At 42.1% G+C, this 62,797-nt stretch overlaps 1 protein-coding gene across 1 annotated transcript; it reads right to left on the bottom strand.

The window, feature by feature from the left end:
* Positions 1 to 2,154: 2,154 nt before the first annotated feature.
* On the bottom strand, positions 2,155 to 55,729 carry LOC143930642 (transient receptor potential cation channel subfamily V member 6-like). The gene is made up of 15 exons (XM_077455136.1): positions 55,238 to 55,729; positions 29,624 to 29,721; positions 28,083 to 28,205; positions 27,205 to 27,345; positions 26,584 to 26,682; positions 26,319 to 26,491; positions 21,334 to 21,480; positions 17,384 to 17,593; positions 17,213 to 17,299; positions 16,252 to 16,328; positions 14,812 to 14,977; positions 13,803 to 13,869; positions 12,009 to 12,277; positions 11,308 to 11,414; positions 2,155 to 8,102 (listed from the first exon to the last, which is right to left on the bottom strand). The coding sequence occupies exons 1-15, from the start codon at positions 55,366 to 55,368 to the stop codon at positions 7,805 to 7,807; spliced, it is 2,193 nt and encodes a 730-aa protein (XP_077311262.1). The 5' UTR covers positions 55,369 to 55,729; the 3' UTR covers positions 2,155 to 7,804.
* Positions 55,730 to 62,797: the final 7,068 nt, after the last annotated feature.

The following is a 62,797-nucleotide window of genomic DNA, read 5'->3' as shown; positions in this document are numbered from 1 at the left end:
TAACAGCGAAGGAAGGCCCAGCAGAGGAGGAACAATAGGGGACCCAGCCCAGCATGCAGGGTATAGTAATGGGGGTGGGCACTGGTCCTATCTATGCATTGGACATAGGGGCAATGATAGGTCATATTGACAGTTTACACTGTTAAATATCTGTCTATTCATTTTTTTTTTTTTTTCCCTTGTACACACGGTCGGACATTCAGACAACAAAATCCGTCGGATTTTGTTTGATGGATTTTGTCTGAAACTGGTGTTGCATACACACGGTCGGACAAAGTTGTTGGAAAATCCGATCGTACGTAACGTGATGACGTTATTTCATTACGACGGGACTACGTTCAGGCTAGTAGCCAATAGCTTTGGTTTCGGAATTTGATCTGAGCATGTGTACCACTTTGTCCGATCGGAATTCTCTACCAACGGATCATGTTGTCGGAGAATTTTATAGCCCAGCTCTAAAACTTTGTCGGTCGGATATTCCGATGGAAACAGTCCGATGGAGCCCACACACGGTCGGATTATCCGACAACGCGGTCTGATCGGACATTTTCCGTCAGAATGTCCAACCGTGTGTACAAGGGCTTAGGCTTTACTTCAAACTAAATCTATTGTCCTTTACTCTCTCTCCCCCTCCCCCCCCCCCCCCCCATCACATATGCCCAACAGCAAAAACTTTAGTTCATTAACCACAGGATCCCTTTTATAGAAAATAAAATTTTATTTCTATATTAACATTCTACTCTTGACACACATTAAAGTGCAAAAACAGCAACTTTATACAATTTCAACTTAATTTCATGTTAAACATGGCCGTTTCTCCCTAGTACAGAAATACAAGACTGCCTGCAGCTCGGAGAAGGAGGAAGCCATCAGCGATTAGATCTCATACTTGCCAGATTTTCAAAATGAGGGTTCCGGAAGAATAGAAATCCTTGTTTAGCTTTACTGCCATCTTACAGGTGGTCAAATAATCCTACTTTAGAAAACCTGAAGGTTAAAGTTGAACTTTGTGATAAGCAAATATTGTTCATTTGCCATGTGTAGTCCTCCTTGAATCATGGTGTGCTCTGTGCAATTATCCAGTGTGAGACTTTGCCACTGTTCAGGAGTTTCCTGTAATAAAGATCGGTCACTGCTGTGCTCTCCCTGTGCAGGGTGACCGGTCTCATCTCCGCCCCCCCTCCTGTAGTTTTTTTGTTAGCAGTCAGTAGTGGGTGGATCCAACTAGTACCCTCCCACAGCTCTACTATTTACAGCACAGTGATGTCATTACTACTTTTATACAGGGATATCTGGGTTTTCAAGGCTTTTGGTGCACACCACATGCATTTACGGTATATTCTTTGGGGATATTGAAGAATAAATTAAATTTTAATTATTTTTTGCCAGTTTTAAAAGGAATATTTACAAATATATCATATGTATGCAAAATGTATCATGTATTTGCATGGCATATTTTGTATTTCCCCATGGCCTGGTTTTACTGCTACCAGCTATACGAATTCCTTGCAGAACAAAATTTTGCTTTGAATATACGCTATATTGCCAAAAGTATCGGGGACGCCTGCCTTTAGAGACACATGAACTTTAATGGCATCTCAGTCTTAGTTTGTAGGGTTCAGTAAGGAGTTGGCCCACCTTTTGCAGCTATAACAGCTTCAACTTTTGTGGAAGGCTATCCACAAGGTTTAGGAATGTGTCTATGGGAATGTTTGACCATTCTTCCAGAAGCACATTTGTGAGGTCAGGCACTGATGTTGTATGAGCAGGCCTGGCTCGCAGTCTTTGCTCGATTTCATCCCAAAGGTGTTCTATCGGGTTGAAGTCAGGACTGTGCAGGGCAGTCAAATTCCTCCACCCCCAAACTTGCTCATCCATGTCTTTATGGACCTTGCTTTGTGCACTGATCCAAATCATTTGGGGGGGGATGAACGAGTTTGGGGTAGAGGAACTTCACTGGCCTGCACAGAGTCCTGACCTTAACCCGACAGAACACATTTGGGATGAATTTGAGCGGAATTAGCAAGCCAAGCCTTCTTGTCTACATCAGCGCCTGACTTCACAAATGCACTTTTGGAAAAATGGTCAAACATTCCCATAGACACACTCATTAACCTTGTGGACAGCCTTCCCAGAAGAGTTGAAGTGGTTATAGCTTCAAAAGGTGGGCCAACTCAATATTGAACCCTGTGGACGCCAATTCATGTGTGTGTAAAGGCAGGTGTCCCAATACTTTCGGTAAAATAGTATGTTATTCTATGATCTTTCATGATTGTTCCAACAATGTTCCTTTTTTGTATTCCTGTGTCTACCATAGAAAAGGGGGGGGGGGGGGGTATTGGTGTCCCTGAAACATGTTGGTTGTTCTAGGTCTCCTTGTCATGAGCAAACCCAAAACTATTTTGGAATCCTAGATCCTTGCTCTGGCCATCTCATTAGACTTTTTATATGAGAGCAATATGACACTGTAATTGCTTTCCTCCTCCTGACAATGCTAGTTGACTGTCCGTTATACTGGCCTTATCAAATTGGAAAAAAAAAAAGCCCCAAGGCAGGCCATAGATAGATTTTCTCTCTTTCCACCAAGTGGTGAAGGAAAGAAAATTGCTCCATTCCCCCCTTAACACAGTCAGCATCAATGGGGGAATTCCCGCAGAGCCATCGTGTTCTCACGGCCAGGGTGGGGGTGTCACAAGAAAAGAAAAAAACGTATACAACACTAGATTATGTGATCTGAGCTGACTTTGTCTTCAATATGTGAGCTCCAAAATTGGCTCTAGTAATTTTAACTCCAGCCTTGTCATATTCCATTTAATACTATTTACAGTTGCTGAATTTTGATGTGTCTACTTTTGGCTCAGACCACACACTCTATGATGGCTAAATTAGCCCAAAGTATACACAGTTAAAACCTCCTCCTCATGCCCAAAGCCCGGTATAAATCCAAGGGGGATCGGAGATTCGCTGTCCAAGGGCCTCGTCTATGGAATGCTCTACCAATCAACATCCGCCTGGAAGAAAATCACCTGTTTTTTTTTAGCCTCTTTTAGCAGATGATCAAAGCTTGCCACAGCGCCTAGAGGCGATTCAGTTCGCATTGTGCACTATACAAGTATTTCATTTATTCACAGAAATGCTGGTGTTCTAAGTAGACCATTCACTTTTTCTGTAAAATAGTGTACTTAAATAAAAAAAAGAACAGTTATATGGCCAGGAAATCACTGTGACCACTTGCTACATTTGGTTGGCTTTTGGGCCAGGTCAACAGAGAAGGTGAGCAAGATTGGATATAAGCAAATATCTACAATCCATTGCCTAAAACGCTAAACACTCATGCAGTGGGTTGTATAACCAGAGCTCCATTCAGAGGAGGGCAAAACTTTAAAAATGTTGATCCAGAAACCCAAGGACCCTTATTCAGCCAACCTCTGAACAAAGGCTGCATACCTGTCCAGAAATCGTCACCTTGCAACCACCAAACATCACTTAAAAGTTGGCTCCAGGTATTAAATGGCTGTCAACCACTATTAGATTTTGTTTTGTCTTCTATTTATATTTATTTATTTTTATTCTATTAGTTGAACTGGATGGACCTGACCATATAACTATTGGTATGACATTTGTGGCTTGTTCAGACAGACTGACAACATTTTATTGCCTACAAATAACTAGCAAAACTTGCAAGTTAATGAAACAGATGTCTGCATACTGCTGGAACCCTGAAATCCTGTCGTGATAAATTATACAACTGAAAACATTTGCAAGAATTGACCCAACACCGAACATGTTTTCCAAACTGCTATTGGCCTAGGAGGTCATAAATCACTCTTAGCCCCTGTACACACGGTCTGAGATTTCCACAACCAAATCCGTCGGATTTTGCCCGTCGGATTATGTCCGTCAGATCTTGTCCGAAACTGTTGCATACACACGGTCGGGCCAAGTTGGCGAAAAATCTGATCTTTCAGAACGTGATGACGTAATTTCGTTACGATGGGACTACGTTCAGGCTAGTAGCCAATAGCTTTGATGTAGGAATTTGATCTGAGCATGCGTGGCACTTGGTCCGATCAAAATTCTCTACACATGATCGGAATATGTCCGACCGGCCCAGTTGGTTGGGAAATATTTCCAACATGTTGGAAAATTGGGTCCGACGGAGATTCGCACGGAATCAATCCGATGCATACCACACACAGACGGATAATCTGACGACACGGTCCGATAAGACGCATTCCGACGGATTCTCCGACCGTGTGTACGCGGCATTAGATGGAGTGGGCGGGCTGGAACTCAGCTTTCCACACAATAGTAGGGATATTGAACTTGGATTTTTGAAGATATGTGCAGGTTTAATAGGTTGTTTTAGATCTACCAATGAGGATTTTTTTTATCATTCACTAAATAAGACAAAAACTGTAAAATTAAAGTCACTTTAAGTATAGAATAAAAAAAATAAGTATACAGCTACCCCATTACTGAACCAGCCTTGCTTGTTCACAGGATTCCAGCCAATAACTATGGTGGTTCCTGCCAAGAACTTTGCGGTGAGCTTATGAACATGGAAAATAAATAGTGAAACTTGTATTCCAGACCCAGGAGAGAACAGCCATGAGTAAATATTAGCTCAGAGAATTCACTGTGATTACTAGTTACTGTATCTAATAATCCAAAAATGCAATAGCATTCAGGATTACCAAAAATGACATCATATATATATATTTCTATCAATATGCAGCTACTGGCATACAGAACAGTTTTCCATTCAACCAAAACTGTACAGGATTTACAGATAAAGCCCACCCAAAGCTGTAAACCCTATTTTGGGAATATGAAAAGTGACCGCATCATCACAGAGAAAAATACACAAGCTGGGCTTGCTGCGCTCTCCTCTGTCATTGTGATCTGAGCTTCATTGCTCTGTAAGTCACCAAACCTTAACTAGAATTCAGATCAAGAATTCCGACTTGATAAGTGTGACAGTGGAATAGCTTGCACATTTAAGAAAGATGTAAAAATTCCAAGCCCCCCCTTTAGTAATTTCAGAACTTGTCTCCCTTACGTTTTTGTGACCCTGGCAGTAAACTCAAAAGATTAAGGACTCATCTCTTTTTAATCTTTGTTTTCTGGGCTCCATATTTTCAAAGTTATAAATTTGCCCTCCACTAAACTCTCTGAAAGAGCAATGGAGGTATTGAGGTAAACCTGAGAAACTAGAAAATTAAGTGATAACATTCTCAACTTGTTCAGGTATAGCTCCATTCTATCCATCTCATTCTGGCTTCATTATCTATAAAGTCAATGACGTCAAACAACCAGCCATCCAGCACAGTCTGATAAGATGGAATACCAGTCAGGATTGCCTTTTCCAGATCAGTAACACACAAGCAAGGGAACCAGGGTGACAGACCCCACGCCTTTAAATACAGTGATCAGAAACAGCTCTCATAATTCTATGCAGGACATAAAGCTGCCAAGCATCCATCTTTCTGCAGGACAGCCCTAACTATTTAACATATTTCCCCTTATTCCCCATGCCAACATGGAATGTCCCATCATGCCACCACGTGAAGCCTACCACCATCTTTCATTACAGCAAGAAAAAGTCCTTCCAGTTTTACAAGGGATATTGGCAGCTAAGTGGTAAGGTTCTTAAATATACAGTTCACAGTTAGTACTCCATAGTAGCCATGGTTTCCAAACATTGCACTAATGATGGCCAAATAGTATACACCAGCGGTTCTGGATGTGCATCTGGCTAATAGGGCATAAAGAAATGAATTGCACGATTCTGCCCACTAGCCTAAAATGAGGAATAATCTTTTTTTGGGGGATTTGTGATGGAATGAGACATGAATACCTTCAGTTTTAAGAAGGATTTACTGCATTATGTACTGATTGTACCGAGTTTGGGCAATTTGATTGCTTTAGTCCCTTTTCATCAGGTTATATGCTTATACTCATTGTACAATGCAAGAGATCTCTGTCATTTACAATCTTCCTCAGAAATTTGGTTGTTTCCTCTCCATAGATATAACAACTCCTTCCCTGGTTGTGAAAATATATTCTACAAATTGATAAAGAAAGTAGTTCCTTCAAAGCCCAAAACCGGTCAAATTTTTTTTTTCCCCATGCAGTGGGCCTGTGCCAACACTGCATGGGTTAACTGCTTTTTTTGTCTAGGGGTGATCACAGAGCCTGTAGTCGTCCATCCTTCTGAAAACAAACCCTGGGTGGTGGAATGTTCCTGGATATACAGAGCTGGTCTATGGGTGTGATGAGGTCAGGAACATTCCACCACCCAAAAGGATTCATTTTCCAGAGAATCGAAGGATTGGTCTTGGGCTGGGAGAATCTGAGGATTAGGAGAGTATATCTCAGCTCTCCAATCCTCCAAACAATAACAAAAGATGTGCAGTCAACCCATGCAGTGTGGGCCCATGGGAATTTTTTTTTAAAAAAATGCTCGGAATTCAGCTTCCGAAGTCCAGCGTTTTCTTAGGCCACCTCACTATGATCTGCCTGAAGGCTCTTCTAAACTTTATTTGAAGGAATGCAATGGCCCCTCGGTACAATCTAACTTATATGTTCCTAGGTATTTTGGGCTGAAGGTATTTTGTGTGCAACAAAATAAAAATTAGATTTACAGATGAACAAAGTTGCACACTTACCTATAAACCAATATAACCATGTCCAACTTGGAATACTAAAAAATAGACTTAATACAGAACAAAAAAGGCATTATCACCATATTTTTTAAGTACAATATCTTGGGATAGTGATTACTAAAATAGTTTTTTTTTTTATGCAATGCAGATGATTTCTATTAGCATGATTGGAGCAGGATCCAGGAATAAAAAAAATAAATAAAAAAGTCTATTGACTGAACCCTGCCAAATAATTGCTATTGTTCCCCAAAGTAATGGAGACACTGGGGGTATTCCAGATTCTCGAGTTCAGTTGACAGATTCATCCAGGTCATCTTTAGACAGCTTTAGCTGCAATCTAGAATGGAACTGGGATTTTCATAGCCAAACATTTTCTTAACAAGAAACACAAATACAAAAGAGCAGAATGTCTGCCATTGGGAATGCCCTCTTGTGCAGGGTCCATTTAAAGTGCTGATAGCTATAGTACCATAACAAATCCTGTGCATCTTATGCCACTGAAGCCAACTTAGACCTGCATGTCCAAGATCCATTAAAATTCCTTTACAAGCTTAAAGACACAAGCCAATGTTTTTTTACAATGGGCTTTAGGACCATAGCAATGAAAAGATCAAGGTGTTCCTAGCCCTTATGCAGTCAATCTATTGGCAACGTAAATGAAAGTCATTCTCAAACAGAGAAAATATAGGGAATTCAACAAGTGCATAAGTGTAATTCCAGCCTTTTCGTGTTTTGGTTTGAGTGGGAAAAGGTACTATTGCTTTCTAAATCCCTTATTATAAGGAAAAGGAAAGGTCTTTACTGTAGTCCACTTTAAGGCTTTGATGTCACTTGCAAAGTTTTTCTATTGGATAATAGTCCTTCCTATTGTCTGACAATTCAGAAATTCAGTCTCAAAGAACTTAGTATCCTTTGAAAGGAATTTTGTATCTCAATTGTTGGTCCACAAAGATTAAGTATAAAAACACTGCCATGTATCTTGTATTGTAGAGTTCCTTTATCTCTCAAGTTCTAACACAATCCAAGATTTCAATTCGCAAATGTAAAGCAATGATGTTATTCCCCACAATCCAAAAATGGCAAATTCTTCCTCAAACAGATCTCTGAATCTTCACAATATCGGCTTGGTATTTGACTCATACATTATAGACATTTTCTTCAGTTTCCAAAGCATAATTTACTTTCCCCTGTAGCTGCTCGAGGGTGGCTTTCTTGAGAATACTCCAACCTCTGCTCATTTTCCGTTGGGATATTTTACGTTGCAAAACTGGACTTTCTGACATAGAAACTCGCTTGTTGATGAGCCTTTCATTTGAGAAGTTAACCTTCTGAGACTGGTTATCCCCCACTCCATCCTGTTTGCTGTCATTGTTCTGAATTACATCTGCATTTTGCTTCACTGTTTCCATTTTAAAATCCTTACGCTCTTCAACTCTGCCAGATGGTGAGAAAAACAAAAATAATTAAAGCCCAATTTAATCCTCTGTATTTATCACTGTATTGCAGTCAGGAAGCATTTGCAATACTAAAATATGCTTCCCAAAACAGACAATTTCCCATCGCTCTTACCAGCCAGCCTGCAACAAAACCGAATTGGCAGTTTATGTTAAAAACAAGTGGTTTAGTCGTACACATTTGCAAACGTATGTGTAAGCTTCATTGGCCACATGAAGGCATCCTAGTTTATTGCCACCCTCACTCTATAATTTTAAGAGTCTCCTAAATTGGAGGACATATATATAGTAGATAGATAGATTAAGGGCAGGTGTGCCTGGAGGCAGCCCACCCCTTATCAAAAAGGTATAAGGATGCACCAATTCACAAACCGTGCAAAAAAAATGGGCACCCCCCTAACCTATAATTAGATTTTGCAGCAAAGGCAAGACACATCCAGAACAGACACAATTTCCCATCTCACTAACCAGCTAGCCTGCAACAAAAACCAAAGTGGCCTTGTTTAACAGTTCACATAAAAAAAAAAAAATACAAAATATGCTGCTTTTTGGGTTGTTTTTATTTGCCAAGTGCTGCAGCAACCCTATGCTCCCAGGTGCTGTAGACTTGAGACAGGGTTCGGATCTCCAGTGGCCCGACACACCCCATGAATGTGCCATTTTTAAATTATTTTTGATTTGTTTTTTTGTCAATGCCCTATGCCTAAATACTAGTGTTTATACGGTGAGTTCCATCTATGCTTTGTTGCACCCAATCACATGTTGGCAAAGGTTTTGGGCAGGTGTGAATAAATGCTGTAAAATAATGATGCTTTAATAGAGATAGATATATAGAGAGATATAGAGAGATAGATATATAGAGAGATATAGAGAGATAGATATATAGAGAGATATAGAGAGATAGATATATAGAGAGATATAGAGAGATAGATATATAGAGAGATATAGAGAGATAGATATATAGAGAGAGATATAGAGAGAGAGATAGAGAGAGAGAGATAGATTATATATATATATATATATATATATATATATATATATATATATATATATATATATATATATATATATATATATATATATATATATATTATATACACACTATACACACACATACATACATACATACATACACACACATAATTTTTTTTATTGTTTATGTTTATCAATTTACAAAATGCAACAGAAGAAAAATCTAAATCAAATCAATATGTGGCGTGACTACCTATAGGTTTCTGAGGTTTCTATAGGTTTCTGACCAGCATCAATTCTTCTAGGTACACTTGCACACAGTTTTCAAAGGAACAAGCACAGATCTTTTGTGGATGCAGGCTGCCTCAAATCCTTCTCTTTCTTGTCTCGTCTTTTATGTCATTCCAGACAGACTCCATGATGTTGAATCAGGGCTCTGTGGGAGCCAAACCATCACTTCCCCTACTCCTTGTTGTTCTTTACACTGAAAACAGTTCTTAATGACATTGGCTATATGTTTGGGGTGGTTGTCCTGCTGTGGAATACATTTGGGGCCAATCACACCCCTCTCTGATGGTATGGCATGATGGATAAGTAGCTGCCTGTATTTCTCACTATTAAGGACACCATTGATCCTGACCAAAGCTCCAAATCCTTAAAATGGTTGTAAACCAAAAAAAAAAAACCCCTGTAACTCACAAGCTCACAAAGGCATAATGAGCTAGTATGCATCGCATACTAGCTCATTATGAAATGCCTACCTTAGATCAAAACTGTTGCAGCAGTCCCCGCACACCTCTGTGACCAGCGACATGTATCCTGGAGTTATTTCCAGGTGCGCAGGTCCCGCCACTGGCCCTGAACCGTCAGCACGAGCAGGCCATTTCTTCAGTATGCATACATTGATGGTAAATATCTACTAAACTGTGCAGTTTTAGGAAATATTTACAGTACCTACAGGTAAGCCTTATTATAGGTGTACCTGTAGGTACAAGGGGGTGTAATTAGGTTTACAACCACTTTAATGCAGCAAATGAAAGACACATCATGCTTACTTCCCTTCTACATCGGAAGATGCCCAGCATTGCCATCAGCACAGAACTGGTGGAAACCAGTGGGAACTGGGTACACCCATTTAATGTCCAGAGAAGTCTGAAGGCCAAATATCTATGTTGAAAAAAAAGCTAAGTGGCTCAACTATGCAGGAAAACATAGGTACTAGGGTGCAGAAAAATAGAAGGAGCTCTGGACTGGCGAGTCAAAATGTGAAGTATCTGGCTGTAGCAGGAGGCAGTTTGTTGGTGAAGGGCTGAATAGCAGTACAATAATGAGGGTCTGCAGACAACTGAAGCATGGTGGAGGTTCCTTGCAAGTTTAAGGCTGCATTTTTGTAAACTGAGTTGGAGATTTGGTCAGGATCAATGATGTCCTCAATGCTGAGAAATAAAGGCAGATATTTCGCCATCATGCTATACCATCGGGGAGGCGTGCGATTGGCCCCAAAATAAGTCTGCAGCAGGACAACCGCCCCAAAACACACAGCCAATGTCATTAAGAACTATCTTCAGTGTAAAGAAGAACAAGGAGGATGTGATGGTTTGGTCCCCACAGAGCCTTGATCTCAAATAAAAATCCATCTGGGATTACATGAAGAGACAGAAGGATTTGAGGCAGCTGACATCCACAGAATATTTGTGCTTAGTTCTCCAAGATATTTTGAACATCCTATCTGCCAAGTTTGATTAAAAAAAATAATAATAACTATTAATACTTCTATTTCTAATAGTCTATTAATATGTCTAAATTACAGCATTTTTTTAACATCTACCTAAAACTTTTGCACAGTATTGTATATCATAAAACAGCATTATATACATCACATAATAAAGCCTTATTACAGCTGTCTCTAGTGTGAGGCAAGCTATACTTGCTTAGAAATCAGTAATTTCTGCTTTCAGATCCATGACAAATAGAATGGATGAAGGAGACGTCTTCACTGCTCTCCATTGTATTCAAAGAGCAGCTGATGTCTGAATACTCAAACACAGACTGCATCTGACTAGAATCATTCACTGTTTGGCTGACAATTTTCTATTTTTCATTTTCAAATTGACTTTTGTTGACCCAGGTGGTGCCAATAGGGCCACTTGCGGCTTAAACTTTAGCAGATTTAGCAAGAATTGACCATCTTAGCACACTTGAATGGTTCTTACCGAAGATACCAAGAGTCGCCAAGACCATACACTCTCCCACAGATTCCCACCTGAGGCCAGAGGATTTTTGGCATTTTCCGTTCCAGCATGAGGGTAGTGGCTACAACCTGTAAACATAAAAACAGTCTTAGAGTGGATATTCCTGTGTGTGCAAGTAGAAAGACAACATCTTTCTGTGCCTAATGGGCATGTCTTTCTATCCAATAAAAGCTCAGATATGCGGAAATACAAGAAAGGTCTAGGTCTTGCTGGGCAAAACTTTGAAAGTAGTAGTAGTAAAGTCCGCTGTCACTTCTTTTTTGGCGGCACCCTGGTGGGCTATGCCATAATGTTCTCTCCAGCGCTGAGAGCGAACCAACGAGTCCTGGGCGCTTCCATCTTCACACGATCTTCCTTCCGCATTCCGTGCCTTTGGCTGCTTGACCACGCTTGCACAGGGGAGTCACATCGCAGCAGCACAGATAAGGGTCGTAAATGTTCACAATAAATAAAATGTATTTGTGATAAGTAAATTGTACATTTGTGTGTGTGTGTGTGTGTGTGTGGGGTAGGAGCCAAGCTAGACCTTTACGAGAAAAGTCAGGATTTGTTTAGAACTTCAGCTGCCCTGATCATTTTGGTTTCCACTAAAGACCTCTACTTTGGTTCAGTTCAATTTGCAAAAGACATTTTGGTTTAACTTATCAAGCATTGTGAATTACCTGAGCCCTCCAAAGCTCGTCTCCTTCGTGGGACACCCGCCAATGAGTGTCTCCCATCATGGCGATCAGCAGATTCAGCATCAGAAGAGCTGCAACTATTGCAAAAGCCGAGTACGTCACGCTGAACATGAAGGGCAGGTCCACACTATAGTTAGCAGGACCGTCAATGATGGTCAGGAAGAGTTCGAAAGTGCTGAACAGAGACATTGGATACGTCATGAACTGCCCCAGATCTCCTGGGTTTTGTGTTTGGAATATGACATAGAATGCTGCAAAGAGGAAAATTGGAATTATTCAAGCAGGATTATCGATTTCTAAAACCTTTGTGATTATTTCCATTTTTAAGGCTGACCAATTGTGGAAAAAAAAAAAAAAAAACGACTACAGCTTATTTGATTCAAAGGTTCACCATTTGTCCCTTGCTCAACATTCTGCCGATTCAGTAAGGCGTTTATTTTATGTGGTTTAAAGTGGAACTTTATGGTAGGAAATAAAAATGGGCAGACAGGCAGGATTTTCATTGCAAAACAGACATGCTTTATCTCTTGGGGGGAGACCTGGGGTGCATCAATGGATTGAAGGTGACTATAGTTCTGATTTATCTGCAGCTGTTGAAATGCAGGTATGAAACTGTACAGTACATCGGTACTTTCTCTAGGATTTTAAATAAGGGCAACATATGTAGGCTTCTCTTTATTTTTTTTATGTGCAAAAATTAAAATTAAGATACTTCTATGCATGTGCAACAAATATTCCCCGTTTCCATTTATGATTCGACTTATGTGGTTTGAAGCTGAATTCCAGGTATGTTTTTTTTTCATAGTTACCTTGATCCAGCTTTGGCTAATGTAAAGTATACATGTTCCATAGCTGGCCAATCTCTGTGGAAGAGGAGAATTACTGTAGTAATGGCCTCTACCATGGCTATATTCCCGATTCCATGCCTAGCAGCGGCCATGCTGCATGGTCACCACTGCATAGCTCCCAACTACTGTCCCTGGTTTCAGAGGGCTGTCCCTGATTTGGAACAAAGTCCCTCTTTCCTCCTCATTTGTCCCTCATTTTGGTCTGATCTATATAGTTATATACAAAACTGACTATTTATCTATCAAAAAAAGTGTTCCCCAGTGCTAAACCTTTCATCCAATCTCTAAAATTGCTGCATCTGCAAGTTTCAAAAGCCAGTATAAAAGAAATAGTAGTGGTAAAAAAGAACTTATGGGTTTAACTAATGTTATTTTTGTATAATTATCCTTTACGGGGGGTGGTAGGGTTTGTGTTCTATGCCTACATGCTTTTGCCAGAAGGTGTCCCTTGTTCCCATCCGAAAAAGTTGGGAGGTATGCCACTTGGAGTTGCTTGCTCAGAATGGGTGCCTCAGAGAACGCATAGCATTTTCTCAATGCATGCAAATTGTTCCCTGATTGGATGAAATGGCGAGGAGGGGAGGGGTTATGACATCACAGTCCCTTTCTCATCCAATCAGAGAAATTCTCATATACATTGAAAAAACTACAAGGCCTGCTTTGAATGGTGCTTGTGCTGAGCAGTACTATGCAGTAGGGTAGCTGGTCGGCACAGGACCAGGAAGGCAGAAAAGATCATAGTAGCGGTAGCTTCTACAGTGATTTTCCTGTTCAACAGGGATAAGCCAGATATAAAAATGTATATCAACACCGGGCCAGGCTGGACCAATGTAGCTATGCAAAAAGAATTATATAGACTTGCACTTTAAATGTAAAAAAAAACAGCAGTGGATCTACAGACAACTATATAGAAGTCGGCTCTTCTCACCTGCACCAAATCCAAGAATGACAACCGCCATGAGCCAGCAGAATCTCAACAGGTCTCCGAATATCATCTTAAGGAAAAAAAATAAAAAAATCAGACAGTTTTAGAGGATGAAAACGGCAGCCCACCAACAAAGTATGGAAGTTCCTAAACGTTTTATCTTTCTTGATTTTCAGTTTTAGCCACTACCCATGGATTATTGGAAGCTGCTAGACCATCGAGTTGCTTAATTGCTTAAATTTAATTGCTTAAGTTTATAGATACTTTTGGACTTTACATAGAGTGGGGCTAGTCTGATATGATTTTTTAGTGCAATACCACAGTTTTGTCTTGTGTCCTTGCTTTTTTTTTTTTTTTGACTGATTTGGAAATGTCACTAGTCACAGTTCCACTTTGATTTATTTTATTTGTGCAGATGTCTTAGTAGTGTAGATTTATTGCCCTCATAGCTTCTGCTGCAGCCAAGCCAGCACTGAAATTAACCATTTGTGAGTCTGTAACAAAAAAAAATAAAAAAATGGGGGCTGCTCTGTGCAAAACCATTACAAAGAGCAGGCAAGTAGAACATGTTTGTTATTTTTTATTAAAAAAAAAAAAAAGTTTAAATCCGAAAAGGCAAAGTATGGTAAATAAGGCAAAGCTATATGGTTTCTCCCAACCCCTGTAACTGTTAGATTTTCAACATATATTACATTTTCTCGGATAAAAACAATACATGGGACATTAGAGTAATACAGCAATTTCAAGGTGTTGATTATAAGGTTATTGTCCATTGAGGTATTTGCTGCACCAATCCATCCTTTGTCTACACACTTTCCCAGTAACTGTCACTTTTGTTGAACAGCTTCACTGGAAGTGTAAAAATAACAGACCCAATAGTAGGATCAACAGATAATAAAACTTTGTTAGTGATAGACTGCCATTTTTAACATTTTGGCCAAAGTACCATTTAAAAAAATCAAAAAAAGAAAAAAAAAGAAATGTAAAGTAACATTGGCTCTGACACTTGTACCTTCTGAATCATGATGGTGAAAGGTCCTAGCATCTGGAAGCCTCGGGTGAAATACAGGATGTAACACCATCCAAGCACCAATGCCACCGACATAGGGACTACCTCCCCATTGCTGTTGGTTACCCTCATCACCAAAACTGCCATCACCATACAGGCAAATGTTATTCTGAAGAAGGAAACAGAAGACATTGTAGGCATTGGGTGGCAGATATAAAATGCAGCAGATTTAAAAAGCACATACAAAGCATTCGTAACAAAATTACATGCAAAAGACCTCAGCAGGGGGGAAAATGGCTAGGTCAGTGTAGCTCAATCTTTTTTTAGTGACTAAAATGCAAAACCTCATGGCACAACTCTCCAGTGTCACTCAGCCCCCCTGCCTCCACATCAGAGCCCTCAGAGCATCCCCCCTGCTTCAACATCAGCACCCGCCTTCTTCCATGTCACAGTACTAAGCCCCCCACTTCAACATCACAATCCACAGCCCCCCCATTTTCACATGAGATTCCTCAGCTTTCAGTTTCACATGAACTTCCTCAACTCCCCCACTTTCACATCAGAACCCTTAGCTGGCCTGTCTACATAATGGAAATGCATGGCACTATACAAAAACATAGAACCCTTGAAAAGCCCAGAAGGCACCCTGGTTGAGTATCACTAACCTCGATCACTCAATAACATATACGTCAGTTTTGGATGCACAAATTATTGTACATTTAGTAATTATAGTAGTTATCTACTCAATGATCATTTTTAAAGTGGGAGCATACTGCCTTGTATGGTTTTTAGATATAGGCAAGTCTATAATAAGGTTTACCTATAGGTAGTGTAAATATCTCCCAAACGTGCACCGTTTGGGAGCTGTTTACTTTGGATGCGGCCATCAACGGCGCATGCGCTCTGAAGGAATAGCATACCTGTGCCGTTCCGTAAACGGACTCCTGCACAGGAGTGACGTCATCGCTGGCTCGCCCATTCATATTGCCGAAGCCCACAAAACTGTGAAGATGGAAGCGCCTTCATCGGTGACGGCATTAATAAGGTTTTGCTAGTTTGCTGTATTTGCATGCAGATGGCCCTTGGCAACACCTACACGTGATGTTAAGCTTCCATGAATGAAAGAACCATCACCCAATAAATGAAAAGGGCAGGCCAGAGGCAATCAAGCTATATAGAAAAGCGGTATATGATGCTGGACGTCCTCTAGTTGGGAAATGAGATGTGCTCTGTCTGACTTGCTGCAGGTTCCAAAACATTGTGAGCAATTTTTGCACAGGAGAGGACCCTGCCCAACTGGGCAAGACAGCTTTAAGCAAAATCCAATAAAATAAAAAATAGTGCAATATTGCTTGTTTGTCAACCTCTTCACTACCCAACTTTGACTCATTGTTATTGAAATCCCCCCCAATGTATGTCAGGGAGGTTTGTAAAGATCCTTACATAAGGATATGGAAAGGTCCACCAAGAACTGTCTGTCCAAAATATCTGGTAGCTCCAACCCGTAGGAGGTCAGGAATCTAAAATAAAAATATAGAAATAAAAATAAATAAAAATGAAAAACCAGCTTAGGCAACAGATAAATTCAGAGCAGCTCCCCTGAGGTTCGACAGACATTGTTGTGGTTTGGAGATTATAGCCATAATTACACAGTTAGAACCCCTGAACTCCCTCTACCCCTCTAGATCAATGGTATCCAAACTGGGAGCCATAGGAGAGCCTTTGATTTCTTTATCCAGCCCCTGGAGCACTATTTCATCCACCGACACCAATGATGGAACACAATTCCTCCCAATGACACCAACGATGGAGCACAATTTCTCAAAATGACACCAAAGATAGAGCATTGTTTTGTCCCACTGACTTCGGGAACTGGTCTACTCCCAATGGCCCTCCTAAAGTCTGAAGGACAGTGAACTGGCCCTGATCTAAATCATGCCCCAGAATTCATTTTTTTTTACCTTGTTTCTGTAGTGAGAAACAGGTTTTATTATGCTGTGACCCCACCAAGCTGTTAAAATTCTTTCAGGAGACATCCCCCACAACTATTTCCAAGCTCCCTTTCCCTTTACACAATAGGGCCTATACCGGATCTTACAAATATGCCCTTTGGCTGCAGGACCACAAATTATTGTGGAAAACATTCACAGAAGAGTGGAGGCTGTTATAACCAGGAAAGCAACTCATTATTGGTTTTGGAATAGAATGTCCAACAAGCTTATATAAGTGTGATGGCCACCGAGTGTACTGCATCTACTAGTGATTAAGGAAGCTAAAATAAAGTGCATTATCTTTTCAAAAAGTATTATCACTTTGATTTATAGTAAAATTCGCAAGCTTATGGACTCAAATGCAGCTACAATTTCCAAAAAAATAAAAAATCATAGACTTGAAAAGTTCCTACCATGAGAAGTAAAATAACCATTGCTCCAATTACGCTGATCAACTCGCCGCCCAGGCGAAGGTGATCTTCATAAGCAACATAGGCCTCCTGTTGGTTTCCAGAAAAGAAAAGGCCATTAGAGGAGATCAATAAAAGGAGTGTCCACAACTCACAATTTAGCAAGCTACTTACACTCAGAGGCTTTTGTACCATGATGATGGAATTTCGTGAATCGTTGTCCTTCTGAATGGACTTCAGAGGCCGGTAGGTGCAACTCACAGTAACGAATACCATATACATGAAGTAGATTGCCGCTAACAGCCAAAAATATGGTCGCCCACAGCTCTGCCATTTTAAACAGACTAGCTCTTTCACAGGAGTCATTTCTAGGATAAGCCGAGCCTATAATGGTTTAAAACAAGCAGTACAAAAATCAGTTTCATGCCCTGAGAGTCATGCCTTTTAAATTCAATTTAATATCAACTCTAACCGCCCTACCACACCAGTCCTTCCTCCTCCTTCCCTGGAGGCCCCGTTGGCATATAATATTTTTGTTATTATATTATTGTAGCACCCTCTAGGTAGGTAGGTGCTAGAGTAGGATTTTTTTTGTAGGGTAGGCAAATTTAAGCAGGCCTGGCTGGCAGCCAGGCCTATTTGTTTTGATCTGGTCTGAGCTGGGAGTGGAGGTTAGCAGCTGGTGACTCACAGCATCACCGAGACTTTCCTCTTCTTTCTAGAGCTTTCAGGAAAGTATTGCAAAGAGGAGGAGAGGAGAGGAAAGGAGAGGTGGAGCTGCCTGGGGTACTCTAATACTCTAAGGAGTCCTGACCAATCCCCAACTTGGGGGGGGGGGGGGGGGGGGGGCCTTGGGCCTGGGTTCAGGTGCATTTTTTTTCAATAGCTAGGGAAATAGAAAAGAAAACAGCATTGCATTTTTTTTTTTTTTTTTTTTTTTAAATACAGTTTTGCCCTAGGGAGAAGGCACATAGCTGCATAAAATGTGCCGTTATTAGTAAACTTTTTTTTTCTATGAATCTGAATGAATGATTTGTATAGCGCTGCAATTGCGAAATGAATCGCCCCAAGGCGCTCGATCAGCTGTGTTGTCTACAGGTGTGGTGCTTTCTATGGGCCACTGCACACAGATTCAATAAATTTGTGCTGTGATCAAATCTGTAAAAAAAAAAAAAAGTCTATGCATGTTATCATTTACATGCATACAGAGTATTACAAAAACGTACTCTGTTGGAGTAGAAGAGCCACTTGCATACCAGTAACAGAAGATGTTTGGTGGCATCCTTGAGAAGCCATCATCATCATCCTAGCGAAGGAGAACTTTGGGTGGTTTCCTTGAAAAGTCAGCAACAGAGGATGTTGGGTAGCTTCCTTGAGAAGCTGCTTGCACCCTAGCAACGGATGACATTAGGTGGCTTCATTGAGAATCCACCTTCATTCTAGCAACAAAAGGATATTGGGCGGCTACCTTGCAAAGCTACCTGTGTCCTTGCAATGTAGAATGTTAGGTGGCTTCCTTGGGAAGTTACCTGCATCCAACCAACAGAGGATGTTTGGTGACATCTTTGAGAAGCTGTCTTCATCCTAGCAATGGAGAACTTTGGGTGGCTTCCTTGAAAAGCCACCTGCTTCCCAGCAACAGAGGAGGTTAGGTGGCTTCCTTGAGAAGCTGCTTGCATCCTAGCAACAGGACTATTTTGTTGTAACACTATAGGCATAAAAACATTGCTTAAAGCAGAGTTCCACCCATTTAAATGTCAGCAGCTACAAAAAGTGTAGCTTCTGACTTTTAATAAACAGACCCTCACCTGTGCCGCGGTGCAGCTGCTCAAAGCCTCACTTCTCACCCCCTCCTCTCTGCGGCGCCGGAATTGCAAGCGTGGGTCCCCGGCTGTGGCTTCACAGCTGGGCTCGCACTGTGCATACACGAGCCGCACGTTGTGAATGGATGGGCAATCTTCTGGGACTTATGACATGTCCCAGAATATTGCAGGGAGGGAGGGGGGGGGGGAAGAGGAACTTCTGCTTGGTGCCATGGCGCCAGTAGAGGAAGTGGGAGCTGGGCACCTGTGAAAACTAGATAGCCCCCCCAAAAAAAAAAAAAAAAAATATGACAAGCCAAATGTAGCATGTCAGCGGTTCACAAGTACTTAAAGCGGAAGTTCAATTTTTGTATATAACTGTGTAACACTTTAGGCAGGATGAGGCTTTGATACTAGTTGCCATATTTTCATGTGACTACACTATATTACCAAAAGTATTAGGACGCCTGCCTTTACACACACATGAATTTGAATTAGATGCACAGTCTTAAGCCTGATATACACGATGAGAGTGTTGGCCAACAAAGCATCAGACTTTTGTCCGAAGGGCATGTGCCAGGAGCTTGTCATGCATACAAACGGTAAACAATTATCGACCAACAAACACGAACGTAGTGACATACTACGAGGAATTTCAGCTCTTGAGCGCCACCCTTTGGGCACCTTCTGCTAATATCATGTTTGGTGAGCATTGATTCAGAGCATGCGTGTTTGTACTTTCAACTTGTGTGACGGACTTGTCTACAGACATTAGAAAAATCTCACAATAGACCGTTCCCCGCCAAATATTTATCAGCCTGCCATCCAACATTTGTTGGCGGAAAGTTGGACAACAATTGTCTGATGGAGCATACCAACGGTCGGATTTTAGGCCAACAGTCTGTCATCACACAATTCCCTGCCGAAAATCCAATTGTGTGTAGGAGGCTTTAGTCCTTAGGGTTCACTATTGAGTTGGCCCACCCCATGCAGCTATAACAGCTTTAACTCCTCTGGGAAGGCTGTCCACAACTTTTAAAAAGTGTGTCTATGGGAAGATTTGATCATTCTTCCAGAAGTGCATTTGTGAGGTCAGGGACCAATGTTGGACAAGAAGGCCTGGCTTGCAGTGTCCACTCTAATTCATCCTAAGTGTGCTTTCACACTGAGGCATTGGGGGAGTTGGCAGTAAAGTGTTGCCTGCACTTCTAGCGGTGCTTTATCGTCGTTTTAGTGGTGCTATTCGGCCACTAGCTGGGTGCTTTTAATGCCCGCTAGCAGCCGAAAAAGGCTTAAAACCACAGCTTGCAGGACTTTTTTTGCAGTCCTGCAAGTGTACTGCTCCAGGTTTTCACACTGGAGTGAAAGGAGAGGCTCTTTACCGGCGCTATGCAGGCGCTATTTTTAGCACCTCAGTGTGAAAGTAGCCTTAAGGTGTTCCATCGGGTTGAGATCAGGACTCTGTGCAGGCCTGTCAAGTTACTCCACCCCAAAATCACTCATACATGTCTTAATGGACCTTGCTTTGTGCACTGGTCCAAATCATTTGGTTGAGGGGGGATTATGGTGTGAGGTTGTTTTTTCAGGGGCTGGGCTTGGCCCCTTAGTTCCAGTGAAGGGAACTCTTAAAGCATCAGCATACCAAGACATTTTGGGCAATTTCATATTCCCAACTTTGTGGAAACAGTTTGGGGATGGCCCTTTCCCATTCCACCAGTGCACAAGGAAAGGTCCATAAAGACACGAATGAGCGAGTTTGGGGTAGGGGAACTTGACTGGCCTGCACAAAGTCCTGACCTCAACCAGAACACCTTTGGGATGAATTAGAGCGGAGACTGCGAGCCAGGCCTTCTCGTCCACATCAGTGCCTGACCTCACAAATGCACTTGTGGAAGAATGGTCAGACATTCCCATAGACACATTCCTAAACCTTGCACGGCTGCGCAATTGTCAGTTAAAGCAACGCAGTGCCGTATCGCAAAAAGTGCTCTGGTCAGGAAGGGGGTAAATTCTTCCGGGGCTGAAGTGGTTAAGCAAGATAAAAACGCCAATATTTTTTTTCTCTTTTTACCTTTGAGAAGGGATGCAACCTCTGTCAGGTTTTAAATGCTGTCCAGGGAATAGCTGGTGAAATGTACACGTTCTTTCCTGTGCTGTCTGACACCTTACTCATAAAATGGGAAGGGAGGACGAATCTCCCCAGTGGGGGCACAAATGGCAATAAAAACTTATCTGGGGTTCCATCTTGTCCCCACATTATCCAAAGCTAGCAGGAAAAAAAAAAGTTCTGTCTGGTGTTGCACTTTGATGTGCCCTACATACCTCTCTCTTTCTAGAAGATACCACAAGCTCCAACACAGACTGATCCTCGTCCCGAGAATCAATGCCCGAGAGGTCATACAGAACAGAATTTATAGGACCAAAAGACCATTGAACCTGCTTACGTTTTTTTAGCAGGTGCTGGAACATCTGAAAGATCAAAAAAGGGAAACAAAAAAACAAAAAACAAAAAAAGAAGAAGATTAAACATGAATATGTGCAAGAGAAGATGAAGACAAGAACTAATGGGATAAGCGCATCATTCTAGGCTTTTACTAATTCAAATTAGATCAAGACCTAAAAAGTGAAAACAATAAAAATGAAATATTCCTTTAAAGATCATTCCTGGGGGGTCCCCTTAGTGCACCTGTAAAGTAGCGCACTTTCCCCATGTTTAGAAAAGTACAGTAGCAAAATTAAATTTCTAAAAAAGGAAAAATAAATAAATAGTATTTTCTTTGAAGTACATGACGGAACACATAGCCATTAGTAGTTACTGTAACTACTATGGCTCTGTGTCCCGTGATGTACAATAAGAAATGTAATGATCTATAATGTATTGCCAGATCCCGGCAATATACATAAAAATTTATTTAACAGTATGGGTTCCCTATTTAACAGCGTGGGTTCCGATTCCGACCCTCCTTTGGCTTTATTTGGGACACATTTGTAGAGCAATAGAATTAAGCATATGAGATGCCCCGTTGAATCCCATATTTGAAATAGAAAAGGGAAATATCAAATTGTAGCCGTAGCTTTGTAGATTAAATTCCCCTGTTAGCGATCCTTCTCCGATTTCTGAAGTACACTCTCACTATGGGCAGCTGAGCATCACTCTGAATAATGCAGTGGAAGTTGAAACTCAAAGTCCTAGGCCTCGCCACCTATTTCCGTGACTTGCAGTGTCCAACCTCCTCCACTAACTCACGGGAAGTGTTTCATACTGTGGTCCTTGGATACACAGCAAAGAATTTCTGAATTTGCACTCCCTTTGCACTCTCCCAACATCAGTCCATGTTATACTCACAAAAAGTTGTTCCCAATATTTTTCTTCTGGTTAGTTGCAACTTACTCCTGCGTTACATGATGACTCCTGCTCCAGGGAACTCGACCTTGGCTGCCGTAAAGTCACATTTGGCTATCTGGCTCTGGGATCTCTGAACTCCCGGGCCTTCAAACCTCCTCCCCGAAGGCACTGGGGTCTCTGAATCCCCGGGCCTCTGGTCCTGAACCTCTGGACCTCGAGCCCTTTCCTGGAATCCCCCATGAGGACATGTGACCCCCCCCCCCCCTTTTATGAGAGGCCTCCTCCCAGACCACAAAAATTAACTATTGGTCACTTCTCTCACATGGGGTTTCCTGAAGCTCAGGTCTCAGTCCATCCGCACTTGCAAGCAATGTTCACTCCCAAGCAGAGGCAATATCCCTGAGCCCAAGTGTAGGCGGCCACACCCCCTTCTACTCTATCACTCCCAACCTCAAATCCACAACCAGGCCCAGTAAAAAAACAAACAAACATAGTCCTGGTTAAATTTACCTATTTCTACCTCCTACACTATCAAAACACCACTAGGCATCTACCAAAATGGCAGGGGCGCTACATATACACACACATACACACACACACACACACACACTCTGACTGATATATATCAAATACATTGCCCCTAACTAACCCGACTGCCTAATCTAGCTCAATCTCTCCATCTCCATCTATAACACACTATATGGGCTCTGTGTAAGCAGCCTTATATAGTGTGGGGCATGGACTTAGTCCCCCGAGCCATGATTGGCCAAAGGCACCCTGCCTTTGGCCAATTATGGCTCTTGCTGCGATTGTCCAAAGCATGCAGGTCAGCTGTATGCTTTGGCCAATCATCATACAGCAATGCACTGCTGTCTTGTGGTGCATTATGGGACGCTCGAATTTGCTGCGAACGCCCCATAAAATTCGCTGCTCAGCTAACACCTGATGCTCAAGTCGAACTTACATTCGTCTCAAACTCGAAGCTCATCCCTAGTGTGTAGCACCCTGATGTTTAGGCAGGGCTGCTAGTAAATTTAGTTGACTGGCAATAGTTGCCTTGGCCAATTGATAGCAGATCAATTGATTTCTCCCTAATTCTGGAATTGCTGCACTTCTCTCTTCTGTCGCTACCTGGCTGGGTGGTGACATTGGATAATACAAGGGCATAGCAAGGACAGAGTATGAATGAATGGGGCATCTCAGCCAATGGGCAGGGATTTCTTGGGTCCCTTGGCCTGCTGGGAGAGCCTATTTATTTCGGTGGAGTCATGTGACTGGGGTTGTGCCACCTCGATGACTGTCTGGGTGGACATGGGTCATTTCGCCCGGGGCTGCTAGGTTGTAACCCTTAGGCCTATCCTGTGGATATCTGGCTGTTCTGACAGCCTATCCAGAAGCATGAGAACAGTGTAGGGTTGGAACTGAGGGCTTGTAGTCCAACCAGAAGTAGCGGTTCCGCTGGCTGGGGAGCCAGTTGCGGTCGGAGGTAAGATGGAAGCTGTCGCCACTAAGGGACCATCCACCTCGTTACCGAAGGCCACTGAGTAAGCTGAGGCCAGTACCAGAGCAGACTTTTTGCGAGCTGGAGGTGTAAAGAAATGGGAAAACTTCAGCAAGTGCTAAGTCAGGGACAGCAGGGCTGATGCTTGCGGAGCATCAGTGAGTGCTAAGCCAGGAAACTAACATATCAGCAGGGGGTGAAGCTTGAGGAGCATCTGTGAGTGCCAAGCCAGGGACCCAGCAAGGCAGTGAAAGTGACGTTTGTGGAAGCTACTGTGTGCTAAAGTGGAAGAGCTCATTGGATCCAGTGGCTATTGGATCTGAAGGCTAGTGAAAGAGACTGGGAGCTCGTTGACTGAAGACCCACAGTGAGTGAGTGTGGGGTAAGGAGAACTGTTCGTATTGCAATAGTTCAATACCATTACCATTAGTAACAGCTACAAAAGATTTTTGCCATAGGGGACAGCGGTCCTACCTATGCAGAAGCGGTGTCCAGCTGGAAGCCTTCACCTATATGGCTTTCTGCCTGTAAAAGTCTCAGAGTCTGACAATTAACATTACATCTACCCAAAGGTGCCCTAGCCCTAACCCTTTTTCCCAAAGATCCGTTCAACAAACAATACATCTTTTTTTTTTTTTTTTTTTTATGCAAAAAGTGTCTGGCGTCCACCTGTTCATCTTGCTTTACACCCACCATGCCTTGTAACCCACTCTACACTGAAGGATGTCAGCTCACCCTAACTCAAAGAGGCCCGAGACTTTGCTACATGTGGCCATGGTTGTGCTGTTTATTTACATCCAGCGATGCAAGTTTTGGCTGCCCTGATGCATTACAGCCCCATAGATTTCTTTAGGGCTGCATCCCGAAGCCAGAGATAATTAGAGATGATCTCATAGAAGACTATGGGGCTGTTATTCGCAGGTGCGACCAGGGCAGTGAAAACCTGCAGCACTTGATATAAACAGCAGAACCATGGTTATCAGAACAAGGGGAATATGCACTGTGGAGAGGGAGGGTGGGTTAACCTAGGTCAGGGAAAGGGGAAAAAAAGGGCAAGTGCACTTTGTTTTAAGGTGCACCTTTCTTAGAAATAATGTAGCTTATACTCCTTAGATGAGGCGTCTGCATTAACTTTTTTTTAGACCAAGAATATTTTTACAAAGTACAGAGAATACCATTTGATCCTGCCAAAAAAAAAAGAAGATCTTCCTTGTAACTTTTCTGCAACCTCCCAACAACTACACAACCACTCTCCCCATTTAACGGAGAGGGGGAGATGTTCTGCAGTCCTATCCTATAGCAACATCTCTGTGCAATGAGTGCAGAAAGTAAATCTGCACTAGGTGAGAACTAAAAGGAAAACTGACAAAATTATACAGATGCAGCAATCAGTGATTGTCCAAATACAAAACATTTAAAAGCTATTGCGTTTCCTTTTTAAATATATATGAACCAAGAAAAGTGTAATCGATAACCAAAGTACAAAATGTCTCAGTAAATATAGATTAATGAACAAATCAGTGAATCAAAATGCATTTATATAAAATAAGGTCCCACAATTTTATTTATTTATTTTTTTCCATTTGTTTGCAAAGAGTTTCACTGGCAAGATCACCAGGTGAAGCTAAAGGAGAAAATGCAGCCACCACATCTAAGGACTAGTTAGCTGCAATATTTGAAATTTTTGTTTGTGGGTTTAGATACACTTTAAATGATAGATATACATACCTGGGAGCTTGCTGGAAAATACCCAGTAATGCCACATAGGGACACTGAAGAGGCTTAATTGACGGCTTACCATACCACCAGAGTGGTAAGTGTTTGTACATGTATACTGTATGTACGTGCATAGGCGATACATTTACTGGATCTATATACCCCTGACTACTAAAACTATGCATGTTATATAAACCTGACCCCTGCACCAGGTTTGTTACTCACCCTAGACCGCTGCACTATGTAGGTTACCCAACCCAGAACCCTGCACTATGTACACTACCCAATCAGGATCCCTGAACTATGTACATTACCCAACCCTAGACCAAATGAACTATGTACATTACCCAACCCGGACCCCGGCACTATGTACATTGCCCAACCTGAAGCCCTGAACTATGTACATTACTCAACCTGGACCCCTGAACTATGTACATTTCCCAATCCAAACCCCTGAACTATGTACAATACACAGCCTGGACCCCTGTACTCTTTATATTACTAACCTCTGACACTTGCACTCTGTATGCAGTAACATGTTTTAAGCCCCTCCCCCTACCCACCCCATTCTCAGGAATTCAGATTTTCAAGTTCATAGACATGTAGATATATTTTGTCTGAAGCTTTGTTTTATACTCTGTTTTGAAGCTTGGACTTGTGGAAGAATGGAGAAGATCAATTTGCTGAGAGTTCTGCAAATTCTCCCAATTCACAATGGGCAATGAAACACCAAAGTTGACTCACCTCAATGTTTCCCTCAGATGCTGACAGCTTGAATGGAGTGAGGCCCATAAAATTTTGGATCATATGCACATCAATTTCTCTGCCTCGATCATCATAGGACAGAATGAGATCATACATCATGCAGGAAATGGTCTGGTTGGGTTGAAGGGTGAGGATGTGGAGAACCGTATTTCCTAGGAATTAGACAATGGTTGCGATAAAACACCATCCTCAAGTTTTAATATTCACATGTAGTCATCAAGGCAAATATAGTACCGCTTCTTACCATGCGAGTCTTGAGCCCGAATGTTGGCTCCGCTCTCTATCAGCAAACGTACGATGGCCTCATTGCCAACACAGGCAGCAAAGGACAGCACGTGTTCACCTAGAGAGAGAGGATAGGGCTGGGTTAGAAGAAGATCTAAAATCCTCTTATGGTGAGAAGGCCTGAAATGTAAAATTATGTTGCAGAAAGCAACCAAACTTTCCATCAAGCATTTAGAGACAAGCGTGATAACTGAACCATGTATGTAGTTATTCTAAAGAAAGATTTTCATATTTTAACTTGTAAGCAATTTTTATTTCAATATCACTACACCAAAAAGTTAACCCTTCCTAATAGCAATATTGAAGCAGCCATTGTGGATGGATGAAATCAAATGGATAATCACATGGATGGACAAGTTATCATGATAGATAGTGAATGGATGGGTGGATGAATTGATGGGTGGATGAATTGATGGATGGGTGGACTGACAGGTAATCATAGATACAAGGAGATAGAGAAAATAATGGACAGAAACTCACGAGATGGACAGATAGGAACAGTTTTGTTAGGTTAGTAAGGACTTAGGCTATGGAAGCAGTGTAAAACAAGTTTTAAACAACATAGACAGCAAATACTGACCAAAGTAGAAGAGGTTTTCTGGACTGTAGGAGAAGAAGGTCCCAGTGGCGCGAGGGCTACACACATCTGCTCCTTTCTGAATCAGCAACTTTACCAAGTTAAAGTTCTGATTGACGGATGCAATATGCAAGGCGGTTTGTCCTACAAGTAGATGAAATTAGGATGAAGTTCACAGACTAGTGCATTTGAAATTTCAGCAATTTAAAGAGCTTCAATCTCATTTTCTAGCTGAAGGATGTCTAGCATCATCTAACTCAGGGGTACATGGCTATGAATGCAGCCCAACACAAAATTATATAACCTATTAAAAATGTTAATTTTTTTTTTTTTTTTTTTGGTGGGCTGGGGCATTTGTTGTAAAAATGCCTTTACACTTGGCAAACACATGCAGTTGAAGAAAAATTTTACATTGCCCCTTACTGGACACAAAACATGAGAGGGTCCTGCTCCTGCATGTTTACAATCTCAGAGGGAGGGGCTATGAACCACAAATGTAGTAGCTGTGATGGGTGAACTAATGAGGCAAGTAGAAGATTTGGTTGTTAGCTGAAGGCAGGATAGGCATCCCTGAAGAGATGAGTTTTCAGGGATGGCCTAAAAGTGGACAGAGCAGTGGATAATCGGACAGATTGGGGTAGTGAGTTCCAGAGGATGGGAGAGGCTATGGAGAAGTCTTGGAGACAAGCATGGGAGGAGGAGACAAGGGAGCTAGAGAGCAGGTTTGGGTGATATTGTCGTTATCCCAACTAACCCAGATATATCCCCCTATATATATTTCATCTCTTTATTTTGGCTGTTTGGTTGGAGTTCAGCTTTAATAAATTATGCATTTGTGGTAAGTCCTTGAAATCTTTTACAAGTCAATGTGAGGGTCTAACCTTCATACAAGTCAGAGGAGAATGTCTGGTTTACCAGATCCGGGGCAGCTTCCAGCAATAACTTTGTGGCCTCCAGATTATCGTACAAGACTGCCACATGCAAAGCCGTCTCTCCAACCACTCCTAAAAGAAACCATAAACACATAAAATTCATATAGGATGGCCATCAACTCACCACATGTTGAAGTAGACCTCAAGGGTCACATGCTAAAAAGGAGGAGACCCCAGGGTACACATGCTGAGGAAGACCTCAAGGGCTATTGTCAGGATAGCACCAGCCATAGTACAGGTGAAGACTCAAGGTGCATACATATGTGCAGATGCAGATATGCGAGTGCTTTCCTTGCTGTTCATAGATGTAAACATGCAAGAGCACACTCGCACCCACCACTAACACTGGCACAAAATGGACTATTTAAGTGCAGCAGCTGTACTAGCCAGTGCTGTCTCATCTACAGCTATTCCCATGTTCGTTCATCTGTTCGGGGTTTGACTTCTGCGATTGACCCGGCTTGTCCTAACCCTGCTTGAACACTACCTGCCCTGACCTTGTCTTGTCTCCGATTTCTGCTCTGCCTCATGCTCATCTGCCTGCTGACCTCTACCTGTATCCCAACCATTCTCTGCTTGCGGTCAATGCCTGCATATGATTGTCAAATGAGCAAGGTTAGCAACAGACTATGTATCCAGTTATCGGTCTGTCTGTTCTGCTCTGCATGCTACCTGGTCCCTGCTTGTTCCTCACCTGCCATGTGTTGCCAGATTCTCCAGTACCCATTACCAGAAAGCTGCCTGCCCAGTGCGGTGGTCCACTGCTCCTGCTGCCATCTGGCCCATCTCTAGCGAAACATCAGCTTCCCACGGCTACGGGTGGCTGAACAAATTACAAGCACTCATACCTCGCTGTGCTCTTGCGGCCACTGTCTCAACATCAGTGGTCCCTGAGCCATGGCAGTAATAAAGGCCTCCCCCTATAGGTCAAGCTCTGCTATAAGGTATGTGACAGTTATATGCTGAAGAAGACCTCAAGGATAATATGCTGAAGAAGACCTTAAGAGTCATAATCCGTTTTAAGCTTTCCTACTTCTGTGCACCCAACCCAGAGGTCTTCAAGCAGCAAAGATCAGATTTCATAACAAGTGAATCCTCCTAGCCTCACCTGTACCCTCAGTGAAATACACTGATTGGGAAACATAGATGCTGGAGTGGAGACCTCAAAGTCGGCTTAGATGCACTATGCTGGGCAGCCTGGGCTCCACATAACACCAGTAATAAGCAGCAGTTACATGAGTGACCATCACTCCTTGGGTATAGCCTCCAGCCATCCTCCTGTCTACACATCTACCCATTTCTGTCAATACTTGACACCAAAATGTACCATGAGTGTGACACATGGAGGTAGCGGATTTCCCTCGACCATTTATTCAGATTGAATAAATTGGGCACGCCCGAAATTTTATTTTATCCATTCAAACTGAGATGCAAGTACAGTTTGCAGCTGTAATAAGTCACATAAACATGCATTATAAAGAGCTACTTACCTCTGACATACAGGTCAGTGCTGTCACAATCCAGCAGTTTCTTCATTGCCCCTACGTCATTCTCCCTGGCTGCATTGAGCAGTGGACACTCACTGATCCTAGATACAGAAAATAAAAATAAATGTATAATTATAAAAATTGATCTATACAGGTTAATGTGCTATTAATGCTGAACTCCAGGCAAACAGATGAAAGTGATTGTAAACCCACAACTTGTAAAAACAACCCACTCCGTTTAAAATAAAGATGAAAGGCAAAACCTTTGCGTATAGATAAAAAATATTTGCATTCCTTGGAAAAGGTGCAACAATAGATCTAAAGTCTCCACAGATGGTAGCAAATACAGGCTTTTCAAATCAAAACAAAAACACTGCGCTATCAAAACCAAAAAAGCAGCCAACACTAAAAATGTATATTTTATTTCAAATAACATATGAAAGATAAAGTGTTGCGCTAAAATGAAAAACATGTGTACAGATCAAAATTAGTGTCTATCACGTGTATGACCCGTGTAAATTACCTGATATAAATAATCGCAATTATTAGCAAATAACACAAATAGTTAAGCAATTTCAATGTGAACATATATATATAAAAAAAAAGGAAAAACAAAATTGAGTGTTCCTTGGTGAACTCAACACAGTCTTTCCCAAAGAACGATCAAAATCCCCCTTGGTGCAATAAAGTATGAATGTCCTCCAATCCTCAGGGTTAGAGAGTGCAAACACCCTTGTGCCGATACCACCACCTTAAACGGATGTAGGCCTACTGAATATCTCTAACCCAAGCGAACATATGCTCTAAAGGGTCAATCGCGCTTTAATCTGAGGCGACTGTAGAACGCTCAAGTCAACAAGCACTGGAACCTGGGACTCGATGATGGAAAGCTCTTCCAAAACCAAATTACACACGAAACCAGTATCCACCGATCACAGAACAGTTCACACTCCCCAAGAAGAACATATGGGATGAAAGGATAGGGCCAAATAGCGTAATTCCATAAAACAATACAATTTATTAAAAAGATAATCAACTGCTTGAATGCAAGTTTGATAAAGCGCTTTCACATAAAAATGGCAGCAGTGGAGTCCCCCCCAATGCATTTCGTCTGCTTAGACGTCGTCTGGGGTGTCCCCCCACTGCTGCAATACTCACTTTTATAGACAGATGATGCCAATAGTTGAAATTCCCTACCCTGTCACTTCCGGTTTGGGCCAAAATGGCCGCGTGGCTTGCGTTTCAAGCCTCGTTTTGGAGCGCAATTTCTAAATCCCACCTTAATATTTAAATTTGATTTCCTATAATTATGATCCGAAATCCATGTGTGGCGCCTGATGCCCCTTATCTTTCTGTGCGTTAGTGGTTCTGCTTAAGTAGTGATTCCTTATGTCTCCCATGTGGTACATTGCTGGACCGCATTGCAAAAGGGAAATGACGTGACTTGCCATCCGTATGGTGACCCGGAAGTGACGCGACTCTCCGTTCGTCGTCACTTCTGGATTATGTCAATGTGGAACGCAAACAGAGTGGCTATATCACCATACCGTCTGCCCGCGCTCCCGGAAATGACGCAACTTCCCTCTCAATGTCACTTCCGGACCTATATATGTTCACATTGAAATTGCTTAATTATTATTTGTGTTATTTGCTAATAATTGCGATAATTTATATCAGGCAATTTACACGGGTCATACACGTGATAGACACTAATTTTGATCTGTACACATACGTTTTTCATTTTGGCGCAACACTTTCTCTTTATATGTTATCTGAGCAAATACAGGCTTACCAGACTATAATGACCACCTTAAAGAGTCATAACAACATGCTACGGAAGATGTCACATGCAGGGTGGAGCATCATGCCGATTTCATTGTGTGACCTGAAGTGACCTGGAAGTTGTCCATTTGCTGGGTTGTATGCATTCTCAATGTCCCATTCACTGAATGAATTACAAGTGCATTTTCTTTTAAATTTAATATCTGCTGGATGATTTTACATTGGGCATTTGCTCTCATTTTCGTTATGAGCTAATGTGACTGGAAGCTGCAGTTGGGAACCCCTAATATATCTGGCTACCTGCGGACTCCAAGGAGGAGTGGGGGAGACACAGTAGACATGGTACATCATCACATATGCCTTAAAGACTTCTCTTTGACTAGGGGATCATATTGCTACCACCTGGTGGAGGCTTTGGACCTATCATTGAAAGTGAAAGAAAAATCCCATATTTTGGATTGTGCCCAGAAAAGTAATATAGGGAAAACCTAAATGGAGGGCACTAGTTCTGGTGACCTTGGGGCAATGAATTGCCTTAATTAGCAGAGTCCCCCCCCCCCCATTTTGGCTATGGGACAAGAAGTGAAGGTAATTCTCCCCAATGGGGCACTCAGATCCAAAAAAAAAAAAAAAACCCTGACGGGTTATAACCCTCCCTTACTCTATCCAAAATGCTTTTGGTTTTACTTTTATTGTGAAGTCACCTGCATTACAGAATAGGAAAAATCTTGTCTAAATATTTTGGTGCCCATTGTGGCCATCCCTGAATGTTGGTAGGTGTGTCAGTAGCTGACGGTTCGCTAGGAAATGAGATTGTCAAACTGAAAACACGTAAGCAGAATTCCAGAGAGTCCTGGCTTATATATCATTGTAAATATAGACTGTGTAGATCAAGAGATATATTCAATTAGAGTTCAGGCCCCGGTGAACTCGCATGCAAATGTACAACATAATTGCTAGATGTAGAGTCCTATGCAGGTATATCTACTGCAGGAACATGCTTATTTCACTAGCTAGGTACATCATTCTGCGATCTTGCTGGAAAAAAAATAATAAATTCCAAGGGAACTGGTTCTTTTCCACTCCAATCTACTTTCAGCCAGCCAACATTCTTCTGGAAGTTTAGATGGGCTGAGAAAGTCAAAATTTTAAAAAGCTAGGAAGATGCAAAAGGACACAGAGTAAACACAGCTCTGTGATTATTTATAAATCATTATACAAAGGGACCCAATTCCACCTTAGTATATGCATCAATAGGAGTAGTTATTTAGATTTACAGAAGAAGGCATCTATGTTGACTTTATTAGGTACCCAGAAGAGATATGCTCTGTTCCTTGGGGTCGGAATGTTTTTTCTGGAGCAGTTATTGATGGGAATACCAGAGTAGAAAACAAGTCCTCTATAAAGAGATTGTGGAAAATTGAGAAATATAATATAAATTATATATATATAAATATATATATATATATATATATATATATATATATATATATATATAAAAAAAATCGCCTCTCCATACCATAGCTCATATTGTAAATGATAGAACTGATAGGCATGAGGTTTAAGGCTAGGTGTTGTTATGAAATTATGCCATTTGAGCTACTATATTGAACACAAAATTTGTAAAATGTTATTTTAATCGATTTGTAGTGAATCTATAAAAAAAAAAAAAAAAAAAAACTGTTCTCTCTTGTTCTATAGTAGTACCTTTGTTTGTGACTGTTTGGCTATGGATATTGGGGTGGTGGTACAGGGTAACAACTTTAAGTTATAAAAAGGACATAAAAAAAAAAAGTATATGAGTTATGTACAATGCACAGTCATGTATTGAGATCCATTTCTTAAAAAATTAATTTGGAGTTGGCTCAAAGGGCAAACTGTAGACCAATACATCCAAACTGCAGACGAAAGATATGTGGCAATGAACTGTAACCCAACTAATTGTACATAGTTCTGTTCTGGAGTATCCCACTCAATCCCCTCAACCCTGTCAGGGTTACTCCACAAATAAAAAAATAAAAAAACACCCCTAGCAGCAATTGTGGGTGTGGCCAAGTCTGTTCGTTCAGAAAGTCCGTCGGCCCTCTGCCGAAAATGTCCGTCGGTAAGACCGTCGGACCTAGTCCGTCAAAGTCTGGTCGTGTGTACACGGCATCGCAGTCGGTCATTCTCTTCCTGGCCAATCAGGAAGTGGTTCCTGAAACCCATCACCTGATTTGCTGAAAGGACCGGTGACCCTTTTGGATGACTAGGAGGAGGGAGGAGACGCGATGGATGCTGTTACCCGTAGGAGTGCTGTCCGCCCACTACCTAGACGGGGTGCGGGGCTGGATGATCGACTGACCCAAGAAAAAAAAAAAAGGGGAAGAAGAAGAAAAGGGGGGGGGGGGAATGGGGGAAAGAACACACACACACACACACAGCCACTGACCCCTAGACTGTTCTTTGAGAAAAAGAGTGACTGTGTTTCTTCTGGGGAAAAAAAATAAAATAAAAAACACCACACGAGACATGGGCAATTTCCAGCAGCTCCTTCGGGTAGCGCTGCATTAAGAAGAAAGGCCATCCAGTGGTGGCTCAGCAAAGCTGCATTTAAGGCGTGTAAAATATAATATAAAAATGCTGGAGATGAAGAAAGATGCCTAAAAAGAGAATTCAAGTCTTGAAACTGTATCCTTCAAACCTAGAATAATGTCATTACCCTCAAGAACGCAACTCAACAACTGAGATCTAAGGCATTCCATTATTAACTTCTCAACTAATTTCTTCCAACTCCATGCAGTTTATAAACCATAATGCATTGCTGGCAGCGTTCAACCTGCTTGCCTTTGTGACACATACATTTTTGTAGATCCATAGTCAACATTATTAATCCAATTGCTCTACTCAGCTCTGTAAAGATGTGGGCAATGAACACAGCACAATGCAGATCTTTTGCCTTTTGTTTACAAACTGATTAAAGCAGAAGGAGGCCCAGCATCCGAATATGCCATGCCAATTACACCAGGAGTAATTAAGTATGAAGCAGCTCAGACCGGTTTCAAGTAAAAATGTATTATAATAATTATAGAGCCATCACCACTTAAAACAACATGTTTGTAGGCCAGCAACGTTAGATCAGGAAAAAAATAAAAATAAATAAAAAAAGGTGGGGGGTTTATAATATAAATTATTTATGATGCGTAATGGATTTCTAGTGTGAAATGTAACAATTCAAAATGAAGTGAGAATATTGTCAGTATACATCTTGTTCCCATCTGAACGATGACGTAAACTTTTTAGCCGGAAACTGTTATTTGGAATGACATGAAAAGTATGTAATTTATTACATGTGGAATTATTAGATTTTAAGTGCAGCAATCTCTGGACTTTTTCTTTATATATGGCCTTTGGGAAGGCTTGATCGCTGGCACTAGGATGTATACCGCGTGCCGTCTACCACACCTGTGAAGTTTGTCTATGTCTCTTTAATATTAAGTAGGATAATTTAGTCATACCTCCTTTCCATCTAAAAACGGTCTAAACAATTTGTTCAAAGTGAAAAAGGACTCTGGCAAGCAAATAGGTATTGTTCTGAAGTAGTAAATAAGTTTGGGTAGGAGTAGCATCTTTAAAGCTGCCACTCTCCCCATCCAAGAAAGTTCATAGGTCGAAAAAAAAATATTTTAAGTTGTTTTTTATAATATCTAGTAGGTTTGGAAAGTTGGCTTCATATGTAGGAAACAATAGAGTGACTCCGAAATATGGGATGATTTTAATCGCCCATTGAAAGGAAAATTGTTGTTCAAGTTTGTCTATTTGTTTCTATGGAACATTTATAGTCAATATACATGACTTAGTGACATTAAGCTTGTAGTACGACTCTAAACCATATTGTTGTAGTAGCGAATGTACACTGGTCAGAGAAGAAGCCAGATTAGCAAGTGTGAGAATTACATCATCCGCAAAACATCTTGTGATTATGGCCTGCTACATCTATCCCCGTTATGGTGTTATTACTTCTAATGGCCTCTGCCAGGGATTCCATCATAAGGGAATAATTATATACAAAACAGGCATTCCTGGCGGGTACCATTTGTAATATAAAAACTTATCAGATATGGCATTGGACGTACAGACTGTGGCTGAAGGTTTAGTGTACAATGCAAATGCCGCTGAGCCCACATTTTTGAAGGGTTGCACCGAGATACCACCACTGTGCCCCATCAAAGGCCTTTTTGGCATCAAGTGTCAGGATCACTGTGGGCTTTCCAAGTTTCCACCATTTTCAAACGATTGCACAATCTCAGTGTGCCATCGGGGTATTTCTCCCTTTAACAAAGCCCGCCTGGTCTGCTTTCATTAAAGAATGGGTTATTTTGTCCAATCTATTTGCGAGTATCTTAGCATATATCTTTAGACATGGGGGGGGTAATTACCCATTTAACAAAGATATGGGTCTACATTTTTGCTGGCGGTCCGGCTTCGTCCCCGGTTTCAGCAAAGCTATAATGGTAGCCTATAACATTTCCTCGGGGAAAGACGCAGATGAGGCAAACCTGCTGGGGGGGGGGGGGACCCAATGGGTCTGCATTTTTTCTGCTCCCCACATTGCGGTTTTTGTTTTTACTACTTATCACGTGATTTTTATGGATTAATTGTCTTTATTTGTCAAAAAATGTCTTCAATAAACCATTACTGGTTGTATTTCACCATGAGAGGTGTTTTTTATATATTTTTTTTCTCCTATGGTGAGTGCCTCTGAGATTTTTGGGTGTCAAGTTCTACAGCCGTGCACGACTTGGAATGCTTGTTGACCCTCTTCAATCGGAAACCAAAAGGGATTCCGGCCGCGGAACCTGGAGATGAACCATCATCCAGCTGCCTATACTCGGGTGGAATGATTGGAGTCCCCCATAAGCTTTTATGACACACTACTATATGGTGGATGTGTCCAACTCATCTGGTAAGAGTATCCACCTGCAATATATACTTCAGAATTTGATTCATAGAACGGTCTAGACCTGAGAAGGTTGGGAGCTCTTCACTTTGTGTGTGCCACTTGAGAAATCTTACATGTTCCACTATGGGAAGTAGTCCACCTTGAAGTTTCGGTGGACTGGCTTCATGGTTGTGGATATTTTCCGGGGACTTTAGTGGACCATTGTTTATCATTTATTTATTTTTGTATACACACCTTCAGGTGCTTCTTAGGGTCCAGAAGAGAAGAAGAACAGAAGAAGAACAGAAGACAGAAGACCGGGCCACCGCCTGTAAAAAAGAGCTAGAAGAAGGCGCAGTGGCCCGGCAAGAAGAACCAAAGAGGGGGACAAGACCCCCGAAGTCGGAAGAAGAGAGCGGCAGCGAAGAAGAATGCCGGGCTCCTCCGCTAGTAAAAGAGCTAGCAGAAGATAGCGGAGGAATCCGGTGAGAAGACCCCGAAGACGGAAGACCCCCGGAGCTGTGCAATAAACTATTTTAACCCTGTGTTGTGTTTTTTTTGTACTTTTTTTTCCCCCACAGGTGAATGGGTAGGGGTACATTGTACCCCATACTCATTCACATAGGGTGGGGGGGCCGGGATCTGGGGGCCCCCCCTTATTAAAGGGGGCTCCCGGATTCCGATAAGCCCCCCGCCCGCAGACCCCGACAACCAACGGCCAGGGTTGTCGGGAAGAGGCCCTTGCCCTCATCAACATGGGGACAAGGTGCTTTGGGGTGGGGGGCCACGTGGAACCCCCCATGTTGAGGGCTCGCGGCCTAGTACGGCTCAGGAGGGGGGGGGGTGCTCGCTCGTCCCCACCCTCATTCCTGGCCGGCCAGGTAGAGTGCTCGGATAAGGGTCTGGTATGGATCTGGGGGGGACCCCCACGCCGTTTTTTTGGCGTAGGGGGTTCCCCTTAAAATCCATACCAGACCCAATACCTGGTATGCTCTCAGGGGGGGAACCCACGCCAATTTTTTTCCATAAATTTGGCGTGGAGTTCCCTCTTGAGAGCTGATAATTCTGTCAGAGTCACCTCTGTATAGACGGAGATCCGACTTGGAGGCGACCTCCATTGAAATCAATGGGTACCGGTTGCCTACAAGTTGGATTGAAGTAGTACAGGAACCTTTTCTGAAGTCGGAGCGACTTCAGTAGTGTGCATTAAGACGACTCTCATTCACTTACATTGATTTTTAAACGTTGTCCGACCTGAGGCGACTAGGTGCGACCTGAAGTCGGATCCGAGTTGCCCCTGTGTGAACGGACCCTTAGCGCTGCACTTATTTTATTTATTTACTCTAAACTTTGTTTGTTTGCGTGCTAGCAGCTTGGCTGTGTTTAATCACAGGTGTTTCTTATTATTGATTTGTATGTTTATACATTGTTCACTATTTATATCTATTTTTAGTTTAGCGTGGTGCTTTCCCCTTTATATAAAAGTCTGCTAAAAGTATATGTATATTTAAAAGAGATGGTTGAAAGGGTCATGGGTACTGTGAAATTGAGATTCAGAATATTGCTGAGTAAGTCATTTGTAATGATTTATTATTACCTGTAGGTGCCAGCGTTGGACCAGAAATGAAAATATCACATTCAGCTTTGTAGTTGTAAAGTTCTCGATCAAGTATGGCCAGCTTGAATTTAGGAGGGTTTCTTCATAGCATTCCTCGAGTACAGAAAAAAAAAGGGGGAGAATTCAGTGTGCGAAAACATTTGCAAGGTCTCAGCTCCATTTGACCCAGCTCAGACATCCTGGTGTCATGGAAAACCGAGACAGAGGTACACACAAATATCTGTACAGCAGGGCTCTCATCGAGTATTCACAGATTGCCATTCTTGAAGGAGCCTGTGTAGTGAGGAATTAGAAGGGGCATTTTGCATCTTCCTTCCACAGCAAATCCCATTTTATTGCAAGTGACAGGTCTTCAACTGTCATGATGACAGAAGTGCGGTTTTCTCTTTTTATGGAGAATTTTTGTAGGAAATCCCTATGCGTATGGGATTTTGTGGTTTTGAAATAGTTTAGTGAGGGTTGCAAGCTTCTTGCAGGCCATCATGGTATATTGAGACAAATATGCAGCTTTTTCAGTATTCGCAGAAGGACCTGGAAGTGAAGGATTTTGCCTAGCATATAGCATGAGCTCATCTTGAACATGAAAAAAAGTGGATGCGAGCAATAACATCCCTGGGGATGTCCCCAGGCAGGAATTTTGGGAGACGGTGTGCTAAGTCCACCATCATTCCCTGTCAGGGGTGTCTGGCAGTACAGTGGCAATACATTTTTGGACATTGCCTAAGATCAGCTGGGGCTACGGATTCGTTCACCTCTCACAGTTTGAGGTTATTCCTGTGTGACCTGTCCTCCAAGTCGGCAAGTTTGTTTTTGATGACCTGGACATCTTTCTCTGACTCGTTATATGCATCCACTAACTCATTGTGGGCTGTAGCGAATTCCCCCATTTTGCCCTCAATGTGATTGACCCGTTCCCCTATGGCTGAGACATCAGTTTTCAATTGTGAGATGCAGTTCAACACATCTCTGTGCAATGAGCCCCGAAGCGCAACAAACATGTCCCTCATAACTTTATAGCTCAGTGGCTTCCCTGTGGTGGGGAAATCACCAATCTTTTCCACAAACTCCCTGGTGCTGTCCTTTGAGAGATCACGATCCCCCAGCTCACCTACATATTTCTGTGCTGATGATAGGCTGCTGATTGGGGAGGCTCCAGGGGATGATTTAGGTTTGGCTGAATTGCTGGCTGCTCGGATGCTTCCTTGATGCTGACAGTGCCGCGAATCGGAAGCCGCAATGCCATCTTGTGGCCTTGGTGTGCTCACAGAGCAGTAAAAAACAAACAAACACACAGTGAGTTTCCGCAGATCTTTCTTAGATTTGCTCTTCCACAATGTTCCTCAGGGTCAGCAGAATGCAGGGAACCAAAAAAGAGCCTCAGATGCTTCCCCACGTCGCTGGATGGCAATGCATGCTGGCAGGTCTCTCTGGAGCCCTCTCCTTACACAGCCATCAACTCAAGCTTCCGCCCACGCCCCCCAGAGTTTTGCAATTTCACATGTGCATAAGTTTAAGGCTTGATAAGTTTGGTATTTACTCAATGCAACCCCATGTTTTAAAATTGTACCAGCACAATTTTCCTGCACAAAAATTGTGCAACAAATTTTATCCATCTCAGGTAAGACAAGTATTGAACGAGTCACTGTTTTTGTAGGTAATAATAACTTTTGTTTCCAATGATTTTTATTCAGAAAAATGTTAAGGTATACAAAGCCAACATTCTCTATTGTATCAAGCAACAGTCAGCGGTTATACACTAGGGTAAAAATACACTGTGCATTGATAGTTCTGAATTTGGAAGCTGAAATTTCTCCTGAAGAAATAGTTTTGACAAAAAAACATTATGGTCACAGAAGTCTGCTATTCAAAGCAAACCTTTGTTGCCCCACCAAGCAAAGTTTTGAAGGTGAAGGCCAGAGGTGAATGAAGGATTACCAAGTAGTGGAGCCAAGGGGGTGTGTAAGGATTTAAATCCATGCATAGACCGTAATCTGTCCCATAGGTTCAATGAAAAATGGTAGAGTTGGGCAAAGCATAACCATTCTGTCCTTAGCCTGCATTCATGCTAAGTGCCTTATCTCCTTATTGGGGTATAGGTACGACTCCAAAAGACATCTAGAGCAGCCTGGAGTGTCATATATGGTAGCGGATTATCTGAGCCAACTGCGCCACGTAGAAATATCTAATTAGGTCTGGTACACCCAGGCCCCCCCTCAATTTAGGGGCGTACAAGGCAAATTTATATTTCTAAAAGGTGCAATTGTGAGAAAGCATGAATCAGATGTAGACAGAAGTACAGTTAAATCACATTTGCTTAATAAAAGTAAACAGAACAAACATAGTCAAAACATAGCCAAAGTTCGGTAACCAGAATGGATATTCAGACAAGCCAGGGATCAGCGTAGTGGAACAGCAAGCAGAATCTGGAGCCAGAAGGAATGTCAGCCAAGGAAGTCTTTAACAGGAATGCAGGAGATCATCTTGGTCAACATCCCAGAGACTAAGGCAGAGGTCATCTGGGCTGGACGGCTTAAGTAGGCAGGACAGACGAGCAGGATATCATCAACCGGTAAGATACTGTGGAGAGATAGGAGCTGGCAATTAGCTGACAGCTGAGCGGCCAGCTTAGAAAAGGAAGGGCTGGGCCCAGCCCTGACAGATATTGACATGAATTTTTCACCACTTGTCGGCAAAAAGCCATGCAATCCAGACAGACATACGAAGACACCAAAACAAATACATTTATATATTAAGTTAAGCTATGTGTAATAAAATGGAATGACACAGCAAAAAAAATTTAAAATGTATTGAACACATGAAGAAAGGGAAGTTCAAAAAGCATGGAAAGACAAGATACCAGCTAAAAATCTAATAGTGATTAGAAAGCAATCTTGCCCCTGGTTCAGTCTCAACTGACGGCCTATAAAAAGGTGTCTCATTACCAAGGTGTCACACAAACATCTCATGATGGGTAAAGGCAAAAAGCTCTCTCAAGACCTTTGCAACCTTATTGTTACAAAACATACTGATGGCTTTGGTTACAGAAGGACTTCTAAACCTTTGAATGTTAAGCTGAACATGGTTGGGGTCACATCTGGAAGTGGAAAGAACATAATTTCACTATAAACCGGCATCGACCAGATATTCCCCACAAGATTTCTGGCAGGGGAGTAAAAAAGAGTTAAAAGAGTTTTCCAAAGAGCCAAGGACCACTTGTGGAGAGCTTCAGAAAGACCTGGGATTAGCAGGTACAATTTTGTCAAAGAACACACAAAGTAATGCACTCAACCACCATGGCCTGTATGGACATTCACCATGCAAGACTCCATTGTTGAAGAAAAAGCATATTGAAGCTTGTTTAAAGTTTGCTGCACATCATTTAGACAAGCCTGTGAAATACTGGGGGAATATAGGCTGTAGATGAGACCAAAATTGAACTCTTTGGATGCCATAATACACACCAGGTTTGTGTCCCCTTGATCTTTTCTATTATTCATTTGAATCAGGGATGGAGGCACATATTATCATATGTATACCTCATTTATAGTCCCAAACCTTTCCCCTTCCTCTGTTTGTGTCAGGGCTGGGCTCAGCCCTCCCTTTTCAGAGCTCAGCTGTCAGTTAATTACCAGCACTCATCATTCCACAGTGGCTCACCTGGTGATCATTCCTGCTTGTCAGCCAGCCCCTTCTGGTTATTTATGCCATGGTTTCTAACAGTTTGGAGGTCAAATGGCACTGCACATCACCCCAAAAACATCACCATACCAACAGTGAAGTTTGGAGGTGGGAATATCATGGTGTGGGGCAGTTTATCAGCATATGATACTGGCAAATGTCTGCAGCACCCTTTAGTGTGCTAGAAGTGGTAGTGATTAGGTTTTTTTTGTTAAAGTGGTTTGGTACCTGAAAATGAAACTTCATGTTATTAAAATCAACAGATAGCATACTTACCTAAACGAACCCTGAACAAAAAAAATATATATATTATTTACTTACCTTTTATTTCTGATGTTTCAGCTGACTTCCGGGTTGTCCTCCCGTGGGAGTAGGCGTGGCTATCGTCCTCGCAATGGTCCCTGGGAAATTTGTAAGCTATTTCCCAAGAATCCATGGGGGACAATGAAATTGCGAAATCTCGCGAGATTTCGTTAGGACGCCGGTCACGTGACGAGGGCGTGTACGAATTTGCCATTTTTAAAGTGGGCAGGCAGCTGTATCTGCCATTACCACTATTGCACACTGAGCATGTGCAAGATGGAGCGGAGCATGCTGGGAGCCAGACGTCATCATATACCAGGAAGTAAATGCCTGTGGGCTTCAGACGCCCACAGTTAAAATGGAAAATGCCAGAGCAGGTTTTTATAAGTCATCCTGAGGAAAAGATGCGTCGTGCCGGGGGTCAAATAAACGCCGGACGTGGATGCCAATCGAAGGTAGCACTCGCCCACCTGTGACACAGGTAAGAAAAAAAAAAAAAAAGAAAAAAAAAAAAAAAGAAGAGCGGAATCCCGCTTTAAGTGTAGTTAAATTCCAGGCTTGGCTGAGCCAAAATCACACCTGAGCAATGCATGCAATTAGTTCCTCCATACAGGAGCCTGTGTCTTGAAGCTGACATTACCAACAAAGGGATTTTGTACAAAGTATTAAATACATTTCATGTAGCATGTTCAATAATTCTTCCCTGTGTCATTCCATTTTATTACACATGACTATGTCTGAATTCACTTGTTTTAGTTTCTTTGTATGTATGGATGGCGTGGGTTGTTCCCATTGCCAACATGTGGTGAAAATTGAATGTCAACAATAGCACCTTTTTATGCACACACACAAATGTGTAGATTGCAACTAGATCCTTTTTTTCAGAATGTGTCAAGGAAATAATTAACTTTAAACTTAATGAAAAGTGGCTAATCGGAGGCTAAACAATCTAAACACACAAGGCCAGTTTTAAACATTGTAATACAATTCAAGCCCTAGAAAAACAACAATGAGATTCCACCGAGTGAATTTATTACATAGTCAGTCAGGTTGAAATAAGACACAAGTTCAACTAGTTAAAAAAAAAAAAAAAAAAAGTTATTTTGATGGGACAGCAAATTTACACTGTTATACAAGCTGTACACTCACTACTTTACATTGTAGTAAAGTGCCATTTCTTCAGTGTTGTCACATGAAAAGTTATAATAAAAAATATTTACAAAAATGTGAGGGGTGTACTCACTTTTGTGAGATATTGTATATATAAAAATCTTTACTAAATAAAAATAATAATATCTTAATCATAATTGGCCCTTATTAGCTCCTTCTTCCCCTTCACTCCTTAGCTACTATTTTCCTACTGGGGTTTTCCTCCATTTTTCTTACATTTTTTACTTTTTAAAGGGTTTATTCATTTTTATAATGTCACAAAAAAGCACACAAACATAAAATTGTTTATTTGTTAAAAAAAACAAAAAACGTTGCAACGCTTTAAAATTATACTAAAATTATGATTCCGGTATAAAAAACAGGAACATTTTTTTTATATTATCTTCAGTAATACTGTTTAAAAAATAAATAAAGTACACCCAATCAAATTAGAATATAGTGTTCTTGATTGTCCATGAATTACATTTAAATCCATTTATCAAGACAATATATCACAAAAAGAAAGCCTTGTTTTAATTATATAAAGGAAAAAAAACTAGCCAATAGCAGAAAAGTACATTTTTTCTGTACTGAGTGTATAGGGGTGAGAACTAAAGTGGTAAATAACTCAAAACTGGAGCAATACTCACAGAACAAAATATAAATTTAAAATGTATCCACCCCCCATAAGCCAGCACCACATAGTGGTCAAAACAGTGCAAAATTTACCATTTGCCGTAAGAACATGGCACTTGACACAATATTCAAATGGTTGTTCTCAATAAACCAGGAAAGTTATAAGGGCCGGTGTTAATCCAATCCTATAAAACACAAAAGAGCTGAGGTTTATTACTCCAACCCCAGTGGCCCTGTGTAAGGGTTTGCGTGAAATCAAGCCATGAAGGTTATAAAGGGTTATGATATTGTTCTTGCAGAACTAGAGTTCTCTTGCCCTACATACCAAATCACCAGCTGATTGCACAAAGAGTTGGAGAAGGTGACAACACAGATTTTATCTCTGTGGTATTTCCAACAGGCCGTTTATGAGCTTATTTACGAATGGATTGCAAGGTCCACCAATCATCAAGCATCCTGCAAAGACTTGGGTTGTGGCCAGGACCTTTGTGGTTTATAGGGCATTCTATAAGAATTCTGAGGATTATTTTTAGCTTGGTTAAATTGGGTCTGCCTACTGACTAGTGTCCATGGCCAGGGTTAATAAACAAATTAAAAAAGGGTACTAATGCAGGAACAAAGATGTATTACAAAAAATATAACAGAATCAGATGTAGTATGCAAAATATCAAACGTGTGTAAAACCCTCAACACTCCCACTGTGCTACAGAGTTAGAATAGTCAATGTCAATCTTGACCAACCTTTCCCAAACTTTTTACTCCAGAAGGACCCTTGAAATAATGTTTAGGTCTCAGGGAACCCCTGATAAGATTAGCCTATCAGGAGTCATTTGGAAAATGCCTCTTACGGTTGTGGTGGCAAGTTGGAGGAATGTCCTCCTTTAAAAGGGGTGGCCAAAATTGACACCCTTTGAGCCATGCTGCTGGCTCTGCCACATGGTGTTGGACCTGGAACTATACATGCACCATCATGTTTGAGTTCAGTCAGCCACAGCTCAAGGAAACCCTAACCACCTCTACTGTAGAGGAACCTTATGGTTCCACAAAACCTTGGCTGAGGTCCATCCAGCCCCAAATATGACTGGACCTATGGCTTAAAAGAAGGGAAGAGTGAAATTCCTCCTTTATTTTTTCCCCCTCGCCTGCTTATCAGATGCTGGGCTGTGCATATTTCAGCAGCCACTGCCAGGTCCTGCACTGCCATGCTTCTCTGATGTCACCAAAAGCCGTGCATGTCACCCCTTTCACTAACAGGGCAGAAGTGGACTTAGTGGCGTGTCATCAGAAGGCTATGCCAGAACCCATAAGAGCCAGCATAGCCTTCCAATGATGCTCCACTCCTCCTCCTCTAGTGCATGGGGTGACATGCATAGCTCCTGGTGCCTCCTGGGATATGAACGTCACATAACTCCCAGGAGGCCCTGGGGGCACTATCATAATTTGCCTATAGTCAGCGTTTATCTGGCGCTCCAGATGGAGTAATCTTTAGGGGTATAGTCTGTGGCTGCAATAGCTGGATGGTGATGTATCCATAGAAAGGGGTATGAAGGGTTAAAAAGGAAGGCAGCCATCCTTCAGAGTGTGTCCAGAACTCTAAGACCTATAAAAGGTAAAAACAGGGAGGGGGAGGCGCCGACCTGAGTGTAGTATTAAAATGATGACTTTAATAGGATAACATAAAAAAAAAAAAAAAAATAATATCTTACAAGATGATTGAAGATGCATGCTCGTCATAGTAAAGTGCAGTCCTGGCATTCCACATGGCTCTGTGGGTCCCACCGCTGTTCCAGATAGCTGCATAGGATTAAGCAGCTGGCTGGAATGGATCACAGTGTTTCTCTGTTTGGACCTAGGCAGGGCTGGAATCTTGTCAATCAGGGCTGCAGTGGTGAAAGGCTACGCTGTCAGAGTCTTGCTATGCCTCATGGGAATTGTAGTTCTGCAACAGCTGGAGGTCCACTAATTGCATATCCCTGGGCTACGCGCTCAGAGCTGACTGCTCCCTTCTATTGGCCTGCTGCCCTCGAGAGAGAGATAGAGATTATATATATATATATATATATATATATATATATATATATATATACACACACACACAAAATGGAGAGCATGTGGGATGTGGCCGTGGAACTTCCAGCAGACCATCAGTAAACAATAAAATTATAGCACGGGGCAAGGTGACAAGGTGAAGCAGAAGTTAACAGTCTCGGATTGACATAAAAATATATAAAAAATACAATTTGTAAATATTTTATTAATTTTCTTCATGTGATAACACTGAATAAATGACACTTTTCTACATTGTAAAGTAGTGAGTGTACAGCTTGTATAACAGTGTAAATTTGCGGTCTCCTCAAAATAATTAAAACACACAGCCATTAAGGTCTAAACCTCTGGCAACAAAAGTGAGTACACCCCTAAGTGAAAATGTGCAAATTGGGCCCTGTTAGCCATTTTCCCTCCCTCGTGCCATGTGACTGTCAGGGCTGGCTTAGCCCTTCCTTCTCTGCGCTGGCCGCTCAGCTGTTGGCTAATTGCCAGCTCTCTTCTCTCTCCACAGTTACCAGCTCTTCCTGATGATGCTTGTCTGACCTGCCTACTTAAAGCCTTCCAGCTCACTTCACCTCTGCCTTCGCCTTGGTCACATCCCTAGAAACCATCTCCTGCGGTTTGTTTAAAGACTGGCTTGCTGACATCCCTTCTGGCTCTTTATTCTGCTTGCTGTTGCTCTACTTGGATCTCTGACTTCTGGCCTGGCTGACTACCCGATCTGGTTACTGGACTCTGGCTATGCTTTTTCTATTTACCCTTTTATTTTTATTAATAAACAAGCGTGATTCAATTGTACTTCTGTCTCAGTCTGATTCATGGTTTCTGATTGTAACTCATTAGTGTTACAAGGTCTCAGGTGTGAATGGGGAGCAGGTGTGTTAAATTTGGTGTTATCACTCTCACTCTCCTACTGGTCACTGGAAGTTCAACATGGCACCTCATTCCAAAGAACTCTCCGAGGATCTGAAAAAAAGAACTGTTGCTCTACATAAAGATGGCCTAGGCTATAAGAAGATTGCCAAGGCTCTGAAACTGAGCTGCGTGGCCAAGACTATACAGCGGTTTAACAGGACAGCATCCACTGAGAATAGGCAAAGAAGTTGAGCGCACATGCTCAGCGTCATATCCAGAGGTTGTCTTTGGGAAATAGACATATGAGTGCTGCCAGCTTTGCTGCAAATGTTGAAGGGGTAGGGGGGGGGGGGTCAGCCTGTCAGTACTTAGACCATACATCACACACTGCATCAAATTGTTTTGCATGACTGTTGTCCCAGAAGGAAGCCTCTTCTAAAGATGATGCACAAGAAAGCCTGCAAACATTTTGCTGAAGACCAGCAAAATAAGGACATGGATTACTGAAACCATGTCCTTTGGTCTAAAGAGACCAAGATAAACTTATTTGGTTCATATGGTATCAAGCGTGTGTGACGGCAACCAGGTGAGGAGTACAAAGATAAGTGTGTCTTGCCTACAGTCAACCATGGTTGTGGGAGTGTCATGGTCTGTGGCTGCATGAGTGCTGCCGACACTGGGGAGCTACAGTTCATTGAGGGAACCATGAATGGCAACATGTACTGTGACATACTGAAGCAGAGCATGATCCCCTCCCTTCAGAGACTGGGCCGCAGGGCAGTATTCCAACATGATAATGACCCCAGACAAACCTCCAAGACAACCACTGTCTTGCTAAAGAAGCTGAGGGACTGGCCAAGCATGTCTCCAGACCTAAACCCTATTGAGCATCTGTGGAGCATCCTCAAACGGAAGGTGGAGTAGCGCAAGGTCTCTAAAATCCACTAGCTCCGTGATGTCGTTATGGAGGAGTGGAAGAGGACTCCAGTGACAACCTGTGAAGCTCTGGTGAACTCCATGCTCAAGAGGGTTAAGGAAGCGCCATAAAATAATGGTGGTCACACAAAATATTGACACTTTGGGCCCAAATTGGACATTTTCACTTAGGGGTGTACTCACTTTTGTTGCCGGTGGTTTAGACATTAATGACTGTGTGTCGAGTTATTTTGAGGGGACATCAGATTTACACCGTTATACAAGCTGCACACTAACTACTTTACATTTACAAAGTGTAATTTCTTCAGTGTTGTCACTTGAAAAGATATAATAAAATATTTACAAAAAGGTGAGGGATGTACTTACTTTTGTGAGATAAAAAAAAAATGCAATTTTTATTTTTTTCTAGAAACTGATACACATGGAAGTATTTGAAGCACGATTCTCTTCTATATGTATAGAAGTCTATTGAAGAGGTTAACGATGTATGAAGGGCCAAGCAAGTAGAAAAAAAAAAAAGGCAGTTAGTATGAATGTAAACATGAAGAGGTGATGGAGGGGGAACAGGCTGTAGTGTAAAGAATTGTTAATAATAAACATTAGTTGATGCTGTGTTCCCCTTAGTTGGCATACATCCTCTACATGCAAGTACCACCAAAAAAATTCTAACAATAGCTCAGCGGGGCTTCCCCACAGGTGTCCAACCCCATGTAAATATCTCTCCATTCTCCTAGAAGTGCATTTGTAAGGTCAGGCACTGATGTTGGACAAGAAGGCCTGACTCGCAGTCTCCACCCCAACTAATCCCATAGGTGTTCTTTCAGGTTGAGGTCAGGACTCTGCAGACCAGTGAAGTTCCTCCACTGCTTATCCATGTCTTTATGGATCTTGCTTTGTGCACAATCATGTTAGAACAGGAAGGGGTCATCTACAATATGTTCCCACAGTTAGGAGCATGAAATTGTCCAAAATGTCTTGGTATGCTGACGCCTTAAGATTTCCCTTCACTGAATAAGGGGCCAAACCCAACCCCACACCATAATCCCCCCTCCACCAAATGATTTGGACCAGTGCGCAAAGCAAGGTCCATAAAGACATGGAGGAACTTGGACGGGCATGCACAGAGTCCTGACCTCAACCTGATAGAACCCTTTGGGATAAAATTAGAGCAAGCCAGACCTTCTCGTCCAACATCAGTGCTTGACCTCACAAATGCGCTTCTGAAAGAAAGGTCAAACATTCCCATAGACACACTCCTAAACCTTGTGGACAACCTTCCTAGAAGAGTTGAAGCCCTTATAGTTTTAAAGGGTGGGCCAACTCACTATTGAACCCTACAGATTTATGTCTTGTATACACGATCATATTAGCATACGACGTTCGCATGTTGTTGTGTAAAACTAATAATTGAACATAACAGTGCAAAATGTGCTCTACGAAAAGTGATTTTTGTTGTACGATCCTGGAAAAAAAAAAAAAAAAAAAAAAAAAAAAAAAAAAAAAAAAAAACTTTCCGGTATACGTAGCAGAAACAATGTCAAATACGGGTGACTCCTGTGTCTGCCCGGCCTTTTGGCTATATTCTCCCATCTCCTTCTGGGTTATTTTTGTGTTTCCGATCATGCGTGTTGTTAATCTATCGATCTTTAGCAGACGCATACTGTGCACGATTGTGGTACAATGGGCTATCGTCCAAGCAAGGTTTTCGTGTTTGCCCCTTTGGATTTTATTGCACGGAATGTCATGATCGTCTGTTGAAAGCTGTGTACTAACAATCGAACGATCAATCTGAAAGTGATTTTTATCATCCGACAATCTGATCATGTGTACGAGGCATCAGGCTGGGATGCCATGAAAGTTCATGTGCGTGTAAAAGCAGGCGTACTTTTGGAGAATATTATAATAAAATATAAACAGCAATTCTTCGCCTTATCTTTACAATCATCTCCAGATTTCTCAGGTCATCAGCTGGTAAAATTGTTGCAACATGCCAAAACGATCAACAGGAGAATTCCGTTTACCTTACAGGAAGTCAGGTGATGCAGAGTGAGTTCAGAGAATGGCATTCTGAGTTTTTTTAAAGGATGGGATAGATAGATGCGATAGATATTATATAAATATTATATAATCACACACATACAGTTATAAGTATTGGGACACCTGCCTTTACACGCATATGAATTTTGGCATCACAGTCTTAGTACGTAGGGTTCAATATTGAGTGTTGGGACAGAAAGGGGCCATTCCCAAACTATTCCCACAAGGTTGGGAGCATGAAATTATCGAACATGTCTTGGTATGCTGACGCCTTAAGCATTCCCTTCACTGAAACTAAGGGGCCCTAACACAAAACACCCCCACACCATAATCCCCCCTCCATCAAATGATTTGGACCAGTGCACAAAGCAAGGGCCATAAAGACATGGATGAGCGAGTTTGGGGTAGAGGAACTTGACCGCCCTGACCTCAACCCCGATAGAACAACTTTTGGATGAATTACAGTGGAGATGGCAAGCCAGACCTTCTTGTCCAACATCAATGCCTGACCTCACAAATGCATTTCTGGAATAATAGTCAAACATAGACACACTCCTAAACCTTGGACAGATTTCCGAGAAGAGTTGAAGCTGTTATAGTTGCAAAGGGTGGGCCAACGCAATATTGAACCCTATGGACTAAGACTAGAATCCCATTAAAGTTCATGTGTGTATACAGGCAGGCATCCAAATACTTTTTGGAATAATATATATATTTTTTATTTTTTTTCCCCATTCATTCATCTCATCTGTGTTCATCCAGCAAACCGGTGTGTAAATTCATTCTATGCAGATAGGGCAAAATCGAATGCTCTCAAACTATAGTCTCTGCAGATTGAATGTATGAATTTAGAAAATGCTGCATTGAGGCCATCTAGCATCATCTATTGGTCCTAACAGCATCCCCCCTCCCCCCCGCCCCCACACTTTACAAAATTCGATATACAGAGAATATAGAATAAGACCATTTGATTTTGCCTCATTCACACAAAACAATTTCACATGTAGTTTCGATTTGATGTGAAAAGGGTAGGGCAGGTATGCTTCCCAGTCCATAACAGGGTTATGGACTGGGAACTCTGATGTGAAAGAGGGGCTTCTAATGTCTAATCTTTCAGCTCACCACCATGCTGCCAAAGCCACACTGTGGTAAAGATTGGGAACTGTGACTTCATTACAAAAATGGAATTTTAGGTCACAAATTTGAAAGAGTTGAAGGGAGAGTCTGACAACTAATGTAAAGGGGGGGGGGGGGCAAGCAGATTATGCTAATGTGAATGTGTGGGGGGGGGGTGAACTGATGGAAAAATGTGTGGGGACCGCAGACTGATGTGAAAAGGTTGGGGGGGAGACACTGATGGCTGTACTGTGGAAAGGAGGGACTGAGGGCTTTTGATGTGATTGGGGACCCCATTTTATACTCAAGATTATTTTCAAAGGGTGCAGTGAATGGGGGGGGAAAAAAAAAAAAAAAAAAAGGGGGGGGGGGGGGGTATAGAAACACTGCTGTATAAACCAACAGAAAAAAGTCCCATTCACAAAGCAAACTACGTCACCCTTTAGCGGCCGCTCCCCATATCAAATATAAACCCATCACATATGAAGTAAGAGCAGCAAACTGAAAACTGTAGCCATGGATGTACTTGTTTGAAATTCATTGTGCCATTGTCAAGTATCAAGTCCACAATAGAAAGGGGCAGTGTGCTTAAAAAGTCATGAGAAGGGTGGAACAGACGTATCCAGTCAACGTCCTAGACCGGTGATGGCGAACCTTGACAACCCAGATGTTTTGGAACTACATTTCCAATGATGCTCATGCACTCTGCAGTGTAGTTGAGCATCATGGAAAAATTCCAAAACGTCTGGTATGCCAAGGTTCGCCATCACTGTCCTAGAGCATCCCCAACACTACCATTGGCATTCCCCCCATAAATAACCAAATCACACCTGAATAGGTTTCAATGGCCATAGTAATCGTCAAACAAACTCGGACTCAATCTCTGTATCTGCAGAAGTATTACATATATTGTGCCCTTAGAGCAATAAACCGTCTTGGGGGACAGTCTCCATAAAATGTCATGTCACCGGTTGACTGCAATGAATGCCACACCGAAGACGGGTCCCCAAATTATTTTACACCAATACCACTATGGCTGCCTTCAAAGACCCTAAACTACCCATTGGTTGCTGTGACTTCTAAAAATGTGGTGACCATACGAGCAAAGGATGTGCGTGGGAGGTCCTCTTTTCGTGTACAGATCACAAAGTGGGCTTTCAACGCTTTTACCATGAGACCATCTCCAAAGCCTCTCCCAACCCACATACCACCACCTAAAGAAGGTAACCTCTGAATAACCTGATACTAATCACTTAAACTCAGTTCCCTAGCTTTCCTCTTCACATTGTCACATTACTACTGCACCTACTTGTTAGATTTTCTTTTGCTCTGGGTGTAGAGTTTCCACCATCCCTGTTCCAAGTTTCCAGGTTTGAACACCTGCTGTTCCCATTATGAGGGGTTCCCACTATCCTTGTTGTGGGTTCCCCAATCTGAAAAACCTGCTGTGGCCATTATGAAGGGTTCCAACCATCGCTCCACTGCGTGTCCTGGTCTGCATACCTGCTGTGACTATTATGAGCGATTCCACACATCTCCATGAATAACTGCTAGATCCGCATACCTGTTTCCATTATGTGGGGTTCACACTATCCCTGCACTGAGTTACTGGTCTGCACCCCTGCTGTGCCAATTATGAGGGGCTCCCCCCATCCATGTGCTGAGTTTCTGGATCCATACACCTGCTGTGCCCTTTATGAGAGGTTCCGACCATCCCAACTGGACTTTCTTTTATATTACAAAAATGTAAAAAAGGAGGAAGAGGAGCAGGTGCACCCAAAACTCCAAAGTATACAGGAACAGAGTAGGGAATTCTAGCAGGGAGGTCTTGCTTTTGGAGTATCAAAGACACATAAGAAGCTACGGGCCAGCTCAGCCCATCAGGCTCTACAAATACAAAGTCATCTTTTGGCCAGAATCACCCTCTAAAGTCCACTTTCCAGTAGTCATCATTCCTTTGATGAATTTCTGGGTCTGCACACCTACTACAATTTCAATTATGAGGGTTTCCCATCATCCCTGTGCTGAGTTCCTGCATTTGTACACCTGCTGTGCCCATTATGAGGGTTTCCCACCATCCCGACTGGACTTCTTCATAATATATTATGAAAAATGTAACAGGAGCCCTCAAAACTCCAAAATACACAAGAAAAGAGTTGGAGTATTGAGGACACATAAGAAGGTAGGGGCCAGCTCAAGCCATCAGGCTCCATCTACAATAAAAATGACACCCTTGGACAGAAGAACCCTTGCCAGGAAAGTGAAAAAACAGAAAAGTGACGGCAGAAATAAGACCAAGTAGTCCATGAAGTTTCCCCCTTTTTTTTTTTTTTTTTTCCCCTCATTAACTTTTTGGTTTGCGTATAGATCTATGTATAGAAAAACATAACAGCTGTTTGTATTGAAGCCAATCAACAGATCGACTTCAGTACAAGAAGCCTTCCCATAGATGGATCGTAATTTGGATGGTTCCTGTTGAACCGGCAAAATTTTGATCCTTCTATGGCCAGCCTTATATAAATTGTTATGACTGATAATTTTGATCAGGAATAGGCCCTGTGATGTGAGAACTGTGGACACAAGCAATTAGCGGTCAGTGATTACAGCATTGTTCCCTTGTAGCGTACTCTCTAGGCATGTTCAGTAATACAGCGTATAAAACAATGGAGCATAAAGTGGAGAAACCTACTGATAATATGACCCTATCAGTGAAATCTGTTAATTAAGTATCATTGCTGGTTATGCAAGGAGTCTGCAGCCCAAAAAAAGAACTTGTCTATATTCTATAAGGATTCATTTATCACAAAATTACATACAGTACGTGTGTATTATACAACTTATTATAGTCTGTATAAGGATAACAAGACTAGGTGACTAAAAGGAGCTGTTAGCAAAATTGTATTACTTTGATGGCATTTTTTTGCAGCAGCATCTTAAAGCTTACAAACATCACTCCTTAGTGGGGCTTTGTGCTATATGTTGTTACAAGAGAACGTGCGCTGAACTAGAACAGCCCCAAATGTATTGTCAAAGCTTGAGCTCCGTTCACACTTGTGTGACTGGTCATGCAACTTTGGACCCCAAAGTCAAATTTACAAATTTTCCACGTTTTCCAATGTTAACCCCTCATATGTGTGACTTAAAATTGCAGCAACTTCAAAGTAGTTCCTGCACTACTTTGGTCCAACTTTCATGCAACTTGGGAGGGCCATAGACTTTAATGTTAACCCTCAAAAGTTGCATGAAAGTCGTACCTGAATGTTTTACAGTGCAACAGTTGTCCGTTATTACTGGTCAAAGCCAAAGTGGTATCCAAGCTGCACCAATCCAAAAAGTTTTGTTAAAATTGCACTCCAAAGTCGGCACAACTTTGGAGTCGTACAAGTGTGAATGGAGTCTTAGCCTAGGTTTCCACTATTGCGACTTGAAGCAATGCCTTTAACCTCAAGTTGAATCAAAGAAGTACAGGGATTACTTTGAAGTCACACAGATATGAACAGTACTCATTGGAAATCATGGGTTACAACTTGTCATGCGACTTTGCACAAGTGGAAATGGAGCCTAAATTGAACAAGCTGAAGTTAGAAGCTGATTGGTTACCATGCACAGCTTCACCAGTTTCTGAGAGCTCCAGTTTTAGTTAATCTATGATATATCGGAGGTAGTCTGAGCTGAATGGATGCAAGTCCCATAGATCCAATATGGGTCCAGAAAGCTCCTGCAGCAAAAAAAATTGAATGGAGTTGGATTTCACAAAAGTCACTTTCATTTCATTCTGCTCCAATTCAGCAGACCACCCACCTAAACACAAAAATGCAGCCACATGACACTATACACATGCAAAAAATGAATCGGCATGGCGCATTCAGTATCATTGCCAAACATGAACCAGTGAAGAGAATGGGGCCACGCAGCAGCCACCCTGCAACCGTATGCAGTTGAAGCGTAGTCGGTCAGCATTTTGAGATATAAAACAGGCGATTAGGAGGCAACAGAACACTTCTCCCCCACCTGTAAAATACCTGAAGAAAAGCAATCCACCACGGATTGGATGGCAATAATCACTGCAAGTGTGAATGACCCATTACAGCTATGTGGATTCCTAAATTATAACATGCAACATTTACTGCAGCCAACATATATAAAAAATAATGTAAGCTGCCTTATCCAGTAGCTGCACTCTAGAACATAAGTAGAATGCAGTTTTGTTTTTCTTGTGCAACGAGTGCCATCTCGTTATCTATCACTAAAATGTGAAAGCAGCAGCTTAACCTGCCTAACAATACACATGCAAAAATACACAGTGATGAATGGAAAATAGGACTTTTGTAAGAGTTAGAGATTAAGACAACTTTTATCCAGAATCCAAAGAAGCACATGAAATGCAATACAATTTTTTAACACACACGACTGCAAATACATACGTGGAATAAAAAGAAAAAAATAAATCTTTAAAAAAAAAAGAAATAAAACTACTTTTTTTTTTTTACAGGTTAAAATACTCATTGAACAGAGTAGATGTATAACAGTTACTCACCGCTTCTGCTGTAGCATGTGCACAAGATCCAGTTCCAGTCCCTCGGGTGCATGACTTTGAATCTGGCTTTTAATTCCATTCCAGACATTGCTGGGGATGCCTGAAGTCTTTTTACACTGAAATATTCCCATTGCTATTCCTGTTACACTTCTATTGACTTACTCAAAGACTTTAATGAAGGACTTTAATTAGCATAATTAAGTTGAGCACAGAAGCATCTATTAAATATCAAAATTAACTTTTCTAAAGAGTCCTGGCCCGGGTTGTAACTCTGTCTGCTAAAACTTACTACAATGTTTTAAAAAGCCTAAGAAATAAAATAAAAACTTTAACTGAGACTTGTAAAATTGTAGCAAATAAATAAATAAAAAATTGGATCTGATTTGGGCAGTCAATAGTTGTATGACTCCCTTGGGATGTCTGGGATCTACTCTGTTTCCTCTGGGAGACAAGAGTGACACAGGACAAGATGTACAAGCAAATTAAAAAGAATTGTCCTCTGCTGTAATTAAAAGTAGGCTGAACCCGGGGAGGTTACCTGTGTGTGCGGAGTACACACACCTCCTTACACAATTAAAGAGATAGACCTTCTGTTTACCAGCAAATGCCGCTGTCCCTATCAAATAGGGGGGGGGGGGGTTTAGGAGTGGCATGTTTGGTTGCCAGAAAGTGTTGGGGGCTGGGATGCAATACAATATGGTGAAATAAGACTGAAAAAAGAAAAAAGTACCCACAAATACAACACAGTGAAAAAAAAATTAAAAAACAAAAACAAACTACCTACTAATACAGCTCAGTGGAAAAAAATAAGCAAAAAACAAAACAAAACAAAAAGAAATTATCCATAAATACAACACAGCAAAAAAATAAAGTACCCACAAATACAACAGTGACCCCCCCCCCCCCCCCAAAACAAAACAAAAAACAAACAAACAAACAAAACCAAAACAAAAATACAACAAAAAGAAAAAAAAAGGTACAAAAAGAAAGTACACACAGTGAAAAAAAAAAAAAAAAAAAGACCAAAAAAGCCATTACAAAAAAAACAAACAATTAACAGTACCCACTTATTAATTTCCTTGTCAGGAAAAGGCACCTATGCATTATTAGTGCTTTTAGGATTTTGCAGATTTGCACTAGAGTCCATTTAACATTGTTTCCTATGGGACAAGTTCTGTAGTGCAAATCTGCAAAATGCAAAAAGCACTAAAAATGCATTGGTGTGAACCCAGCCTTAAAGAGTAGACAATGTTCACTCAATGCAAAGCTGTCATATCATCCATGTGCAAGGAAAATCCTGTTTTTTATTCTGGATTTCCCATGAACAAGATAGGGTATTGAAAGAGAATGCAGCTTTACTTCAATTTTACTTAAACATTCGCTTTGCAAAGTAAACACACTGCTTCAGGGTTCATTTGCTGTGGCAATTTCAGTGGATGTTAACTCCAGGAGGCGGAGGTGACTTCCTTGTCATGTGATTGATGGCTGTTATGGTGGTCACATGGTCAGGAGCTCATGATCTCAAACAGTGATCGAAAGATTGATCCGTGCGATAGGAATGAGCTATCAGCTCAGAGCCCTGTGGGTGCATTTGCGGTGGCTGGGCATTAATGCCTTCCTACAATGTGTGCATAGATCACACAGTCGTTAACACACTACACTGTATGTAGAGTTGCCACCTCATCCCTTTAAAACCGAACACATATGAATTACACAGGTTCTGTGGCTAATTTCATGCAGATAAGGCACCAAGTGAGTTTAATTATCACCTTAATCAGCCAAAGAACCAGTGCAATTAATATGTGTTTGGTTTTAAAGGGATGAGGTGGCAACCCTAACTGTGTGGTGCATGCAGCACAGCAGTCTTGTTATTGTGCACTAGTACAGCAACAAGCAATTTAGCAAAGCAAAAATAAACTTTGCCATGCGTTGTAAAACAGGACCATGTGCATTGTTGCCTGTGCTGGAGTTACAGTAGGAATGGCACCTTTTCTAAAAGCCAAACCCGAACACCGCATCAAACAGTGGGTGTGGTCAAATTGTTCTTGCTGACATCATCACCCTGCCCCCCCCCCCCCCAGTGATGCGAACCTGCCCCCAAACAGGCACCCACAGCTTCCAGACGGCAACAGATTTGTGTGTGACTATCTTGGTCACTTGGGGAGCCACAGCCCAGTGACTCATCTGAACTGCTAGGACCTGATGAACATTCCAACCCACCTGACACTCTGGGTTCTGACTTCCTTGCACTACCTTAAAGTAATAAGTCAGACAACTCTGTGTATTTATGCTCTGATAATATTTACTAGAACAGTTCAAAAGAGATGTTATTACAAAGAGGAGGTAATAGATCTACTGAGTTTTAGGCACCAGTGCCAACTCAGCAAAGGAATTCCTCCAAATAACACAAGGCAAGATATTAGCAAGTAAGCAGTCTATTATATACACTTCCTCGATTAAGTACTGCTAGCACCTGTAAGGATAAACACAGCTAACTGATTATACTGACAAACTTCTAAAGATGGAAACCTTGGCCAGCCTATTAACCGTTACCCTGATGAGAGGTCTGAATTAAAGGTAATGGTATAAGGACCCTTATAGCAGTGATGACAGTAATGCCCCCATTGCAGATCTGATGGTCTTCACCGGCATGTAGGAGCTCATTAACTTTAATCCAATAAGATATAGTAGCAAGAAAAAGATTTCTTGAAATGAAAAAAGCTAAAAGGTGTCTATGCACAGTGTATAAAGTAGGTTCAGTAAAGTATTCCTAATGTAGCAATGTCTGTGCAAAGTGAAAATGTGAGAAAGGATTTGTAAAGGTTGGGCGATTGCCCTCTCACCAGCGACCAGGCCGATTCAATGCCTTTAGGTCATGCAGTGGCACTAATGCAGCAGATCCGCCATATCAATCTCCCGATGTTAATCTTGGTACACAGGTTGGCAGGCGACCGGAGTGGTCCTGGATGGATGTCAGATGAACAGCAAGCACAGATAGGTCCCTCCTATACGAGTTGGAATGTGGTATTCTGCATGGTAGGCAGCGACCCCTCTCTCCATGCACAGAGAGGTCGGCTTCACGTCAGGCCCAGGAGAAAGAGAGCTCCGCGCGGGCTTTTGCTTCTTTTTTAGCTACTTCCAGCAATCTGCCTGATGGTAGCAGAGATCCCTGGGATATGTAGTCCAGGTGCATAATCATGCAAAGCAATTATCAGTCTTAGGAACTACTCATCCCACAATCCCTTTTGTTTGGCTCACTCATATGATATCAGTTGATAACACTGAGCATTAGAGGGACATACGATGCATGGAAATATCGGTGGAACAATGTATTTTACGGCTGTAGTCCATATTGCTACATGTGTCTGGATTTCAGTCCACCTGATTTAAAGCCCGGACTATCCGGGTGAATCCCAGACAGATGGCAACCCTAGCTGGAGTATATTCATTTTGAATGGGCTGCCTTTACGCATCACTCACAGGTGTGACAAAGCATTGCAAAAAGCGTGAATCCAACCTTAGTAAATTAGCCCCAATGTCTTCTTATTTTTTTCAAAACGATAGTAATAGATATATTCTATAGTATTTATTTATTGGAAATATTTATATAGCACTGACAATTTACATAACACTTTACATATTGTACATTCACATCAGTCCCTGCCTTCAAAAGCTTACAATCTAAGTCCCTATCTCACACACACATACTAGGGCCGGTTTAGAGATGAGTCAGTAAACCTACCAGCTTATCTTTGGAATGTGGGCGGAAGGCAGAGTACCCTAGGAAACCCACATCCAAAGCATGCAAACTCCGTGCAGACCAGCCTTGTGCATTATACTTTGATACGTTTTAATAAAAGAATGGATTAAAAACTACTCACAAGCGTGTAAAAGGGAACCACAATATAAAGTCTTAATCGGTCTGGTATCAACAGTCTCCAGATGACAAAGAGTACACGGGAACCACTGCTGGCTGACGCGTTTTGAAGGTATACTTTGTTCCTCAGAGCCTAGCATTGCTACCTCCTTCAGCTACTTAAAAATACATGTGCATCCATAGACCCCATCCCAGAGAGGCTTCAAAGCCCCACCCACTAATCATGGGCGGTCCAGTTGGGAGGGGCAGAACTAGAGTGACAACTCCGAAGTGTGCTTATATATGTAAACATAATGCCAAATTTCCACTGTATAATGCAGGCTATATAATGCAAACCACACTACATATATAAACATATGTGGACTCAAACCGACACAGCAGATCCCCATAGTTAATGTGAAAGCTGATCCAGTGACATACAGAGATGCATATCAACCTACCAGCAATAGATGTCATTTTCAATAGGTCTGGATCTTACCATACAAATGTATCAGTGTGTTGATCTTTTTTCTTCTTTCTTCTTTTTTCTTGTGTGACTGTTAGGATATCCCTATCCTGGATGGCAGCTAGGTCTGATCAACACACTTGCGCAAGTGTGTGAGTATTTGTTTGTTTGCTGCTATCAAAAAAAAACTCCGTACAGACTATGACTATTATTTTAATTTCAATACAGAGATAAGACAAATGCACATAAAACATGCAGAATCGCATGAAAATCAAAATATCCAAATCGTGTGGGAACGAACATTAACCACTTAAGCCCCAGACCAATTTGCAGCCAAAGGACCAGGCCTCTTTTTGCGATTCGGCACTACGTCGCTTTAACTGACAATTGTGCGGTCGTGCGATGTGGCTCCCAAACAAAATTGGCGTCCTTTTTCCCCACAAAAGCTTTCTTTTGGTGGTATTTGATCACCTCTGCGGTTTTTATCTTTTGCGCTATAAACAAAAATGGAGCGTCAATTTTGAAAAAAAAAATTTTTCCTCAGTTTAGGCCGATACGTATTCTTCTACATATTTTTGGTAAAAAAAAAATCGCAGTTATAGCGTTTACAAAATAGGGGATAGTTTTATAGCATTTTTATAACATTTTTTACACTAGTAATGGCGGCGATCAGAGATTTTTATTGTGACTGCCACATTATGGCGGACACATCGGACATTTTTGACACATTTTTGGGACCATTGTCATTTATACAGCAATCAGTGCTATTTAAATGCAGTGAAGGAGTTAACCACTAGGGGGCAGTGTAGGGGTATGACGTGATGTGTTTTTTTTATTGTAGGGGGCGTGGCCTGGCTTGTGACATCACTGATCGTCCTTCCCTATAAAAGGGAACAGACGATCGGTGACAGCCACACAGGGAAGCACAGGGAGAGGTTTGTTTACACAGACCCGATCTGTGACCCGATCGCGGGACACCAGCAGCGATCAGGTCTGCTGGTCCCGCGGCCACGGTCACGGAGCACAGGACCAGGTCGTGAGCACGCCAGTGTGCTCCCGACCCACGGCTGGGCACTTAAAGAATCGCGTATCGGTACGTGATTGTGCCCAGCCATGCCGTTCTGCCGATGTATATCGGCGTGAGGCGGTCCTTAAGTGGTTAACCACTTCATTACCCAGCCATAGCCATATGATGTCCGCAGATGGGATCTCCCATCCTGGGTGGGCGTCATATGACATCCTTGGCTTACCGCCGCTACTGTGATCGGGGTGATCAGGGATGCGATGAGGATAATGAGAGGATGGCAGAGTGTGGGGAGCGGCGTGACTGGCTGTATCCAATCACAGCCAGTCACTATGCAGAGCGGCATGTGAAGAGGCATGGACGGCGCTTATGCCCGCCCTCGGGGGTGCACAGCATGGTGATCGGGGCTGAGGCTTTTCCCTCAGATACAGCCCAGCCCCGATCAGGGTAAAGAGCCAGTGAAATTGTCTTTTTACCACGTGACCGACTGTGTCCAATCACAGTCGGTCACTAATTGTAAACAAACCTGAGGTGTAACTGCTGTTGCTGGGTTCTCCTCAGGATTACCTGTCATGCCTGTCACCCTAGTACCTGTCCATCAGAGTACCTGCCACCAGAGTACTTGCCACCAAATTACCCGCTACCTCATCAGAGGACCTGCCACCAGTGTGCCTGCCGCCTCATCAGAATACCCGCCACCAGAGTACCCGCCACCAGAGTACCCACCACCTCATCAGAGAACCTGCCACCAGAGTAGCTGTCATCCTAGTACCTGCCTGCCACTAAAGTACCCGCCACCAGAGTTCCCGCCACCTTATCAGAGTACCTGCCACCAGAGTACCCGCTACCAGAGTACCCGCCACCTCATCAGAGTACCTGCCGCCAGAGTACCTGCCACCTCATCAGAGTTCCTGCTACTAGAGTACCCGCCACCAGAGTACCCACCACCTCATCAGAGTAGCTGCCACCAGAGTACCTGTCATCCTAGTACCTGACAAAAGAGTACCCACCACCTCACCACCCACCACCTCAGAAGAGCACCCGCCACCAGAGTACCCGCCACCTCAGCAGAGTACCCGTCATACAGCCACTATGTCCAGAAAGTTATACACTCCAGAAGAGGCATAGCAGATTCTGAGTCTGACTGATGAGAGCAACGGGGAGCTCTCACTGCCCAGTTCTGATTCTGATTCTGAATATGAGCATCTCAAAGGCAGCACATCAGGATTTGAATCAGAGGAGGAAAGAGTCTGTCCAAAAAAAAGACGGTCTGAACACCAGGCAGCTACCAGCAGTGCCAACGGCGCTAGACCCCAGCAGGGGCAGGCCCAGTACAAGCCCTGCTAGACCCCAGGAGGAAAGGCCCAGTACAAGTGCACGCCAAAGGATTAGGGCCCAAACCCAGCTTCCAGATGCCTTGGCAAACCCATTGTGGCTGCCTTCTAGCACAGCATCAGCCGTGATTCCCCCCTTTCAAAGCACAGCCAGATATGCAGGTCAACAATGCAGGTTTTTCCCAAATTGATTTTTTAAATGTATTTTTCGCTGACCTACTTGTTCAAGGCATCGTGGACCAAACCAATCTTTTTGCCCAACAATTCATTGAAAACAACCCCAGCTCAAGCTATGCCCACCCTTTTGAATGGAGACCCCTAACAGTGGAGGAGCTTAAATTGTTTTTAGGCCTAATGCTCAACATGGGGCTTACAAAAAAATGAAGTGCATAAATATTAGTCATCCAACCCTATCCACCACATGCCAATTTTGTTCATCGGTCATGTCCAGGTTCAGATATGAAATTATAATGCAGCCCCTGCATTTCAGTAATAACTCATAGTGCCACCCCCCCCCCCCCCCCCAAATCACCCAAACTTTGATAAACTATATACAATTTGCCCTCTAATTGATTTTTTTCTGCAAGAGATTTGCCAAACTTTATATCCCTGACAGAAACATCTCTATGGTCAAATCCCTGGTCCATTTCACAGGCCGGCTGGGAATCAAGCAATATCTCCCCAGTAAGAGATGGTGTATTCTTTGTTTTTTGATGTGAATTTTCTAAAATAAAGAAAGGCATTTTCTTCAAGAGTGCGGCAGTCCAGAGTTTGTTCCTGTTCATTGAAAAATACTCTGGCCTGTGGTACAGCAAGGAAAAACAGTACAAAGGGGGGAATTGACAAGCTTGAGGAACAAGGAAGTGTAGTCTTCAAGGGT

The sequence above is a fragment of the Lithobates pipiens genome, unplaced genomic scaffold, assembly GCF_037356315.1.
Source record: "Lithobates pipiens isolate NorthernLeopardFrog02 unplaced genomic scaffold, aLitPip1_a1.2 Scaffold_25, whole genome shotgun sequence".
Taxonomy (NCBI): Eukaryota; Metazoa; Chordata; class Amphibia; order Anura; family Ranidae; genus Lithobates; species Lithobates pipiens.
The sequence above is the reverse complement of the archived record's forward strand: the minus strand, read 5'-3'. Positions and strand labels throughout refer to the sequence as shown.

What these genes read in the sequence shown, in the direction of transcription:
- LOC143930642 (XM_077455136.1), bottom strand. Translation starts at nt 55,368, where the DNA reads ATGGGAATATTTCAGTGTAAAAAGACTTCAGGCATCCCCAGCAATGTC. An exon ending in TATCTTCTAGAAAGAGAGAG is followed by an intron (nt 17,594 to 21,333) that starts GTATGTAGGGCA and finishes AAACCATTATAG; the next exon opens with GCTCGGCTTATCCTAGAAAT. An exon ending in GGCGACTCTTGGTATCTTCG is followed by an intron (nt 8,103 to 11,307) that starts GTAAGAACCATT and finishes ACCATCTGGCAG; the next exon opens with AGTTGAAGAGCGTAAGGATT.